The 72,089-nt window shown below is 38.3% G+C and overlaps 1 pseudogene; it reads left to right on the top strand.

Moving 5' to 3' along the window:
- The first annotated feature begins 36,267 nt into the window (after positions 1-36,267).
- Positions 36,268-60,307, top strand: LOC122229227 (annotated as a pseudogene).
- Positions 60,308-72,089: the final 11,782 nt, after the last annotated feature.

Raw genomic sequence — 72,089 nt, 5'->3', positions numbered from 1 at the left:
TTTGAGAAAGAGAGAGAGTGGGGGAGGGACAGAGAGAGAAGGAGACAAAGGATCCGACGTTGGCTCTGTGCTGACAGCCGACAGCCCGATGTGGGGCTCGAACTCACGAACTGTGAGATCGTGACCTGAGACGAAATTGGACACTTAACCGACTGAGCCACCCATGTGCCCCCAATGAGCTTGTTTTAAAGAATTATCTCATTTTAACAAATGGAGGGAAATTGAGCTATTAGGCAAAAAGTTAAGAAATCTACATAATATCTTATCTGACTTACAAATGCATTCCATAATATTTTGTTACTTCTTCACAGAAGTTATAACTTCTCCAACATGTTTAGCTGATGCTAATATCAAAACTTTTATAATGATTAGCTAGAGAAGGTGACTCAGAAACCTATGAAACAATGAATGATGAAAAGAGCACCAGAAGCTAAAGTTGCTAGGAATAATCCATCAAAACTAGTAATCTTATAAACATCTATCATTTCCATCCAATGACTCAAAATTTACTTCTCAACAAAAGTCGATTAAATTTTTATTGAAAAAAAATATTGGTTAATATTTTGTTTACCATGACAGACTAAAGCATGAATCATTTGTAAAGCACAGGGTTTCTATTTTAAATCACATATATCTCATAAAAATCATTTTATTCCTTCTCCTTTGCATGGAAAAGAGATGAGGAGTAAAACTGCAGGTCAATAAATTGAGACAAAGCTCTTGCCTCCTTTGACCATTTAAAAAATTGCATTTAGAGAAAACAAAATACATGTATAATTGACCATGAAATTTTGTTGGTGTTATAAAATGTTGACATTTAGTTATTATACATCATTCAACAGCAATATGGAAAACTGATTCAAGAGAAGTTGAAGAAAATTATCCCTGAGAAGAAAAGCATTCTGAAGGGGAAACAGATAACCCCTCCCAGCAGACCACAGACAGGAATAATGGTTCAAGTGCAGAAAGCCTGTGGTTTGAGCAGTAGGAACAGAAAACAAGTAAACAAGATTGCTAATAACGTGTGTGTTACTTACCATCTGGGGAGAAGCCAGAGAAGAGGGATTTTGAAAAAGCAACTTTTCAGATGATTAAGACTGTGGAGAGATAAACTAGTACAAGTTTCTATGTCAGGCGATTGTAAACCATTTTGTAATCCTATTTGCCTACAACTGTCTATGCATTTCCTGGGTGTTTGCATAGATTGCTTTTTATAGTGACTCTGTGCAGAGATGGACCACAGATGGCTCAGCTTTAAAATAGCTATAATTAATATTTGTAGTTAATATCTCAAAATAAATACTTTAATCGTTTCATGTTAATATATTCACATATGGGCATTAATCCTAGTCAGTGAAAATATATAATATGAAACTTGCTGAAGTAGTTAGTACAGAGAGTTTAATAATGCTAAATGACCAGAGAATTATTGGTTTAATGACAATCACATTATCAAGATGCCCATTTTTTTATTTTGATTCAATAAATACCTTAAAATTTCAAAGATAATCACTTTAATTTTTATATTAACAATGAAGAGATTGTAAAAAAAGAAAGTGGTAATTGTAATACAGAACTTGTAAAAAAAGATAACTGGAAGATATGAATTTACATATAATTCATATTTCAATTTTGGCTTATAAATTTTAAGAGAAGGTTTATTCATGAATATATAGAAAAATAACAAAACATATAAAATAAAATACTGACATTATGCAAAAATTCACCTAAATGTTATGATATTAATAATATAGTTGAAATTGAATACTAGGAAATGAGAGATTCATTCCATGAACTACAGACATCATATTTTTAATTAACTGGAACAATCAATAAATTAAAACAGAGTATTTTTAAATAATATATTTTCAATCAGCATAATTACTGCTTGTTTTATTTATATACAGATACTATCTACATATGATTTATGCATGTATATTTTTGATGTATACATATTAGACAGATACAGTTTCTATATTAGCCTGCAATACTGTGTTAATTTTGTGTGTGTGTCTGTGTGCGGAGAGAGAGAGAATGGAGACGTTTCTTACTAGTAATGCTATACACTGTGCAAATAGCTGTAATTAGCATCCGAATTGGCAAAGTCAGGTTCAGATACCAAAGGAAGGCTTTCTCAAGATTATTAGATCGTACATGAATTGATACAATGTGAACTTATTTGAAAACACAATCATAGTACGGACTTACATTTATCCTTCACAACATCGAGAAGAGTAGAAATTATTTATTGTACACAGTGATGAGATGTGTTCTTACACACATATACTAAGAAGTTAAAGTGAAAAATACCACATGTACTCACAGAACATGGGACGTAATGATTCTCATGTGACAAAAATATATGACAGAATTGAAAGACAAGAAGGGAGGGAGAGAAGAAGGAAGGAAGGAAGGAAGGAAGGAAGGAAGGAAGGAAGGAAAAGAGGAAGGGAGGGATGAAGGAAGGAAGGAAAGAAGGAAGGAAAAGAGGGAGGGAGGGAAGAATGGGTGTTAGCACCACCCCCAGTAAATAGAGGGCAGCATTGTGTTTCCAAAAGCAAGAGAAAGCCATTACTTCCTGACCACCCTCCCAACCACCACCCCCTCCTACGCATAAGCAGTTAGGTTTCAGGCCATCCTAGAATGATGAGTAGGTGCATCTGGGGCAGAGGTAACTGAGATTAACTGAGGTGCCAGAAGGAGCAAGACTGGGAACACTGCAGGTGGGACAAGGATGGTGGAGCCGGGAGCTGTGCTCATGCAGCACGCCGCGATGGGGATCTCCGGGAGAAGAAGTTGGAGACTGTACCACTGTACCAGACTATTGTCTGGTGGACAATAGTCTCTGGAGGAAGATCTGGGCTCCTGAGACAGGGATGCAGGTCGATGGGCATCATTTCTGAGGGGTCAGGGCATGCTGCCCAGCAATGCAGAAGATACCACTCAGCGGCTGTGTCACGTGGCAAAAGAAAGGCCAGCAAAGGTGGCCATTACTGTGTCTGGGCTCATAAAGCCTTTCCTATCAGCGTGAGTTCCTGCATTGAGCATGATCCCAGGGTCATGAGATCGACCCTTGCCCTGCTGAGTGTGGATCCTGCTTAAGATTCTCTCTCTGTCTGCCTGTCTGTCTCTCTCTCTCTCTCTCCCCCACTCACTCTCTAAAAAAAAATTTTAATTATAGATCTCCTGGGTTTTAGCTCTCTGTTTTTTTTCATTACTGCCTCATTTGGTGGTAAATAGATACTTCTAAGTGTGCTGTGTTAATTCCTCTGTGGATTTTGTAAACTATATTTTTGAGTTATTTACTTAATGGCTGTTTTACAGATTATAATAAACACATTCGATTTTTATGTTTCAAAAAAATAAAATAAATTTAACTTCAAAATAAATTAAAAAAAAAAACTTTTAAACAATGTAAACAAAATAAAATAATTCACCCCAAGATAAACTAGGGCCAAATTATATTTTAGGGTGTTTATATGTTAAAGGGTTATAGATATAAACTTGTTGACTATTCAAGTTATTTGTGTGCAATTTGGCTCAAAAAAGGTTTAACTTTTGTTAAAGATCTGAGGGTAAAAACTAACTCAGAGACTTGGAACATTGGAGAAACACGACTAAGAATGAATGTCACATTCACGCTCTGTGGCCAGATGACCAGGTATTTATTCTACAGACACACATTGAGTGGAAGGAGAATGTTAAGGGCACCTGGTATTGCTATCATCTGATGTTAAATCCCCTCTTCAGCATCCCAACACTCCTGCTGATATGGGAATTATTACATCCCAAGGTCCTGCTCTCCAGAGGCAATCCAAAACAGCTTTCGACACCTTGGTAGAAAAATCTTCTCTACATTAACCTCATATAACTCTCCTAAAAATTTACTCTCTTTTTTATTCAAGTCTGAAACTGCAAGACGACAAGGAACAAACCCAATGCCTCTCGCACAGGAAAGGTCTTGATTTATGTAAGAGGAGCCTTCAAATTCCCCTGTAGTCTTTGCTTGTATGGATTCTGTCTCAATTCCTTTGAGGAGGCTTTTTTTTTTTCTTTTTTTTTCTTTTTTTGTAGCTGTTTGCTTTCCTCTTGCTACATTTGTTTTGTTTCTTTTTTCTTTTTTTTCTTTTTTTAAATATAATTTATTGTCGAATGGGCTATAACATATAGTGTGTAGTGTGCTTTTGGTTTTTGGGTGAGGAGGCTTCTTCTGTCATGCTTTTAATTGCCTTTACAGTTCTGGTCTTCTTGGCCTTGAATATCTTCCAATTTGTCAATATTTCTCTAAAAGTCTGATGCTCCGGGCTAAACAAAATGTCTCAGCTGAGTCGCAACCAAGTGAGCGGAAAACAGTTCAGCACTTCCTTCATTCTGTACATTGATCAACAAAACCAAGATCAAATTAACTTTTCATGGAGGTGTGGATCACTGTGACTCATACAATGACAGGATTCTCAGGTACAGGTCAATTGCTCTCCAGGGCAGCTTTTAAAAAAGAAAAAAAAAAAGATATTACGTAATCTCCCTTAGTCTTCTGCTTCAATTAAACAGATGGTTACCATGCCATGTGGATAGGACTGAATTTTCCAGACCTAATCTGCACATCTCTGAAGTATTCCTTCACCTATTCTCACTCATGAAGTCTCCTTCTCTGAGTGCAAAAAGGAAAAGTGCAAGTCTAAGTCCCACCAAATGTGCCATACAAGCACCTGTCCCAGAGAAGGTAATTGGCACAGAGGTACACAGCCTCTGCCCGTCCTTTGTTGTCTCTTATGAGGTCTGCAGAGCAGGATCAGGAGCTTCAAAGGTGACCAATCCCAAACATGGAAGTCTTTTTCTATAAGCTGACTAAACCTCAATTTTATGAGCCAGATATTCATGGAAAATTATGTTTGTTTTGCTATTCTGGCACCATTCTCCCAACTCACTTAAAACCCAGAAAATAAAAAGATTTTTTCACCAACGAAACTAAAAAAAAGAGTGGCACTGATTAGAACTTTAAAAACTATGATTTTGCTGAAGGAACTATCTTTTGTTTCAAGTGAATTTCCCTATCTTCGTAAGGACATGACAGGCAATTTCAAAAATAAAACCCCATATCGTTATCTTCTTGCTAATTATTTGTGTGTGTTTATGTAGGTAAAAATAAAAGTATCATTAAGAATAAGATTGACATTTGATGCTGTTTTACATTCAAATCAAAGTCCCCATGGTAATGGTACCTAGGGGGTGTCTGATCTTTTGTCTGCCATATTAAGATCATGATCCCCAAATCATGAAATCAGGCTAATATGTAGTCATTTCCCTGTGAACGTTGCGTAATGAATGGATTCATCGCTTGACTAAAGTTTAGGATACAAATTCCTCTTGTGTGCAGAATTTTCTCAATATGTGTTCGAGAGTTCGAAGGAGAAATCCTTTCTGACTCAATCCTACTGATTTGCAAATACCGGTCTCTTAATAGTTATTAAATGCATAAGTGTACTGACCAGTGTTTTTCTGCAATGACACTCTTGGTTATGTGACAAGTTAAGTACTGTCTCCCAGGGATGGTTGGGGAGAGTTCCAGATTCTGGAGCAGCAGGTAGATCAAGACCAGATTCTTTTTCACGACCCCGTAATGTAACACTTGACACAATCTTTAGATTTTTCTTAATACATAAACGCATGCCAGTAACTGTTAATCCAGGATTCCTTTGCATGAACCAAAAGCATTTTAACTGGGAATGCACTTCAAAGGTCATCTTATCTAATTCCCTCTATTTAGATAGGAGACTAAATCCCAGAGAGGTTGATCAGGAGGGCATAGAACCCAAAATTGTACATCCGGGCCTCCTGAGTCCTGCTCACTGTCACTACATCACTCTACCACCTGCTGTAAGGTATAAAAGGATGAATTAATTGAGTTCATATAGCATTTTGAAAACTAATTGAAAAGGCTAAAGAACATTTTCTAAACATTGAGATGTTTTTCCGGTCTGTCTTGCTCCTACCTGCCCTATCCATCATAAAACATTCTCTGCTATCCTCCTTTACCTAAATGGCTCCTACATGGCTTTCAGAGCTCAGCTCAAAGGTCATTTCCTCAAGAAAGCCTCCTGTCACCACCCCCCCCCCCGTATTAAATTGGACTTTCCTGTTACACAGTTTCCTCATCCCCTGTCCTTTATATTCACAACACGTGCCTCACTTATCACTTCATGTTCTGTGGGTGTGTGATTAGCACCCGCTTCTTCTATTGGACTCAAAATTCGATTAGATCAGGGCTGGAATCTCTGATTCTGCCCACCATGTACACCAGCTCTTAGGCCAGCATTCCAGCATCCAACAAATGTTGCTCAGAATACATACTGCTGGATGTATGAATCAACCTCTAGAGGCAACTTGTGTAGCTTGGGACTAAATCACAGAGTTGAGAAGAACACTAGAGACAGAGGTTATTTCTGATCCAGATTTAGAAAATCTTTGAAGAGTTTCATATGAACTTCAAGAAAAACTAAAGCTAAAAAATGTCCTTCGTAATTAAAAATCAAAGTTGTTTCCACAGAATGACCCCCGGGTTGGCTTCCTGCTTCTTTGACCTGTTCTGTGTTTGCCACAACGGTCATGTCACCTCTGGTGTTCAAAAGGCCTGGAGATCATGGGGAGGACTCAGAAAAACCTCAAAATGCATCTAAAAAAAGAAAAAAGCAAACCAAAGGTCGCGAGAGTACATTGCTTCCTCATTCATGCTTTACACGTTCCCCTTCTTCCTGCTGCCAACCAGTGAAAAAAAATTGTGCGAGCTCACGGGTTTCTCAAACACACTTCTGACGGGGAGCACATCGGATGACTTTTTTTCTTTTTTCCTTATCGGATTAGTTAGAAAATAACGAAACGTCGTATGAGTTTGTTCTGATTTGTCTGAACTCAGCAGTGACTTCGTCTCCTTTTTCTCACTTCCTTTTCCTCCTTTGAGCCCTGCTTCTGTTTTGTTCCACACCTTCATAGGCCCGTGTTCTCCTTCCCAACCTCTCTCCTTGCCTCTCTCTGGGGTGTCTCTATGAAAACTTCCGTAATGCCTTTCTTTTCTCATATCTTCCATGAGCATTCAGAAATATTTATTGAGGACCTACCATTTTATGTCCAGTATTGTCTATATTGATAACATTCCAAAGCTTATTTGCTTGTCTTCCACAATTTATATCTTTTATTATTTCATGTGGTATTTTCAAGGGCTCTTTAAACATTTTTTCATTCAATATAGCCATTTTTTTTATAATTTATAGAACAAAACTCCAGTATTTTAGTTGCATTCATAAAAAGTACCAGAGGGTTGGTAATACTCTAGATACCTCAAGCCTGCTTAAAATGATTTTTCATACTATTTTGTAAAACCTCCTTGCTGTACACAAATGTCCAAATAGTAGCATTTAGGTCATCTTTCCACTTGTCCTTCTTTTTTTTTTTTAATTTTTTTTAATGCTTATTTATTTAAAAAAAATTTTTTTAACGTTTATTTATTTTTGAGACAGAGAGAGACAGAGCATGAACAGGGGAGGGTCAGAGAGAGAGGGAGACACAGAATCGGAAGCAGGCTCCAGGCTCTGAGCTGTCAGCACAGAGCCTGACGCGGGGCTTGAACTCACGGACCGTGAGATCGTGACCTGAGCTGAAGTTGGATGCTCAACCGACTGAGCCACCCAGGCACCCCGAATGTTTATTTATTTTTGAAAGAGAGAGTGAGACAGAGCGTGAGTGGGGGAAGGCCAAAGAGAGGGAGACGCAGAATCAGAAGCAGGCTCCAGGCTCTGAGTCATCAGCACAGAGCCCCACGCGGGGCTCGAACCACGAACCATGAGAACATGACCTGAGTTGAAGTCGGATGCCCAACCAACTGAGCCATCCAGGTGCCCCTCCTCTTGTCCTTCTATTGCATATTTACTCTCATTAATGTAACATCATGTAATACATTACATGTAATATCCTTCTTTTATCCCTATTTCCTGGTATCTTAGTCAGCTTGGGCTGCTAGAACAAAATACCACAAAGCAGGTGGTATATAAACAACACAAATTTATTTCTCACAGTTCTAGAGGCTAGGATGTCCCAAATCAAGATGCTGGCATGTCGGAGGTCTGCTGAGAGCCTGCTTCCTGGCTCATATGTAGCCCTCTTCCCACCATGTCCTCTCACAGCAGAAAGGGAAAGGATCTCTGCAGTGTCTTTCATAAGGGCACCAACCTCATTCATGAAAAGTCTACCCTCATGACCTAATTATATCCCAAAGATCCCACCTCCTAATACTATCATCTCAAGGGATAGGATTTCAACATAGGAATTTTGGAGAGACATGAACATTCAACCCATAGCACCTGGTCAAAGTTATCTGTCAAAGGAAATGCCAACCTTGCTGTGTGACCAAGCAAAAACTCTAGAAGTCAGGTGTCTGGATATAGAATTTACTAAAATATCTCTAATAATTCACCACTTCACTTTTTTGCTTCATGATTTATACTTTGTTCCTCAAATTAAACAGAAAAGCTTTCAGACCCTTGAATACCTTTTTAATTACCACCGTGGTAGTCCGGGGTCTGAAATTTTCCCTTTACCCACCTCAATTTTTAATTCCATTTTTTCCCCTTTCAGCATTTATACCTATGATTCTCTTTTTTTATTTAAATGAAAACTTAAAAAATAAAAAATTAAACCATTATATATTGCACTCTGTTCATCTCATTTTTGCACTAATTCCAAATGTGCTCATTTCTCTTTTACAAAATCCAAATACTTACTGTATTTTCCTTTTCTAATATTTAAAAATGTTATTTTACTCTTCCTTTTTTGGTGCTTCCTTCCTGTTAGTACCTTATCATATAAAGGTAAAAAATGTTATTATTAGCACCATCCACATCATAAGACGCATGCTTATCCCAAACTAATCCCAGACTTTCCAATATTTATTTCCTGTGCATCCCAACCTATAAGGGAGCTAAATTATGAGGTCACCTGTGGTTGACAGGCAAAATGAACAAGAAGGTAAGTCTACGAAATTGTTCTTAAACTTCCAAAACTAGAATTCATCAGTGATGTCTACAACTTTCACATAAACTACGCCCAACTCAAAGGAGCCCACTAAAATATTATAGGCTAAGAACAAAGGCCGTGGGATCAGAGATATGGATTTGACTGTTGAGGTATATAATTCTTAATTACATAAAAACCTAAAATTTATGATAACAAGGAAAGCTCTCACCTGATGTCTTTCATGCAGACTTTTCCTACTTCTTTTTTAAAGGTAGATGGTTTTAAATCACCATTTACACAGTGTCTTCCCTTTATCACATTTATTCCCACCAGACTGAGTTGGAATACCTACTTTAAGGACAGGATACCTGTTTTCCTAAGGGAGTTATAATCTCTAAGAAATGAGCATATGGATGAAAGAGTTTATTTAAAAATCATTTCATCAAAACCATAAAATAAGGAGGAATAAATCTAACCAAAGAGGTGAAAAATCTATACACTGAAAACTATAGAAATCTTATGAAAGAAACTGAAGCAGACACAAAAAAATGGAAAAAGATTCCATGCTTCTGGATAGGAAGAAGAAGTATTGTTAAAATGTCAATGCTACCCAAAGCAATCTACATATTCAATGCAATCCCTATCAAAATAACACCAGCATTCTTCACAGAGCTAGAACAAATAATCCTAAAATTTGTGTGGAACCAGAAAAGACCCAAAATAACCAAAGCAATCTTGAAAAAAAAAAAAACCAAAGCAGGAGGCATCACAATCCCAGACTTCAAAGCTGTAACCATCAAGACAGTATGGTACTGGCACAAGAACAGACACTCAGATCAATGGAACAGAATAGAGAACCCAGAAATGGACCCACAAACATATGGCCAACTAATCTTCAACAAAGCAGGAAAGAATGTCGAATGGAATAAAGACAGTCTCTTCAGCAAGTGGTGCTGGGAAAACTGGACAGTGACAAGCAGAAGAATGAACCTGGACCACTTTCTTACACCATACACAAAAATAAACTCAAAATGGATGAAAGACCTCAATGTAAGACAGGCAGCGATCAAAATTCTTGAGGAAAAAGCAGGCAAAAAACTCTTTGATCTTGCCTGCAGCAATTTCTTACTCAACATGTCTCTGGAGGCAAGGGAAACAAAAGCAAAAATGAACTCCTGGGATCTCATCAAAATAAAAAGCTTCTGCACAGCAAAGGAAACAATCAGCAAATCTAAAAGGCAACTGACAGAATGGGAGAAGATATTTGCAAATGACGTATCAGATAAAGGGTTAGTATCCAAAACCTATAAAAAACTTATCAAACTCAACACCCAAAAAAACAAATAATCCAGTGAAGAAATGGGCAAAAGACATGAATAAAAAGACACTTCTCCAAGGAAGACATCCAGATGGCCAAATGACACATGAAAAAATGCTCACCATCACTCACCATCAGGGAAATACAAATCAAAACCACAATGAGATACCCCCTGACATCTGTCAGAATGCCTGAAATTAACAACCGGGCAACAACGGATGTTGATGAGGATGCAGAAAGAGGATCTCTTTTGCATTGTTGGTGGGAATGCAAGCTGGTGCAGCACTCTGGAAAACAGTATGGAGGTTCCTCCAAAAACTAAAAATAGAACTACCCTATGACCCAGCAATTGCACTACTTGGCATTTATCCACGGGATACAGGTGTGTTGTTTCGAAGGGACACATGCACCCCCATGTTTATAGCAGCACTATCAACAATAGCCAAAGTATGGAAAGCGCCCTAATGTCCATCGATGGATGAATGGATAAAGAAGATGTGGTATATATATACAATGGAGTATTACTCGCAATCAAAAAGGATGAAATCTTGCCATTTGCAACTACGTGGATGGAACTGGAGGGTATTATGCTAAGTGAAATTAGTCAGTCAGAGAAAGATAAAAATCATATGACTTCACTCACATGGGGACTTTGAGAGACAAAACAGATGAACGTAAGGGAAGGGAAAGAAAAATAATATAAAAACAGGGAGGGGAACAAAACAGAAGAGACTCATAAATATGGAGAACAAACTGAGGGTTTTACGGAAGGGTTTGTGGGGGGGGTGGGCTAAATGGGTAAGGGGCACTAAGGAATCTACTCCTGAAATCATTGTTGCACTAGATGCTAATTTGGATGTAAATTTAAAAAAGTAAAAAATAAAACAAGTTAAAAAAAATCATTTCATCAAATGTTTTGCAGAAGTCTAAAAAATTGAAGATTTTTTTAAAAAATATTTGCCCCGAGGCTGTTTAAGTGTAAGGATAAGGCCATGGGGCATGACAGCTCCAGAGTTTTCCCAGACAAAGCAAAGCTTGTGAGCTGATGTGTACCTTCTGTGCCGAATTCTGTCCACCCTTACTACTTCTCATGTCAAATGGTGAGTCAGGGTATCGTATTAAGAGGAAGATGGTTCTTCCCATAGACTCTTAACTACAGAGAACAAACTGAGGGTTAATGGAGGACAGGTGCAGGGGGAGATGGGCTAAATGGGTTATGGGTATTAAGGAGGGCACTTGTGATGGGCACTGGTTGTTATATGTAAGTGAAAAATCACTAAATCCTATTCCTGAAACTAATATCACACTGTATGTTAATGAAATGGAATTCAAATAAAAACTTGACTCGTGGCTTGGTCAGTTAAGTGTCTGACTCTTGATTTCAGCTCAGGTCATGATCTCACTGTTCATGGGATTGAGACCCGTGTGGGACTCTATGCTGGCAGAAGGGGAGCCTGCTTGGCATTCTCTCTCTCCCTCTCTCTGCCCCTCTCCCACTTGCTCTCTCTCTCTTTCCCTCTCAAAATAAATAAATATTTAAAAATTGAAAGGAAAATATAAAGAGGAAGATAAAAATGGAAAACTTGAAACCTTACTATAAATTAGATGCGTATAACATTAAACATTGAAGAAAACCTCATTTACTGAGTTGAACTTGAATTAGCACTTTGCTTGACCCACATGGAATTTGTCACCAACAACATTTAAATCTAGAGGCAAATAGCCTATGTTGTCTCCAGTTTTCAGTTATATCAGGATTTCAAAAAGGTCACACATTCCACGCGGAAGAATTTTAATCATCTCAATAGTGATATTATCTTACATAATACTTGGAGGTGAAAATGCCAAAACAGTGATTGCTGTTATTATTGTTTTCTATTCCTTTCTCTTAACTCTATTCCTTTCTTGAAAAGTAAGAGATCACTTTTTTGTTGTACAGATATATCAGTTAGTGTTCAATCAAGAAACAGAACTGATAGGAGACATACATTAAGGGATTTATTGCAGAGAATTAGCTCACTTGATTTTGGTAGGTGGCTAGGCTGGTCCAAATGCATAGGTCAGACTATCTGGAAGGGCAGGCTAGGACTTCTGGCCGTAAGTTAAAATGGCAGTCATAAGTAGGATTTCTTCTGAAAAAGAACTGAGAATTTCTTCTTCTGAACTGAGATTGGGAAATCTCATTTCTACTCTTAACGAACATTCAATTGATTGAATCAGGATCACCCAAATTATCTAAGATATTCTCCTTTACTTAACTGCTAATTGATTATATATATGCTAATCCTAGCTACAAAATACCTTCACAGGAACACCTAGATTAGTATTTTAATGAGTAACTGGGTATATATCCTTCCCACGATGACCCATAAAACTGATCATCATAATAGGTTAGCCATTACCAATTGTCATAAGCATAAAGCATAAAAAAGCAAACACAAACACAAAACAAGTGATAAAAAATAAACAAATAAACATTTACTGTGGTTAACAAGTCTGTAAGTAGCCTGGGTGACTCTGCTGACCTTGGCCAGGCTCACTTGATATTGGCTGGCTTTGCCCAGGCATCATTAGGCAATAGGCAAGTTGGTTAGAGGGTTAGAACATGCTGATCTGGGTTAACCTTGGGGAGAATGACTCAGTTCTTCTCCACGTAGTTTCTCATCCTTTAGTAGACTACCCACAGGCTTATTCTCATGGTGGCGGCAAGATCCAAAGAGACAGCAAGAAGGTACACAGCGTCTTGAGTCCTAGATTCGGAGAAGACATGTGTCTCTTCTGTCACATTCCACTGGCCAAAGCAAATCACAAGGAGAGCCAAAACTCAAGATATGAGGAAATAGATGGTATCTCCCAGTGGGAGTAATTATAAAATTATCTTTTAAAGGGCACACATTATAAACAACGTTTTTAAAATGGGATCACTTTTGCAATAAATTTACCACATCTAGCCACTAAAAATGAATAAACTAAAAACATCTAAAGATTTCTGAACCATTTGATATGCTGTTCTTATTTTTTAAATTAATATGGGGTGCCTGGGTATGTCTCAGCCAATTGACCATCTGACTCTTGATTTTGGCTCAGTTTGTGATCTCACAATTGTGGGATCAAGCCCACATTGGACTCATCACTGAATGTGGATCCTGCTTGGGATCCTGTCTCCCTTCCTCTCTCTCCGCCCCTTCCCCACCCACATGTGCACTCTCTCACTCATTCTCTCTCTTTCTCAAAGTAAATAAATTTTAAAAAATTAATACCCTTTTTATGTATAGATGGCAAGAACTTCTAATTTTATGCTAATGAAAACACTGATCTAAATCATCACCTGGATTTCATATTAATTTAAAGTACAGTAATGTCCAAGGTCAATTATTTTATCTAGCATATATCAGAAGGCAAGATAAAAAGCCAAGAAGGCAGATGATAAAAGCGATTTGTAGTTCAAGTTTTGCATAATGGGTGGTTCAAGTAGAAAAGGGAGTTAAGAATTGAATACATACAAAAAGTTGTTGAAATTGTTAGATATAAAGAAAACCTGACAAACATTAATAAAATGCAAGAGTCCAGAAAACTAGAGATAGAAGTATAGTTGAAATGTGTGTGTGCTGGCAGGCCCTGTCTTAACATTTGTGAGGTAAGAGTACAAGTGAAGATGCACATACCATATGCCTAAATATATAAAAATTATGAATAGAGCCACCTGGGTGGCTCAGTTGTTTAAGTGTCTGCATCTTGATTTTGGCTCAAGTCATGATCCCAGGGTCATGGCATCAGCCCTCAGGTCAGGCTCCGCACTGAGTGTGGAGCCTGCTTGGCATTCTCGCTGTCTCCCTCTGCCCCTTCCCTGCCCATGCCCTTTCTCTCTCTCTCTTTCTTAGAAGAAGAAGAAGAAGAAGAAGAAGAAGAAGAAGAGAAAAGAAAAGAAAAGAAAAGAAAAGAAAAGAAAAGGAAAGAAAAGAAAAGAAAAGAAAAGAAAAGAAAAGAAAAGAAAAGCAAAGCAAGGCAAGAACATTTTACTCCCAAAAGTGGTAAAAGTGTGCAGCCTACAGACATCCCACCCTGTTCATCTTCAGCTGTCAGCACGGAGCCTCCTTGGGATCCTCTCTCTATGCCCCTCCCTTGCTCATGCTCTCTCTCTCTCTCTCTTAAAAATAAAATAAGTAAAAACTTAAAAAAATTATAAGTAGAATTATAAACAGAGCTACAGAAGTGTTAAATAAAATATATCTACTCCCCATCTCCTGACTAAGCGACATTCACCATGACAAGGAAGGACCACCGTCCCACAGCAAATGGGCAACACAGAAAAAGCCAGATCAGTCCCCAGCCTGCCACCTTCCCTCCTTGCCCATATTTATCTCATACCAAGAGGGTATGTGTGGCCTGCATGCACGTGATTGTGGAATCTCACATGTCGAAGTTCCATTCATTTTCCTACAAACTGCTGCCTCTTGGTCAAACCTTGGACCTATAACGAGCAGTATCCTGAGCCACCCTCAAGAGGAATGACATAGCGAAGGGGCCTGTTTAGGTGTTTAAGGCAGGCTCAGGGGCACTTGAGCAGGGAACTCCAGCATCATATGACTCAGCACACAGTCTGGGAAGGAAGAGCAGGGGGTCCACGTGGGCACTGACGCTTCTCTGCGTTGAACTCCTAACCCCATCAGGAAGGTGCGTACAGAGGAGAAATAAAACCGGGTACAATAATGGGGACCATCTTGACTGAGGCTAAAGAGTAACAATATAATAATAAGGATTTGAAGAATAGAGGTCTGTGGGGTTTAAAGTTTAATCTCTGGGGTGGTTAAAGAGGCTTAAGAAATATAAGTTAAAAGCACTGGGTTGCTTAAGTGAAAAGAAGATAAAGTTAAGATGAGGCAGGTCAGGACACTGTGTAAGGCTAGCCTCCAGATGAATCAGATTTTGGATACTGAAGTGCCCCGGATGAGAGCCAGAGATAATATGGAGGAGAGCTTGACAAGTCAGGTGCCAAAGACTTCAATGAATTAAAAAAAAAAAATGAAGTTCAATAAAGGAGGGAATGAGCAGGAAGGAGGGGCATAAAAACCTAACCTAATGGAAGACTTTGGTGCAAGAACAATGGGGGTGAAGTTGGATGTGAAATTGCTTGGAAGACACTGTGAAGAACAACAACAACAAAAAGAACAGTGAAACCGCCTGCTAGTCCTATAAAGAGCAGATGTGAACACAAGCATCCATGACCTAAAGGCTGGAGGAAGATCCAAGTTTCGATTAGGGAGGAAGGCAGAGAAAGCAGAGGATGAGGCAGTAGGAGGGAGTAACTTCCTAAAGCTCTGAGATAGCGGACCCATGATCATTACTTACTATTCATCTCAGGGACAAGTGCAGTGACCAGCCCACGGTACGTGCTCAGTAAAAAGTGGCTGAATTTCTGGATTACACTTGCCGAAAGGAAAGACTTTCTAACAGTGCTTCTTTCCAATAATTGCCTCAAATGTGGAGAACCGTGTGGCACATTGGGAAAGGAATAATACAAAGCAGTAGACGGCCTTTCAGTTCTGTTCCAAAATTGTGCCGCTACCATGATCAGATGAACTGCATTTCGATGTCCGGGTATTTATGACACAAATGTGAATTGTGCATGAAATATACATGCCCATGTACACTTTGCACAGGTACTTTTAAGATATTCTTGTTGCACTGTAAAGTTGAAAAATCCAACTGTCTTTAGGCTATAAAATGTCACAGAGCTCCACTAGGATTTTAACGTCTGGAGAGAAAAATCAAAGAAATGTGACCACCTCCTAATTAATGCAATTGCTAAAAATATCATTAATTAGGAACAATTTTCACATCCACAGAGCAGTCATAACAGTGGTTTTGAAACTACAGTTGCAACCCATTAGTTAGTTACGACTACAATGCCTTTAATGAAATAAAAAGTAAAGCATCTCATGTTGTACATACCTATTGTTTGATTAAACTCCTGCCTTGGTTGCATATAACATATGAATCATAGAGATTTTTTTTTTTAGTATTTTCTCATTTGCTGTGTATGTGTTTATTGTGTTGAGTGCCAACTGTGCTAACAATTCAGAGAAGAACCATCTTAAAAGACATGGGAAGTTTCTTTACAAAGTTCATAGTCTAATAAAAAGGCAAATAATTATGGAAGCAATGAAGCAGTAAAGTAGGTAAGTATAAGTTGCCAAGGGAGTTCATAAGTAATTAAAAGGGTAAGGGAAAAATTTAGAGGAGGTATTGGTTAAGCTGATACCTAGAAAGTGAGTAATACTGAGCCCAGAAAAGAGCTGGTCTAGTATATTCTATGCGGAAATATACTACATAGAAAAAGGCAAGCGAGAAAATATCATGTTAAGAAACGGAAAGAATTCAACCAGTTAGAGTCTAAAATGTAATGATCAGAGGTGAGACAAGAAGGGTGGGCTGGGGCCAGGTTTGCCTGGTTTTATACACAGCAATTTGGACCTTCAATAGGACACTGGAAGCCATGAAGGATTATAAATTGGTTGGTGGCATAATCATATTTTTATCTTAGCAGGGTAAGGAATGGAAAATAAGAAGAGTAAGCCAGGAGGGTAGTTGAAAAGCCAGATGGCAAGTGAGACGTGAGGATGGTCTGGTCCAGGCCGGCAAGCCTGAAAATGAGAAAAGCATCATTTAATTGGAGAGTGTCACTGGTGCACGTGATCCTCGCCCCTTGGAGTTGGAAACATTGGAGCAGAAGCCCCATTGTGGCAAATGAATCTGTTCAACACAATTATTCGTTGACTTGGGGCACCTGGGTGGCTCAGTCGGTTGAGCGTCTGACTTCGGCTCAGGTCACGATCTCACTGCTCATGGGTTTGAGCCCCGCGTCGGGCTCTGCTGACAGCTCAGAGCCTGGATCCTGCTTCGGATTCTGTGTCTCCCTCTCTCCCTGCCCCTCCCCTGCTCACACTCTGTCTTGCTCTGTCTCAAAAATAAATAAACATTAAAAAAACAATAATATTAAAATAAATAAATAAACATTGCAATTAGTGACTTATAAGTCAATGAGCAGTTGACCTATAAGTTGACTTCAAAGGTTTGAAAAACATATGAGTGTTTATGGCCATGAGGCAGCTTGAATAAAAGGCCCAGACCCCAGCAGAAAGGTCTGTAACAAAGATGTGGGTATATGCAAGTCTTCAATGGACAAATGGGTAACGACACATTCAGGATTTGAATTACCATGAAGAAAGAGAATTGACCAGTGGTCTTTGACTCTACCAGATCTCATGCAAACTTTTTACTTTTTTTATCTTTAATTTTTTAAATGTTTATTTACTTTGAGAGAGAGAGAGAGAGAGAGAGCATGTGCATGTGGGAGAGGGAGAGAATGCAAAGCAGAGGAGGGGCAGAGAGAGAGAGGGAGAGGGAGAATCCCTCTGTACACTGTCAGCATGGAGCCCAACATGGGGCTCGAACCCATGAACAGTGTGACCATAATGAGCCGAAATCAAGAGTCAAACACTTAACCAACTGAGCTACCCAGTCGTCCCCCCCATGCAAACTTTTTAAACTAATATTTTCTTGTGCCCACCCCCCATTCACAAATAAAACACAAGGATAGGAAAAACTACCCATTCACATTATTTGAAAAAATAAAATACCATAGTTATATTCTAAAGGAGAAATAAAAGAAAAATGCTCTCTAATGTAAGGAAAGAATAATGAAGTGTTTATAGGTTTACCCTCTATGTGGGATAAAATGAACACAGCAACTGCAAATGCAGGTAATAAGCTGGGGTCTATAAGTGATTAAAATTCCCCAAGTGAGGTTGCCACTGGGGACGTGGTATTCCAGAATAGTGAGGAACTTTTGGGGAAAGTCCTGCATTTTGCACTACACTCTTCCTCAGTCTGCACAGGAGTTTCAATCCCAGAAAGTTCAGGGCATATGAAACCATCCGAATGCAGCAAAAAGTACTTGGTTTATATTTAACACAGATTTTTTCTTTCTTTTTTATTTAAATTCCAATGAGTTAACATACAGTATGATATTAGTTTCATGTGTACAATTTAGTGATTCATCACTTACATACACACCCAGTGCTCATCACAACAAGTGCCCTCCTTAATACCCATCACCTATTTAACTCATTCCCACCCCTCCCCACCTTCCTCCCCCCCCCCCCCCGCCCACCTCCCCTCCAGTAAACCATCAGTTTGTTCTTTATGGTTGAGAGTCCGTTTCTTGGTTGGCCTCTGATTTCCCACCCTAAATTTGTTTGTTTTATTACTTAAATTCCACATAGGAGTAAGATCAGAGGGTATTTGTCTTTCTCTGACTGACTTACTCTGCTCAGCATAATATTCTCTAGCTCCATCCATGTTGTTGCAAATGACAAGATTTCATTCTTTTTCATGGCTGAGTAATATTCCATTCTAGAGAGACATAGATATAGATGATACAGATTAGATAGATATAGATAGAGAGATATACCCTCTCTTCTTTATCCATTCATCAGTTAACACAGATTTAGATTCAAGGACAACATATTTATAATTGGGTTTTGGGGTTTCCTCCTCCAACACATATTTACATGTATATCATGCAGAACTTGGAAAGTTATGTGGAACTCAGGAAAGTTCTTCACTCCTCAGGTTTTTAAAGATATCTAGTTTCCCTTACCCACCACTCTTAATTAAGCTAGTAACCCAATACCTTGAACACTGTAACTAAGAATGCAGAATCTCCAGAATGTTCCATAGGGAGATAACCCATCACTGATTTAGGAATAAAAATAAATAGAAAAAGAGAGATTTCTAGGGAAACTTGAAACAAATTTTTAGAGAGATAGGAGGACAAGAATCCCTAAATTCAGTAAACCATCTCATCTCTTATCTTATTTGACCTTTAAGGAGTATTTGAAACTCAATTTGACAGCCTCTGGACATGGAGAATTCTTGAGAACTGCATGAGAGGAGCGTCTATGGGTGTACAGGACTGATTCCTGAGTGTTGAAGAAAGATGACGTACACAGAAAAGATCTGCCAGGTCCAGAAATGTATTTATTAATTCAAATTTTATATTTATATAAAACATTTTATATTTTATATTAAATTTGTATTTATTAATTCAAATTTTATATATTAATTCAAATTACATTTACATTTATATTTTTATATAATTCAAATTTATAAATTCAAATTTTATATTTATATATATAAATTTTATATATTACTCATTTTGTTTCATTCCTTCGATGAAAAAGGCTTCAACACCTATAAATGCTTAAATGAAGGAAGGTGTCCCTGAGCAGGTGAAGGGTAATTTTTTTTTTTTTTTTTTTACCTCAAATGTGGCAAATGATGGATGAAGGAATCCAGAGCCCAGGGGAAGGGATTCACTTTGCGCAGCCCGAGGGGACGGCTGGATTACATACAGCTGCAAGTCAGGTCCCAAGTTTGGTGCCAGGAGGCTGAGAGGTTCTCTTCCAATGACTGGTACTTTCTCAGTGAAGTGAGGGAGGCTGGAATCCAAGAGAACAAGACAGGAAGTGGCAGGATCTTACATGTGAGAAGGGGGAATGCTTGACGTGGCTGCTGTGGATAATGGGAAAAGAGGCACAGGGAAACGCATTTTGGAAATGGGGGGAAGCCATCTAAAACGATATTTCGTATTTCTTACACTATTTTTCTGCATGTTTAGTGCTGAAGAAAGTGTCTTGAAAACAGATGGTTCCAGTGAAGTAACATAAAAGGATGTTCCTTGACAACTCTGAGGAAAAGAGTATTTAATTCCCCAGGAATGCAGTGAATGACAGAGGAGAATGTAGGATACAATAGAGTGCCATTTCCTCTGTGGAAAACTTACAAACTGACCCCATACTTTCAAAGTACGAAGTATGAGGTCAGAATCTGCTTTAAACCTACACACAGTATATTCAGTCAGGTAATATTTCACTTACAGAAGCTTTGGGTTTTGTATCTATTTATGTCTATCACTGCAAGATGCTTTGAATGCTCACAAAGGGGGAAAGCAAATATTTACTCAAAACCACTTTTAAAAATGTCAAGTTTTAGGGGTGCCTGGGTGACTCAGTCACTTAAGCATCCAACTTCAATTCAGGTCACGATCTTGTGATTCCTGAGTTTCAGCCCCGTGTAGAGCTCTGTGTTGACAGCTCAGTCTGGAGCCTGCTTCAGATTCTGTGTCTCCCTCTCTGCCTTCCCCACTCCCATTCTATCTCTCTTTCTCAAAAATAAACATTTAAAATTTTTTACAAAAATAAAGATGTCAAGTTTTAGACAAATCTGACAACTTCTGCACAAAAATTCACCAACGGACTGCATGATGTTTGCTGGCTTTCCAATATGAATACAATTTAACACCATTCACCTTCCTCCTAAGTAAACATTCCCACTGGAAAAGCATCAGAAACACAGAGAGTCTACCTCTCTGCTCCGATGCGTAAATGGGGGAAGGAATCAGATGAGGAAAGGAATTACACCTCAGTGACCCAGAAGGACTATTACTTCAAGACCTCTGAAATAACTCAATAAGTTATGGCCTCTTATTGGAAAGCTAAGCAGCTGAATTTTAAGCCTTCACTCTCTCCTTGATGGAACTGAGGAAGCTGGCACTGTGGCGAATTGGATTCAACAAATTTTTTAGACACCTGCTTGGTGCTGGAGAACACCGAGATCCCAAGCCACAAGGCAGCTCACCAGTTGGCTCTGCAGAAAGACCTGTTTGGATGTAGCTGGGACACCAAACGGGGATCGTAGCCTCACGGTAACAGGCATCAACTCCTGAGTCATAGCTAAGATTCATCTCTGTTCTCACGACTCACTGTGTACTGTTGCAGAAGTTGCTCGTCTAGACTTCAGTCCTCTTTTCTGTGCACATGGGAAACTACGCAGGGCATGTGCCTGTCATAAGTGACCCAAGAAACAAATAGAAGAGAGAGGCTCTTGTTAAGTCACTGGAAGGTGAATACGGACTGAGAGAAATGGTCAAGTATAGAGGGAAAACCGCTTGCATTGCCGAACTCCAAAATTCAAAGTCATCGTCAAACCAAAAACTTCCAGAAAAATCTGTTTATAACTCATTTAAGTTGTTGTCGGCATTGAAAAGTTTTCCTTGACAAAGGTCATCCTCTACAGAGAGGCTTTACATTTTGGGAGCCATGTATATTAGATTTTGCTATCAGAAATCCCCCCACCTCCAGACATCTAAATTACATCAGCTATAATCTGATTACCCTGAATTCACTTCGACAGCAACAAAACTCATGTTCCATCTTTGGGGCTTATATCACTACCATGACAAATACCATTGAACATAATAATAAAGTTCCTGCGGATTTAGCAACCCTCTTACAACAGATTTTTCTGGCAGGGAGGGAAGGTGGTTAATGACCCAGCATGAAACTAGGTCAGTCTAAATACACCCATAAAATACACTGACCATGTCAGCAAACTTTTCAGATGAACTGGCCCAGATTAGAAAAACCAACATGCAGAGGAAAGTTTAGTTTCATGAAACCTCTTCCTAAACAACCCTGAGTGTATAATGAGTAAGTCTTGAACGGCATCTAATTTTATTGCTATTTATGTAAAACCTAAGCCGGGTATAACAAATTCTCTCAAAGTCAGGAAAAATCGGGAACCACCAGTACCAACACGTCTTTGATGGAATTTAAAGGTTTAGATCACTATGAAAAGCAGGAAGCCTCAGAATATAAAACTCACTTCAATCTCAACTTGCCCCCATTCGTGCCTTCTCATCTAACATTTGCATGTGGCCATCGCCAGAATGAGAGAACGAAGTAGTGTCTTTGCAACTATTAAGAGCAACCAAAACCTTCATTGCTTACATATGTGGAAGCAGAAAATGTACTTGTAATAAATTTAGCGGATTGCAGAAGGACGTGTACTGTAAGATCTCAATTTTAAAAAGAAAAATGTACGTGTAGAATGTGTCCACCCATGTGGCCCAGAATCTAAAATATCTTTACGTATAGCATCCACAGACGGATAAAATTTGGAATTGAGGGAGATCTTTTTTTTCACTTTATACAATTTAAACATACATAGTTTTACAAGGAATATACATCGCTTTTAGAATAGTAGAAAATTCATTGAAAGAAGTAATAATGTGAAAGTCAAGACGGTGGCTGTTCCTGGGGAGGATGCTTGAGAAAGGTCACAAGGAGAGCAGGTGTGGATGATGCTAATATTCTAATTTTCGATCTGAGTAATGCTTACCTCACTCTTCCTTTCATAATACACCTTTCATTTTCACACTTTTCTTTTGTACCATTTAGGGGTATATTTACTTTCACAATAAAACCGCTTCAAAAAGGAGTCCTCAAAACCAATGACCAACATGACCATGTAAGTTATAATTTCTGTTCTGCCCCTGCCCCCTAATAATTATTAATAACTCTGACTTTCATGCTCAAAATTATCCCACCTTAGGCAATACATTACATTGTCCTCCACAAATAACCTGCTACAATGTGGTATTTTTAAAATGAAAGAAAACTTTGGAAGTAAACTTGGGTCCAGTGGTTCCCCAAATGCCACCCAGTGGTGGTCATTAAGTGTGTGGTAAAGTTTTTCGTTGTCCCAATGCCTAGGAGAGCTTCCGGTATTTAGCAGACTATAGCCCATGGTGCTGATCTCTCTACGATGTGTGTGATAGAACTTCACAATGAATCTCACTTTTGTGTTAAAGACAAAAAAAAACTGAGATCCTAAATGCTAAGTGAACAGTCTAAGAGCCTGCTCTTAGTAAACAGCTGAGCCCATGACTAAAACCTAGGGCTCTTGCCTCACTTACCAGCTTCTTATGTACCCAACAACAAAAAAAATCTGCTTCTGACTTTCCTTCCTTCCATCCTTCCTTTTACTTTTCGTTCTTTTCCTTCTTTCTCACTTGACTTTCTATTTTCTTTACCTGTAAAACTTGGCAATGCCATTCAACTTCTACTTTTAAATAGTGGAAACTCCAGTGTGATATCAGAAACTAGGGAATAGTTTATTAGCCAACTGCATTCAGTGATCTGGAGGATAAGTCACTCTGAAATACAGATTAAAGACATAAAATCTCACCTGTTCTACTCTTACCCTTTCCCCCTTCAAGTTTTCCTCCCCTACCACCCTGCCAAGTCCGGTTGCTTATTGCCCAGAAAGCATGATACAACATCTGTAGTGGCTTCTATGGAGATTTATTTATCCAGATTTTCATTAAAATAGCAACTGAACGGACTCAATAAAATGTTGCTTATCCTAATAAAGCTCTTTAGAGCTTTGCAAATTTGCATTTAATACTCTTTAGTGTCATTGTGACATTAATAATCGGTGCCTAGAGAGCAATAAAAAACTTTACACTTTCTATTTAATGGAGGTAGCTTCATAACCCTCTGTTTTCATGCAACTCAGCTCTTAATGTATCTTAAATGGAATCACTGACTTAGGTTGAATTAATTTGAGACGTCTTAAAATCTGCTGGCCTTCCCTGTTTACCCCATCATGAAAACTAATGCAGGTATGTTGGTCCAGGCCTATAGCACAAGTCTTCAGCATTTCCTTAAGAATAAATGACCTCTTGGGGCGCCTGGGTGACTCAGTCGGTTAGGCGTCCGACTTCAGCTCAGGTCATGATCTCACGGTTCGTGAATTCAAGCCCCGTGTCGGGCTCTGTGCTGACAGCTCAGAGCCCAGAGCCTGCTTTGGATTCTGTGTCTCCCTCTCTCTCTGCCCCTCTCCTTCTCATGCTCTGTCTCTGTCTGTCTCAAAAATAAATAAAAACATTAAAAAAAAAAAGAATAAATGACCTCTGGGGCACCTGGGTGGCTCAGTTGTTTAAGCATCTACTTTGGCCCAGGTGATGGTCTCATGGTTTGTAGGTTCAAGCCCCAGGTAAGAGCCAGAAGCCTCCTTCAGATTCTCAGTCTCCCTCTCTCTCTCTTCCCCCCCCCCCCCCTTGTGCTCTCTCTCTCTCTCTCAAAAGTAAATAAACATTTTTTTAAAAAAAAGAGTAAATGACTTCTGGTTTGCTCAAAGTGTTTTCACTGCTAGCGGGACTGAAAAGGAAAGAGAAGAGAGAGAAGTATGTGCATAAAGGCAATAAGTCAGCACAAGGCAGACAGCACGAGCCACCCGTGGGCAGATCCTGCAGCTGAGACTTAGGGTCCACAGGAAATCCAGATGCACTGATGAAGAGCCATTGCCTATAAATCATGTGTCTGGATGGGTTCTTGAAAGAACCCCATCAAGATACATCGCAAAGGCTTTCTGGTCCCCTTCCTCTCTCTCCTTCTTTATTTTCTCTCTTATTCTCTCATTCTCTCTGTCTCTGTCTGTCTGTCTCTTTCTTCTACTTAAACAGGAGCAAGTGGAAAGGAAAGAGAAATTAGAAGTTGTTTCGAAGCCCATTTCAAATAACACTAAAGACAACGGTACTGAACACCTTGTACAGTCAGCCAGAATGTTTGAGAATATGCTACTAAAGAGATGACCAGGAGTTGGGATCCAGGGAGCTTACATGTGATGGTTTTTGTGGCTTCCGCTGTTGTTAGCTTGCTTGCTTGTTTATTTTTTTAAACTCAAGGAATGGCCGAAAATCAAATTCACAAGCAACCTGTGGTGTCAAAAGACAAATTGTCAAAAGACAATTTGATGGGAAAGCCTTTTTTTTTCTGTCCAGTTGAAGATCCATCTAGAATGAAACCAATGGGGGAACAGAGGAAGCCTGTGAGGTGCAAAAGGGGGCTGGGCACCCACATTTTCCAAGAACGTGTCTGCTGTGTTACAACTGTAGTTCTTTTGAACTCTGTCTAGGCTACGTTTTAGTTTTTAGAGTCTTAGATTTGCTCTGAGCTAAAGCCAATTACAATAACTTTTAATACCTAGTGAAAATAGACACAAGGCTATAGGGTACCATGCCACCACATTAGGCAAAAGAATTTTGTCATGACAATAGACCCAGAATCATCTATTTTTTTTTGAAAAAGACAAATTAAAGGAAACTGAAATAAAGAAGATGAATCAATCTATCAAAATCAGAATGACAGTAAAACAGTAATAAAGGCTGCAGGGCAAAAATTCCAGAAGAAAGGAGAAGGAGATGGGCAGTGGAGTTAGACACTGAAAAAAAAAATCTCTCTGATAAAAAAGAAAGAAAATATTAATATTAAGCAAAAATGTAAGGGAATACTGCACATAAGAACTGAGTACAAAAGAGCTTAAAATTCTGACAGATGTAAGGTGATATCTCACTGCGGTTTTGATCTGCATTTTCCTGATGATCAGTGATGTTGAGGTTCTTTTCATCTGTCTGTTAGCCATCTGTATACCATTGGGAAAATGTTTAGTCAGGTCCTTTGCCCAGCTTTAAATCAGATTGTTTGGTGTTGATTCATATAAATTCTTTAAAATTTTTTAATGTTTTTATTTATTTTTGAGACAGAGAGAGAAAGAGCATGAGCAGGGGAAGGGCAGAGAGAGAGGGAGACACAGAATCCAAAGCAGGCTCCAGGCTCTGAGCTGTCAGCACAGAGCCCAACGCGGGGCCAAACTCACGGACTGTGAGATCAAGACCTGAGCCGAAGTCAGACGCCCAACCGACTGAGGCACCCAGGTGCCCCTGATTCATATAAATTCTTTATATATTTTTGATATTAATCCCCTATCAGCTTTATAATTTCAAATATCTTCTCCCATTCAATAGATTGTCTTTTTGTTTTGTTGATGGCTTCTTACACTGTACTGAAGCTTTTTTCTTTTTATGTGGTTCCAATAGTTTATTTTTGCTTTTGCTTCACTTGCCTTGCAAGAAAAATGCTGCTGTGGCTAACGTCAAGGAAATTACTGCCTTATGTTGTCTTCTAGGAGCTTTATGGTTTCAGGTCTCACATTTAGGTTGTTAATACATTTTGAGTTGATTTTTGTGTATAGTGTAAGGAAGTTTGTGTATAATGTAAGGAAGTTTCATCATTTTGCAGGAAGCTGTCTAGTTTTCCCAGCACCACTATTGAAGAGACTATCTTTTCTCCATTGTATAGTCTTTTCCTCTTTTGTCATAGATTAATTGACCGTATGATTGTGGGTTTATTTCTGGAGTCTCTATTCAGTTCCATCGATCTATGTGCCTATTTTTCTGCCAGTAGCATACTGTTTTGATTATTACAGCTTTGTAATATATCTTGAAATCTAAAATTGTGTTCCCTCCAACTTTGCTTTTCTTTCTCAAGATTGCTTTGGCTATTCAGGGTCTTTTGTGGTTCCATACAAATTGTAGTATTATTTGTTCTAGTTCTGTGAAAACTGCTGTTGGTGTTTTGATGAGGATTGCGCTGAATCTGTAGATCGCTTTGGGTAGTATGGACATTTTGACAATACTGATTTTTCCAATCCATGAGCCTAGAATATCTTCCCATGTTTTGTGTTGTCTTCAATTTCTTTCATCATTGTTTTATAGTTTTCAGAGTACAGTTCTTTCCCCTCCTTAGTTAAGTTTATTCCCAAGTATTTTATTCTTTTTGGTACAATTGTAAATGAAATTGTTGTCTTAATTGCTCTTTCTGCTACTTTGTCATTAGTGAATAGAAATCAATTTCAGAGTAATAATTTCATATCCTACAACTTGATTGAATTCATTTATTACTTCTAATAGTTTTTGGAAAAGTCTTTAAGTTTTTCTATACATAGTATCATATCACCTGCAAATAGTGACTGTTTAACTTCTTTTTTTCCAATATGGGTGCCTTTTATTCTTCTTTTTTGCCTAAATGACTAAATTTTTTAAAAAAGAAAGAATAACAAGTGTTGGTGAGGATGTGGAGAGAAAGAAATCCTTGTTCATTGTTGGTGGGAATGTAAATTGGTACAGCCATTGTGGAAAGCAGTATGGAGGTTTCTCAAAAACATTAAAAACAGAAATGCCACATGATCCAATAATTCCATTACTGAGTACTTTCCCAAAGAAAACAGAATCACTAATTCAAAAAGATATGTGCACCCCTGTGTTTATTGCAGCATTGTTTACAATAGCCAAGATATGGAACCAAGCCCGTGTCCACCAACAGATGAATGGAAAAAATGTGGGGTGATATGGGTGTGTGTGTGTGTGTGTGTGTGTGCGTGTGTGTGTGTGTGTGTGTGTGAAACATATAAAATGGAATATTACACAGCCATCAAAAAATGAGTCCTCACCATTTGTGACAACATGGATGAACTTAGAGGATATTATGCTAAGTGAAACAAGTCAGACAGAGAAAGACAAATACCATATGATTTCACTGATATGTGGACTCTAAAAAAAAAAGAACAAATGAATAAACAAACAAGTAACAAGCAAAATCAGGTCTATGAAAACAGAACAAACTGATGGTTGCCCGAGGGAAGGGAGGTGGGGGTGATGGAAAAACATGGACGAAGGGGAGTGAGAAGTACAACCCTCCAGTTATGGAATGAATAAGTCATGAGAATAAAAGATACATCACAGAAAAAGCAATCAATGATATTGTAAAGCATTTTTTGGTGACAAAGGTAGCTACACTTGTGGTGAGCATGGAAAATGTATAGAGTTGTTGAGTCAATATGGTATATGCCTGAAATAATGTAACACTGCATGTGAACGATACTTAAAATTTTTAAAAAGAGCTTAGAATTCCATGTTTCCACTCAGAAAAAAAAAAGATCTTTGACATAAGGAAGGTAGGGTCATTGACCCTACATATAAGTGGGGTGGAAGGGAAGCAATGATTGAGGCAAAAAGCAGAAGCCAGTTTGACAACGGAAGTACAAGAAATGTGGAATTTAAAAAAGAAATTTGAAAATGGAGGCATTGGTTTGTCTTCAAAAAAAGGTAGATACGAACAAAATTGCACAATGGCAGAGGAGACTTGAACTTTATGACCATTTAAAAATATAGAATCACTAAACTAATCACTTCTATGTCAAAATATGCAAGCTGAATTACAAATAGCCTTAACCAACTCATGGAATTTTATACGTGTAGGATAAGTAGAATACCCTCCAACTCATTCTCTAGAGCTGTTGTAAACTTGATATCTAACCTAGACAGGTGCAGTAGAAGAAAAGGAATCAGAGAGCAACCTCATGTGGATTAGACAGAGGTAAAGAGGTTTTATATACCAGTAAGAAAAAATGGAGGATAATTCAGTAATGTTTCTGGCTCTTTATATAAATGAAGATAAAATTAAATACTTTAATACCACATGTAGAAACACAGGCTCTGAGTGACTTTTAGAATATTTTCTTTGGAGATTTACAAACGCTGATTTTTTTTTCACCTAATAAACTTTCCTTGTATATCATTTTCTTACATTTTTAAAAATCAAGAAAGGACAGAGAAAATTATAATTTAAAGTAGGAACCATAAGTCTGTGGGATAATGATCTATTTTTATTTAAATTAATTAATTTTTTTAGAGTACATAATTTAATTCAAGTTAGTTAACATACAATGTAGTATTGTTTCAGGAGTAGAACCCAGTATTCATCATTTATATACACCCAATGCTCATCCCAACAAGTGCCTTTATTAATGTCCATCAACTCATTTAGCTCATCCTCCCATCTATCTCCCCTCCAGCAACCCTCAGTTTGTTCTCTGTATTTAAGAGTCTTTTATGTTTTGCTTCCTTCTCTGTTTTTATCTTATTTTTCTCTCCCTTTCCCTATGTTCATCTGTTTCTTGAATTCTATATATAAGTGAAGTCATATGGTATTTTTTTTTCTCTGCCTGACTTATTTCCCTTAGCATAATACAATCTAGTTCCATCCATGTTGTTGCAAATGGCAAGATTTCATTCTTTTTGATCACTGAGCAATATTCCATTGTGTGTATGTAGGGGGACCTGGTTGGCCCAGTAGGTTGAGTGTCTGACTTCAGCTCAGGTCATGATCTCACAGTTTGTAAGTTCGAGCCCCACGTCAGGCTCTGTGCTGATAGCCTGGAGCTCGCTTTTTCTGTGCCTCCCTCTCTCTGCCCCTTTCCTGTTCATACTCTGTCCCTGTCTTTATCTCTGTCTCTCTCTTTCTCTCAAAAATAAATAATAAACTTAAAAAAATATTCCATTGTGTGTGTATATACATTCATACATACACACACCACACATTGCATCTTCTTTATCCATTCATCAGTTGATGGACATGTGGGCTCTTTCCATAATTTGGCTACTGTTGATAGCTCCACTATAAGCATTGGGGGGCATGTAACCCTTTGAGTCAGCATTTTTGTATCTTTTGGATAAATTTATGGATTGGAAGAACAAATATTGTTAGAATGTCTATACTACCCAAAACAATCTACACATTCAATGCAATCCCCATCAAAACCCCAACAGCATTTTTCACAGTGCTAGAACAAATAATTCTAAAATTTGTATGGAACCAGAAAAGACCCCAAATAGCCAAAGCAATCTTGAAAAAGAAAACCAAAGCTGGAGGCATCATGATTCCGGATTTCAAACTCTATACAGAGCTGTAATTATCAAGAGAGTATTGTATTGGCACAAAAACAGACATATAGATCAATAGAACAGAAGAGAGAACCCAGAAATAGACCCACAAATGCATGGCCAACTAATCTTCTACAAAGCAGGAAAGAGTATCCAATGGAAGAATGACCATCTCTTCAGCAAATGGTGGTGGGAAAACTGGAGAGCGACATGCAGAAGAATGAACCTGGACCACTTTCTTACACTATACACAAAAAGAAATTCACATGGATGAAAGGCTTAACTGTGAGACAGGAAGCCATCAAAATCCTAGAGGAGAAAACAGGCAAAAACCTCTTTGACCTCAACTGCAGCAACTTGTTACTAGACATGTCTCTGGAGGCAAGGGAAACAAAAGCAAAAATGAACTATTGGGACGTCAGCAAGATAAAAAGCTTCTGCACAGCAAAGGAGACAATCAACAAACTAAAAGGCAATTGACAGAATGGAAGAAGATATTTGCAAATAGCATATCGGATAAAGGGTTAGTATCCAAATCTACAAAGAACTTATCAAACTCAACATCGCCACAAGAAAGAAGAAAGAAAGAAAGAAAGAAAGAAAGAAAGAAAGAAAGAAAGAAAGAACCCAGTAAATAAATGGGGAAAAGACATGAACACTTTTCCAAAGATATCCAAATGGCTAACAGACACATGAAAAGATTCTCACCCAACATCACTCATCATCAGGGAAATGCAAATCAAAACTACAATGAGATACCACCTCACACCTGTCAGAATGGCTAAAATGAATGACTTGGGAGACAACAGATGTTGGCAAGGTTGCAGAGAAAAGGAACACTTTTGCACTGTGAGTGGGAATGCAAATTGGTGCAGCCACTCTGGAAAACAGTATGGGGGTTTCTCAAAAGAATTAAAAATAGAACTATCCTATGACCAAGGAATGATTTATTTTATTTTTGAAGTGACTCTAAGAAAATCTGCAGTATCTAATGCACCAATATACCAGTTGCTGAACCTTTTTTTGCCCTCTTATCATTTATTTAAAGAAGTAATCAGTTTTAGGATGAATTTATTTTAAAGAAATGCTTTAAAGTCAGGTTTATAATTGCCTACTAATTAAAGAATAATCTTTACTTCTTGTGAAGTTGAAAGCAGTAAACATTCATTGAGATGAACATCATCACCTAGGGTTCTTAATTCATTTTCACACCAGATACTAGGAATATGCATCAAAGCAGGGGGAAAAAAATATTTTCCAGCAAAGCCATCTCAACTCAAATAAATGTTTTGCTGCAGAGCAAGGCAACTGCAGTTCCCTAATTAGCTACAAAATGAAGATTAAAGTCAGAAAAAAGAAGAGGAAGATACTAGAAGAGGGAGGAGGAGGAAGAGGAGGAAGGCCATGGCAGAAGTTTGGTTTTTCATATCTGCTTCTGCACTAGCTCTGTTGTTGTGAAACGGCAGAACTTATTTCTATATGTATTTTATTAAAATGGGAATAATACCAACCTACCTTACAAAACATGGGAAGAGTATGATAATAGCATATTTGAATACAGTATGAGAGTGATGGGCAGAGAAGCAACAGAAATCGTGGACATAAAAGAAATCAGAACATTTCAAACAATACAGAGACTTTCTTATTTCACTCATGCAGGATGCATCTATAATTTCTTCTCAGCTCTTTCAGGGATAATCCAGACATATGACTTCTAGAGATAAGGTAAATATTGATACGTAAAACAAGTTAAATTGTTATCATTGTCTTTGGTAGATTATACGTTTATGTCAAATTCATTCACAGCTGTATAGGAAATATTCCTTGATGTTTAAAATTTAAAGAAAAGAAAATCTAGGGAGAAAACGTGTAAATAGTGTGTCAGTATAGAACACCATTTTTGTTAATAGTTCCTTATACTTTTTTACTCTGGAATTTCTCATTTGCTTAATTCTGTCCTTATAGATGGAATTGTTACTACTCCCTTGCCACCAGGAAATCTAAGAGTCATCATTTTCATGTTACTTTCTAAGTTAATTAAGCCCTTTTTACAGACTTGAAAATTGCATCCTGGTTACTCAATATTTTCTAGGTGACTAAAAAGTTGCTTTGCCAAAAAGTCCACAAAGTATCTATAAAATAATTTACATGGCCAACTTAATGACAAACTTCTAAAATTACTTTTGTGACTGATAATGGCTTGTATTATATTTCCATTTGGCTTCTTTCTCCTTCCATGCTAACCTCAAACTTCTTTAAGACTGGGAACTGTTTAGTCATTTTAATGCACGTTCTAAATTCTAATAGGAATCTAGACACACAGATGTGATCAAACAATGTTTATTCTATTACTGAACCAAGTAAAAAGCAAATAAAGGGCAACAGCTATGCTCTCTGATAATTTTCATTTTCCACATAATTCAGCAATATTGTAACTGCAATACAAATATAGTAATAAATATTGCTTGAATGAATAATTAAATGCCATCTGATGACATCAAGTAAATGAATGAACATGCAAGCAGGTAAGAACTGTGCAAACCAACGCAATAGTAAATAAAACCCTCTCTAGGAGAAGGCAGCCAAGGCTTCCAATCTCCTCCACTTGGATCTTTACCTCCTTCTCATGTCCCTTCTGATCTTTAGAATAAGCATTAAGATCTTTGGGTTTATTTCCAAATCTTGAATCTGTTCTCTTGAACTCAGTATTTTTAGTTAATATCCCTTTCAGCTCAATCAACTCCTGACTACTTAAGAAGGACAGCATGTAATAGTTTGGTTATCTTGCAACTCACCTCTCAGCAATGATTCTCTAAGTCAGACTATCCCAGTAAGACTATTACAACCAAGATTGTGAGTGACTCTTAAATTAATTTTCCTGCCATAGATTTGATTATCTTTGTCTCTGAGTGCCAAGGGAACTTCCAAGTTCAGTAAATTCTAATCCTCACATGTTGATCTCATCCATACAACTCAATTTCTGCTTGTTTTCTGCTTAGAATTCTAGGGTTGTCCCTGTGTGGTTGGCTCTCTGCTAAGATTAGCATTTTTCCCTGGACTGTAGCCTGCTTGGCTGGGTCAGGAATGACTCTTTCAGTCACTTCCCCACGGGAGATGAAACATGACCTTTCCTGTGTGTAACCACCAGCACTCCTCCCATAGTGGACACACTGAGGACATTGAATTGAAGCAATGAATTCCACATCCCTTTTCTAGAACTGCCAAATGTTGTGATCCATCCATGCAACTGACTTTCTGCATGTAAAAATGTCTGCAGGAATCAATGTTTAATCACTAAACATTAGACAATGTGCTACCCTGTGAAAGGCTCACTCCAGAATTAGATTTTTGCAGGCCCAACAATTTCCTTCCCCAGCAGCCCTGATGGTCAAGGTCACAACCTTTACTGTAGCCAGACCCATCTTGCCTCTGACAATCTGAAATTTGACCTTTCATATCATTGTTGTCTAAATTAAAGTTTAATGAAAAATTCTGAATGGAGGACAAATAGAATTCTGATTTGAATGAGATTATTTGTCCTTGGACTCTCAATCCATCCTCATATTTTGGCCTTCAGTTTAGCTGTCCTGCTTCTCTTTGTACTTACTACTGAACTGATGAGTTCACAGATTCAGAAAACCAAAATAAAGAAAAAAGTTCTCCAGAAAATATCCAAAGACTTAACATTGTTTTCCCTCCAACTTCCTTTAAAAAAAAAAAAGTTCCCAAAAGTACATGCAATCAGATTCTTTGGTTCAACATTTAAATAAATTAAACCCTTTGACTTCCTGAAGTCTGCTCCAACATTTTATTAAAACAACAGGTAAGCAAAAGATTTTGCCAATGTTAGTGAAAGATTTCCTGCCGAATCCAAAAAGAGCTATACTCTGCAGCATTGTAGTGAGTGTGGAGATCACTGAAACTTCAGGTATTTGCAGCATTCTCCTTTCAAGTCTGTAGGTAGAAATCAGCTCTGGGACCAGTTGTATGAGTTCAACACCCTAGGGTAGTGATACCTTTTCCAGTGGACTTTATTTCCCCAACAAACTCAGAGAAAGAAGGCAAGAATGACAGACTACAGGGGTTTTTTTTCTTTTAAAGATTTTACTTTTAAGTAATCTCTACACCAAACATGGGACTCAAAATGACAACCCCAAGATTAAGAGTTGTACCCTCTACCAGGGCACCTGGGTGGCTCAGTCGGTTAAGCATCCAGCTTTGGCTCAGGTCATGATCACATGGTTTGTGGGTTTGAGTCCCACATCAGGCTCTGTGCTGACAGCTTGGAGCCTGGAGCCTGCTTCAGATTCTATGTCTCTCTTTCTGCCTCTCCCCCTGCTCACACCATCTTTCCCTCTTTCTCAAAGATAAATAAACATTAAAAAAAAGTTTTTTAAGAAAATTTCTCATAAACCTCTTTGATTTTCTAGTTTGTCTATCGGAATAGAATATTAATTTGTGTAATTGAATATGACATTGTTAATTTTGGTAAAACTCCTTCCTTGGTGGAATTGTTTCCAAATCCAAATGGTCAATACTAAATAATTCTATGGCACTCAAAGAACCAATTTGTTTACAAAACTTGCAACTAAGTTTGGCAGGCCCATTTCAAGGCACCATTAGCCATGGTCAATGTGTTAAGCAAGCCAAACATCGTGCTCGCCAAAATTATAGCAGCTTGTCCTTGACCACAATTTCCACAAAGGATTACTCCTGGCTTTTCTTTTAGCATCGTTGACCATGGATTTTCCCTGTCCTACCCAGTCAGGAAACGAGCCACTGAAGAGCACCTGGGCCAAGGACATACAAGGTAATAGTTGGATCAAAGGTGGGCCCTCCCCCAAAAGATATGTCCTAACTACTAGAATCTGTGAATGTGACCTTACTTGGAAAAAGGGTATTTAAATTAAGGATCCTAAGAAGACTTCATCCAGGATTTTCTGGGTGGGCTGTAAATCCTATGACAAGGGTCTTTATAAGAGACAAAACAGAAGAAGACACAGACACAGAGGAGAAGTCGACGTGAAGACAGAGACAAAGACTGGAGTTATGTAGCTATAAGCCAAGAAAGCCTGGAGCCATCAGAAGCTGGAAGAAGCAAGGAAATATTCCCCTCTAGCCTTTGGAGAGACTGTAGCTCTGATTTCCAAAACTGTGAGAGAAAAAAAATTGCTGTTTTAAGTCACCAATTCTGTAATAATTTGTTACAAGAACCTTAGGACACTAACAAATACATACAGATCTTCCTTAATTTACAATGGGGCAATGGCCTGATAAACCCATTAAAAGTTAAAAATATCATTCAATTGAAAATGCATGAAATACAACTAACCTACCAAATATCATACCTTAGCCTAGCCTACCTTAAACGTGCTCAGAACACTTACATGAACCTACAGCTGGGCAAAATCATCTAACACAAGGCCTATTTTATAATAAAATGTTGAATATCTCACGCAATGTATTGAATGCTGCACTGAAAGTGACAGACAGAATGGTCGTATGGGTACAGAATGGTTTTCAGTGTATCCACTGTTCACCCTTGCAGTGGTGTGCCTGACTGGGAGCTGTGGCCACCACCATTGCCCAGCATCACAGAGGAAGATTGTACAGCCTATTGCTAGCCCAGGAATAGATCACAATTAAAAATTCACAGTGCAAGTTCTCCTGAATGGGTATAGTTTTCAAATCACTGTAAGTCAAACCATTGTAAATCAGGGACTGGCTATAATTGAAATGGCTGAAACGGTAGCCCTAGATAAACACTTAGCCCAACAGGGACACTGGTGCTTAGATTATTCCAACAGGTTTTTCTCTGAACATTTGGAAACAAAACAGAAAAGAATCAAAGTGTTCATAAATGAAGGAATACAAAGAGCGCAACGTAGTGTCAGCTTACTAGTAGATACTGTGTATGTTTTCATGTCCATGAACTTGAGCTACTCCTGTGCAGTTTTGTGTATGAGAATGGAGTAGTGTTTGTGATTTGTATCTACATCATCATATGGTTGTATATTTATTTATAAAGCCATTACTTTCAAGCCAAAAGAAGAAGAAGAAGAAGAAGAGGAAGAAGAAGAAGAAGAAGAAGAAGAAGAAGAAGAAGAAGAAGAAGAAGAAAGAAGAAGAAGAAATACAAAGAGAAGAAAAGACAGAGAGAGAAGGAGAGTCATATTTATGGAAAAACATAAAAAGAAGGTTGGCATGGCGTGAAAACAAATGAGCCCAGCCAGGGACCCTTACTTCTCACCAGTACCATGAGGGACACTTTATTTTGCAATTCTCATTTCTAAATGTAACCTCCCATGGCCAAACTAACATTTGATCTTTATAACCAAACAATTCTTATTAACACCATCATTCTAAAAAAGCAATATGGGGTTTTGCTGAGGTCAAAGTTTATGAGTGGTGCTAAATAAACTTTAACAGATCCAATCATAATCAGCCCTGCTTTGTTCTCTAGAGCAGGACTATCATGTCACAGACTAGCATTTGCCAGGTTCAAGAACAAATGCAAAGCTGCTCTTTGGAGAAACCCTTAAGTGTTTCCTATGAATACATGTGTGCAAAGGTGGGATTAGCTCTCATCCTAGTGAGAACACAGGTGAGTTATCTCAGCTCCACAAAAGCCCATTAACAGAACCTCCTGCAGGTTAAAGGGTTCAAAGAGTATCTACTAATCAAAAAGGATCCCTCGAAGAACCCAAAACTAAATTTTATCAGCTTTGCCCATGAAATTATATTTTAGGAGATAATTACTATTCATCCAATCACTTTGGTTTTTCAAGGTCAATTTTAATTCCAATTTAATGACCAGCAGACTGCACTCATTAACAAAACATCATTGTACTGGATGACATTTTATGTTATGCTTGTTTTCAGAAGAAAGGTAAGAAAATGGAAAAGAAAAAGCCATATGAAGAATTCTTTAAGATAAGTTAAATTTGTTCAATATCATGTCCCCCATAAAGTCTTAGGTAATTAATATCTTACAGAGTTTAGTAGCAAAATAAATTGTTCCTTTCTTGAAGAATGGTCATGTTTTCTTTTAATTATGAAATCATGTTTTTGTCTGGTTTGCTCATCTTATCTTGGTCATCAAGAAGGCTTGATCTCGATATAATGCTTAATTATACTCCCTATTTTGGTAAACTTCATGAGCACAATGTGTACTAGATAGAAACATAGACTTTAGAATCTTCCATAGCTATGTTTAAATGCTGAGTCTTATATTTGACAGCTGTGTATCCTTGAGCATCTCATACTGAGCCTCAGTTTTCCCATCTGTGAAGTGGAGATAAAAACAGTACTTACTTCATAGGGTTCTTGTGAAGATTTAATGAGATAATACACAGAAAATACTTAAAAATGTGTCCATAGCATGTTTTTGTCTCTATTTTTTCCTTTAATTCATTTATTCCAGACAACTTTGTAAACAGGTAAATATGAATATAAATGCTAAATATGGGAAGAGAATACCCAATTTAAAAAGGACCTGAATGGTTTAGAGGAATAGGTTAATAAATGTAACTATAGAGGGGCACCTGGGTAGCTCAGTCAGTCAAGCATCTGACTTTGGCTCAGGTCATGATCTCGCAGTTTGTGACTTCAAGCCCCACATCGGGCTCTCTGCTGACAGCTTTGAGTCGGGATGGAGCCTGCTTCAGATTCTGTGTCTCCCTCTCTCTCTACCCCTCACCCACTCACACTCTGTCTCTCTCTCTTTCTCAAAAATAAACGTTAAAAATTAAAAAATAAAAATAAATAAATGTAACTATAGAGTTAAAGTGTCTATGCACTGAATCTCTGAGCTTCCTTTAAATTCTTCCTTTATTCTCCCTTTAAAATACATCTATTAATGGTTAGGTAAGTTAGAACAAAAGCAGACAAAATGTGGCATTTGGGACACCATAAAGTGCTGCCTGGTCAAAAAGGTGAGAACTTTGGCCATTTCCCTTTATTGATAGAAGTGGGAATTAATCTTGCTGGTTGGTCACAGGGTGCTACTTTCACTGTGCCCTGAAGTACTGATTCATTTCCTTCTCCTCCAGCATAAATTTCATTCTTAGAAAAAATAATAGCATGGTTATTCCAAATACAGGAAGCACTGATTCAAAAGATAAAGCAAAATTAGAGTGGTCTAGAGATGAGTTGCTACAGAAGTGGTCATGCGTCAAGCCTTAGCAAATCTAAATGATGATGCATTTTGACTCAAAGATGAGCAGACGTCCAGCACGTATGAATATTTGTAAGTAACTGAAGAAAAATCCTAGTGGAAAAAAGAAAATCAAGAGGCAATCAATAAAAATTGTTATGTTGTGAAAACGGTCTTCTATTGTAAAATGCAAACCTACACCAAATTGTGTTGAAACTAAGAAAAAGTTTGGGACATTGTAAAGCATGATTTTTAGCTCTGTTGTTAATTTCTCTAATTCAACATATGGTCGAGACCCAAAGACCAGGCACTGGCACTGTTATATCAACACTTCTTCTAAGAAGTCTTCCAGTTCAAGAAAAAATACAGTTGAAGATTTTAGAAATGCATCATGTCAAAGTCTTTAAATGCAGAGGCTATAGGCATATGCAAATCTCTGCATACCAAGCAATTATTTCAGTATTAGCTATGTTGTCAATCAACTATACCTGTCAAGCACTCTGCTCCGTTGTCCTATTAAAATTTTTACTTGGGCTTTGCAGCATGGATTGATGCAGAGAGGTTATTAATAGTACTTATAAGTTTACCAAAAAAAAAGTTATTTTAACCCACAAAATTATGCCTGTATCCCTAAGTCTCTTAAGAAAGAGCCACAGATTCTGAGTTCTATCTTCATTTAATTCTGGAAGGAAAGATTTTCAGCCATGTCTGGTGTCTAAGAGATTAAAGTAAAATGGCATAGATTCTATACAGTTGCGTTGGTTGCTGCCTTTTTCCATCTTTTAGTCACCTTAACTGAGGTCACAAAGATAAAGAATCTTGCTGGAGGGGTTGTGGGAGGGGGGATGGGCTAAATGGGGAAGGGACATTAAGGAACCTACTCCTGAAATCAGTTTCCCTAGATGCTAACTAATTTGGATGTAAATTTTTAAAAATAAAAAAATTAAATTAAAGAACCAAAAGCTTTTGTTCTCCTTGATGCTACTGCACACCCCCAGCTAGTGCTTTCTCTGGGTGGAACTAAGGCGCAGGCACTTAAAAACCAAAAAAAAAGAATCTTGCCTTGATTTTCTTACTTTTGATTTGAAGCAAAAATCAGGAATTCAACTGAAAACATTCAATTATTAATGCACTGTGTATTTATTAAATATCTTAGATGTATTAAGTCCTTATGAATTGTATCTCCTAAACAGTGCCTCCTCCATCAACCCCCACGTGGGTGGGAATTGGTGTAGTAGAACAACAAATTGGGGTGACAAGAGTTTTACTGGTTTTTGTAGCCATCAAGAGTTTCTCTAATCGTAGAAAACATCCTTGAATGCAGGAGGCTGAAAAATGCCCCCCAAGGTATGTTAATCCCCAGAATCCCCGATTCTGTCACCTTACATGGCCAAAAGGACTTTGCAGATGTGGCTCAGTCGGATCTTGAGATCAGAGATTGTCTTGGGTTATCTAGATGGGCCAGATATAATCACGAGACGCCATATAATAGGAAGAAAGTAGATGTAGATTCAAAACACCTAATGTGATGACAGAAGTAGAGAGAAATTGGAAGATGTTAAACGTCTGACTTTGAAGAAGGAGCGTAAGGCCACAAGCCAAGGAATGCAGGTGGCCTGTAAACTAGAAAAGGAAGGGAAACGAATTCCCACCCCCCCCACCCCCCCAGAGCTTCCGGAAGGAATGCCGCTTTGACAAATACTTGATTTCAGCCCAGTAAGATCCATTTTAAATGGAATCATAAGAGAATATTTTGTGTTGTTTTATCCACTAATTTTATGGTAATTGGTCACAGCAGACATAGGAATTTAATGTACTGAGTTATTTCCTGTTTACCATGTTTTTACTTGTATTTATGTATGTGGTTCCTGCAGGTGTAGCAAAGGTGATACACAAATAGAAGCCAATCCTAACAGCCCCTTTGGAGTATGATCTGCTCTTTATCTGTTCTTCCCAACCCAAGTATCAAAATCTTGGTTAGCCATCTCTTTCTGGCCCAGCTCTGTAGTTGGCTTATAGTAGTTGGTTCTGTAGTATCTTCAAGTACCTGAAAAATTATTTTATAGAGACTTTATGAAGCGATTAGTTGAGAATTATTGAAACCGTGATATAGAAATGTGTATTAAATAAGTGAGTTATTAAAATAAAATTATAGGTAAGTTGACTATATTTTATTCTACAATTTCTATGCCTTTCTCACTAGGAAATTTGTGAAATCGTTAGTCAAATAATATAAGGGAAGTGTGTAGGTGCTCCCTGAGTGAATCGGCTTCATTTTTGTCACTTGATTCAGTATTAGCCCCAGTCATCTTGAATTTTCAGTTTTCTTGTACTAGAATGGAATGTCAATCCAGGGATGATCCTGTCTGGGTTTTGTTCAAGATTCAGAATCTTAAAACTAGGATTTCTTTTACTAGCAGCTAAGTTTCTTCTGATTTTCTATCAACTACTATTTCATCCAACAAGTATTTGCTGAGTGCCTCTGAGTGCCATCTTTTGTGCAGGGTACAAAAATGACAAAAATTCCTGTTTTATGGAGTTTACATCTAGTGGGTTTGGGAAAATATGTAAAGAAATAAATGTTCCTTCAATGTCAGACTAGTAAATATACCTACTGGAATCACCTCCAAACATCAGAGAATGGCTTCTTCTCTTTCACTGATGAAGAGAGAAGGAATATGGGTGGTGCAAGGGGAGAGAAGTGAGATCAAAACAGGCCTTAGACAAGTGATATTTAGCGGGCTACTGATAGGGAACACACACACACACACACACACACACACACACACACTCCATGTGAGGTACTTTTTCACAAAGTTTTCACCTACTACTACAAATTTTCATGATGATTTTTTTTTGGTGCCCAGATAAGCATTGCCCCTGGTCCAGAGTTCTGGTTTTGCTCTTGGGCAATACCGTGCCTATATAGGCACTGTTCCCTTTGTCTTCACCATGGATGAGGAAAATGAACCAGTAAGGGCAGTCATGGCTTAGACCTTGGGCACTACAACCTGCAGCTTCTTGGATGAGAAACCAACTTACTGCCATAATATGGGAAGCCTTAGCTCTAGATAGGAAACAGTCAGGTGCAACGGCAAGAAGATAACCTGGGCTCCCCAAATACCTTCAGAGAAGACATTCCACCTCTGGGTTTCTCTTTCAATCTATATTTATTCAGAAATTTTAATTAGATGATCTTTAAACTCCCTTAGCTCCAACATTCTATGATTCTACTGAAAGTAGATATTAAGAACACAGAAAACAAACGTGGTTACCAGAGGGGAGGTGGGGGAGGGGATGAGTAAAATAGGTGAAGGGGATTAAGAGCATACTTATCATGACGAGCACTGAGTGGTGTGTAGAATGTTGAATCACTATATTGGACACCTGAAACGAATATAACACTGTGTGCTAATTGCACTGGAATTAAAGAAAAAAGACATTAGATATTAAGATATGTAAGTTCAGAATCTTTAACCCTATCCCGATGTGTAACATATGTGATACTGTGTGAATTGTTGCACCAATTCAGGCTCTTACTTCTTATGCACGTGAGCATAAAAACTTTCGAAAACTATCGTTCTCAAGTATTGTTAGCATAAACACACAGACATGACCAACTGTATTTACACTCTGAAATCATATGTCTGTGTACACTCCACATGGCTCAACATCTTAAGAAATAGGATTTTTATGTCACATTTGTGAAAGAACCATATAAGAATTTCTTCATTTGACATAGTATGATATTTATATATTTTTGCTTTATAAGTTATAAAGGATTCTTTTTATTTTTGTAGAATAAACCCTCAAATAACTAAAAATCCTCAATGAACCATATCATTTCACTCCATTTATGAGATTTCTCTTTCACACACACACACACACACACACACACACATGCATACACACACGAATATACCTGTCAAAAACTAATTAAAAACTAAGCAAACCACTTCCAGAAAATTCCAGAATCCAACTCACATTTAGCTTTAACTCATTATCCCCATAAAATTAGCAGTGCTTAAACCCATGAAGTCCATAGAAGATCCTCAACCATAAAATTTTAAAAAATCAAATATACAGTTTATGTATTATACCTACTAGTTTAGGAAAATAAACTGAAATTCTTTATAGTTTTTTCAGATGAAGTCAAAACCCCAATAGAGGGTTTTATGACTCATATTTAATCAGAAAACTCAAGTAACATAACGTCTAAATTTCTAATACTCTGACATGAAACTTGAAATATACAAATTCATTTAAATTTGTATATGAATATTACAGTACCTGTAACTTAAGATAAAAGTCACGTATTTATTCAGAAGCACAAAACTTTTGGCAAACAGAGGCTACTACTATAAAAACGATTCTAGTCAAATCACCCATTGATATTTTATTAAACCAAGAGCCCTCTTCTACATAATTGAGACCAAGTTACATTTTTTTAAAGTTCATGATTTTGAATAACTTTTAAAGGGCCCCGGTGAAACACCACAGAATACTCTATGAGTTATTCAGCATTTGGACATGATCATGAATATATTTACTATCACATTTTCATGATCTCTTAAATAATATTTTCAAAACATCTTGAGAGGTCTCAAAGGAGCCATTTGAGCAAAAGGCATATTCCAAACTACAGTTCTGCAGATGTGTATATGGTTACTCTGAGATGAAGTGACCCTCAGCCATTAAAAAGAGAGATTTATCCAAGCAATGCCCAGTCGTAGGGTGGCACATTATTTTCAATCAGCAATTTTTCTTGAAACACTGTCACTGGACAGGCCATGAAGCACAGCCCTTTGATAGATTCTGTCATGAAGATAGAGAACAGTTATTCCTCCAGGCAGAACATGCCAAAGAAGAATTTTGTCTAACTGTAGCAAACCCAGGGTGGGAGGAAGTATTTTTGCAATGGCTCAATGTTAGTGCAAACAAGAAAGATATATTTGTTTCAAAAAAATAAATGAGTATGAATTTATATTCTACTATATATAATGAAGTTAAAATGCACACATTTCCAGCATGAAACTATTTACATAAAATAAATAAAATATTTCTATGTCCAAATTTTTTCTTGTGGTTGATTTCAAGTTTCATAGCTTTGTGATCTGAAAATATCTAAGATGTGATCTCAGCCTTTTTGTAACTGTTGAGGGCTGATTTGTGACCCAGTGTGTGATCTATTCTGGAGAATGTTCCATGTGCTGAATATGTATCCCGATGCTTTAGGATGCAATGTTCTGAACATATAGGTCAAGGCCATCAGGTCCAGTGTGTCATTCAAAGCCATTGTTTTCTTGTTGATTTTCTGTTTAAATGATCTGTCCGCTGTTGTAAGTGGGGTATCAATGTCTCCTACTATTATGGTATTATTATTGGTAAGTTTCTTTATGTTTGTTATTAACTGATTTATATGTTTGGGTGCTTCCAAGTTGGGTGAATAGCCAAAGTAATATTGAAAAAGAAAACCAAACCTGGAGGCATCATAATACCAGACTTCAAGCTGTATTATAAAGCTATAATCATCAAGACAGCATGGTACTGGCAAAAAAACAGACACATAGACCAATGGAGCAGAAGAGAGAACCCAGAAATGGACCCACAAAGGTATGGCCAACTAATCTTCAAAGCAAGAAAGAGTATTCAATGGAAAAAAAGATAGTCTCTTCAGCAAATGGTGTTGGGAAAACTGGACAGCAACATGTAGAAGAATGAAACTGGACCACTTTCTTAGACCACACACAAAAATAAACTCAAAATGGATGAAAGACCTAAATGTAAGACAGGAAGCCATCCAAATCTTCGAGGAGAAAGCAGGCAAAAACTTCTTTGACCTAGGCCACAGCAACTTCTTACTCAACACATCTCTGATGGCAAAGGAAACAAAAGCAAAAATGAACTATTGGGACCTCATCAAGATAAAAAGTTTCTGCACAGCAAAGGAGACAATCAACAAAACTAAAAGGCAATTGACAGAATGGGAGAAGATATTTGCAAATGACATATCAGGTAAAAGGTTAGTATCCAAAATCTATAAAGAACTTACCAAATGCAACACCCCCCAAAAGCAAATAATCCAGTGAATAAATGGGCAAAAGACCTAAACAGACACTTTTCCAAAGAACACATCCAGATGGTTACAGACACATGAGAAGATGCTGAACATCACTCATCATCAGGGAAACACAAATCAAACCCACAATGAGATATCACTTCACACTCGTTAGAATGGCCAAAATTAACAACTCACAAACAACAGATGTTGGTGAGGATGCAGAGAATGGGGAACACTTTCGCACTGCTGGTGGGAGTCCAGCCACCCTGGAAAATAGTATGGATTAAAAACTAAAAATAGACCTACCCTACAACCCAGCAATTGCACTGCTAGGTTTTATCCAAGGGAAACACTGTTTCAAAGGGGCACATGCACCCCAATGTGTATAGCAACACTATCAACAATAGCCAGATGATGGAAAGAATCCAGATGTCCATTGAATGATGAATGGATAAAGAAAATGTGGTGTATATATACACTGCAATGTTACTCAGCAGACGAAAAGACAAATCTCGCCATTTGCAACAATGCGGATAGAACTAGAGTGGATTATGCTAAGCAAAATGAGTCAGGCAGAGAAAGATATCATCTGATTTCACTCATATGTGGAATGTAAGAATCAAAACAGATGAACATAGGGGAAGGGAAGGAAAAATAAGATACAAATGGAGATGGGGGGCAAACCATAAAAGACCCTGAAATACAGAAAAACTGAGAGTTGCTAGAGAGGAGGTGGTTGGGGGGGATGGACTAAATGCATGATGGTCATTAAAGAGAACACTTGTTGGGATGAGCACTGGGTGTTGTATATATGTAAGTGACGAGTCACTGGGTTCTACTCCTGAAATCAATACTACACTGTATGTTAACTATTTATGTTAACTTGAATTTAAATAAATTTTTTTAAAAAAAGAATATTTCTATGTACAAGAAAAACTTAAACATCTTCTATCAAGCACACAATCATATGCCTTTTATCACTGGAGAAAGCAAAGAAAATACCATTTGTTTGTCAAAAAAAGTTGCTACAGGTTATCTATTAGTCAAGTTTTACATTTTCAAAAATGTGAATCAGTCTTATTTTTAAACACGATAAATTTAGGACGTTCAGATCTGTGCATTCAGGTTGTTTAAGGAACACGACCTCACCAGAAAGAATGACCAAAGCATTTTGATAGCAGAGGCTTGTCTCACCTTTAAACAGCATCACACTTACACCTCCTAGATCACTTCTGGGCCCAGAAGGTAAGTGTCACGACCGACGCGACAAACACCGAGGTCAGGGTCCTGAGGGTAGGAGAATGCAAGAAAAAAGAGAGAAGAGAAAGTTTGGGAACAGGAGGGTCCCCTGGGCTGATGGCCCAAGTGACGGCTTTATTGTTGCTGTACACAATCTTTTATATCCAGACTCTTATGGGTCAGGGCATTCTAAGAATAAACAGGTTTCACATAATCGCTGCCCACCAAAACATTTAGTTCTGTGTTTCTTGTGCATTTTCTAGACAGGTCACAAGACCTTGTTGATAAGATTGCTAGCAAAACACAATTCCCATGTTTGTTTCTATCTGACTCGGGGTAGAAAAAGGGAGGTAGCATTACTGCCAACACCTGCAGACCACAGGCTTCAGGAATTAACTTTCCCGGCCTTGACAAGGCTTTCGTATGCCCTTGAAAGTGGGGGAATGGGAAGGGGAACCACCGGGTTGGCTTGAGTCAACAGGGAACATTGCTCGACCCGGTCTCAGCCTGGCACCGGGGCCCGGCCCCCCACAGGTAAATATGCACTAATACATCCTGATTGTTTGGTGGTGTTTCTATGGAAAATTTTCCTTTTTTTAAGATTTATTTTTGTTTTCATTGAGTTTTTTATGTAATCCCAGGACAGTTAACCTACTACGTCATATTTGTTTCAGGCGTACCATGTAGTGATTCAACAATTCTATACATCATTACTCAGTGTTCATGATGGTAAGTGTACTCTTAATCCCCTGCACCTCCCCCCACCTCCCCTCTCATATGCTCTATTTTAAATGAGCACCTTGAGTATAAACTGAATGAGTATATGAGTTTAATGAGTATAAACTGAAGTCATACAAAGAATGTTTTCCAGCCACGATGGTACAAAACTACAGATCAACAATAAAACAAAGCTGGAAAATCTGCATGTAAACATTAAATATTTAGTATGTAAATATAAAACAACACAATTTCATCTCAGGAAAATTTTCCAGTAGATTTTAAAAACATCCTTAGACAGCAAAACATTTAGAAACTTACATCCCTCCCTTCAGTCTCACCCACCGTTGCATATTTCTATCATAAAATCAGCTGTTACTTTTAACAGATATCGCTAAGATATAAGTTACAATGGCATAAAGCATGAAAAAGCAGATATAAGAGTCTGCTGACCGAGGTCAATGCAAAAGTCGATATGACTCCATATGGATAGATGATGCTACAACAGACTATATACTGAGGAGGCTGCTACCTGACAAAACATCTCAATAGTTTCCAGCAGTGTGTATAGCAGCAACAACCCTTATTTTCAAGTTTCTAGAAGCTTCTTTTTGCTGTAAAAGGTGAATTTGTATCATTACATTTTGTAGTTGAAAAAGACAATGTTTGGGTCAGAAGCCACTTCTGTGTCTTGGGTGGAAATTGGATGTTGTTTGGGGGGGGGGGGGGTAGGCTTCCCTTTAACTAGCAGGAGGAGCCACCTGGCTAAGCACGATGAGTCAGCTGGCTGTAACAAACCTAGCCATTTTTCATGGAGACGTCTTGAACCCATGCCAGGTAAAAGCGTCATCAACCCTAGAGATTGCTACTTCAGGCTCCAGAAAACTCGTGTGGGCTGCATGGATAACAATTGCAGGAATCATTGCTACAAATCAGTAGTTCAGGGACAGAATAAAGGAAGTGATATTGTTTGGGCACAGGAAGATTTCATTTATTTATTTGAGTCTGCGGATTGGAGCTTGGACTCCAAGGAAGTGACAAAATGGTTGAAAGTGACTCCTTAGAAAGGTAGGCATGGCAACAGCCTGGTAGAGGGTAGAGGAAGAGGAAGGGTAAGGGGGAGCCAGAAGAAATAGGGAACCCATGAAGGAGAATGCCTGCACTCAAAGGAGCGACAACAACGGTGGGAGGGGTTTTTATTTTTCTTTCCTTACTTATATTTTTAATATGTGGCATTGTGATTCCATTCTGCTCTTTCAGATTTCTTTTTTAATGCTACATGGCAGTTTAAGCTTCCCTGGCCTTTTGCTTTGGAGAATGGTGTGTGTGTGTTTGTGTGTGTGTGTGTGTGAGTATGTTACCAGAGAGGGTGGAGGGTGTGACCTTGCATGTAACAAACACTATGCAGAGGATCATTGCCCAGAGAGAAGATTACAAGAGGGCAAAAACTGGTCACCAGAGTGCTCAGAACAGGAATTTCAAGCAAAAGACGACAAGCAGTCATTTAAGATGGATTTGTGGGACATTTAAGGATCCCTAGGCTATTGAAACTGACAAAGGATCTTCCCATGAAAGGCAGGGATTTACTACCATCAAAATGGGAAGATGACCCAAACTGTGTTATGTGTTAGCGGCATTGAAAAGGGAAAGGTGATCCGTGAAGACATGAGAATTTGGGGGCATTCAGGTTTCATCATAGAACGATGTTAAGATTCAACAAGAAAAGTGAGACTCAAGCAGCCATTTGACTCCAACGCTCTCCCACCACTTGCCAGCATTTCCCAGAAACAGAAGTATCCCTGTCCCCTGTTCTTCACTTAATATATCAGTTCATCTCATTTGCTGAGCAACATGCTAATCTGAAATACCATTTGGGTTAGAAAGATTATGGACGAAGAAAAATTTTTATAGCAAATTATAAATTCAAAGCTTTTGATATATACTTGTTTTTTGTTTCTTTTTTTTTTTAACACTTATTTATTTTTGAGACAGAGAGAGACAGAGCATGAACGGGGAGGGTCAGAGAGAGACGGAGACACAGAATCTGAAACAGGCTCCAGGCTCTGAGCTGTCAGCACAGAGCCCAACGCGGGGCTCAAACTCACGAACTGTGAGTTCAGAACCTGAGCCAAAGTCGGATGCTTAACCGACTGAGCCACCCAGGCACCCCATGATATGTACTTGTTTTTGAATTTCCATCTACTATGTTGTGCTTCCCCCCTCCCTTTTCTCTTCTGTGAGACAGTATCAGAGTCAACAAATTACTTGATTTGGACTCCCATGGAAAGTGCCTGGAAATTCAGAAAACATCCTCAGCCAGTGAGAAGACATTTCCTTTGTCTGATACAGAACTCCCAATAATTCTATGCCGTTTATGTTTTCTATTGCTTCCGATTTCTTTTTTTGTTTAAATTCCATGTTTTACTACATGATCCTGCCTAGCAGTTTTGGCTACAGGTTCCAAAGCCCTTTTTCTTGACATTTACAGTGGTTTCTGGTTCCCTGTAACTGGTAAGGAAGGCGTGGGAATAATAGAAACCTGGGAACAAGTCGTTGATACCAAATCATGTTCTTATACATCCATGCAACACTAAAGAGATATGTTTCCAGGAAAACCAGTTGCTACTTATATTCACTTTAGTGTTACATTCACTGAGAGAGGAACTTATATGTAATGAATTAGAAAACCACAAAGCACAATGCTTTTGTTTTGTGTTATTTTAGTTTAGAAAAGTCGTCCTTTATATTTTTCTCTTCCAAATTTCTATTCAAATTCTAGTTACAAAATTTCTCCTTTAGTTAGTCATTGTTTAGATTTTAATAAAATGTTTAAAAATTTGTAATATCACTTGCTAATTAAGAGGACAATCATCACTATATATATATATATATATATATATATATATATATATATACACACACACACACACACACACCTATATGCATATAAATATATATACCATGTAATAGTGCACTTTAATCTGATTTCATTAAATATCTTGAAATGTATAGGGCTTAATAGCTGACCAAGGTAAAATTTGAAAATCTCTTCCATATCACTGTTTAATTCTTCCATCTCTGCTTCATGTAGTAAGGAAATAACACCCTTAGTCACACGACAAGGAAATACAAGCATAAATCCATTTTAAATATCTATATTTTTAATAATTTGGAATCGACTTTGGTTTCCTTTTGCTTCAAAATGTTTCTGTTTTAATTATTTTATGACCAGGATAGGAAAGATGCAATTTTACATCAATAGACTCCCTACATTATTTGTCTAAAATTGATTTAGAAATTCAAAGCAAAAATAAAAAACACTATAAGTGTTAGCACATGTGGATGACAGAAAGTTGGAATTTGTACCAGATGTGCTTTGCTGTTTCTCTGTGAGTCTTTCCCCTCCCCACATCTTCCTGGGCAGAGCTGCAGTATAGAGCAAATAACAACCTCGATTCTTTTCTTGGCCATGCCCTGAAGGAGGTTACCTCACCCTCAGCCCCATCAAATTAATCTTGGTAACTCCGTTGTGGTGGAAAATAATTTATCTAAAAATTGACACGTGATTTCTATTTTCTACAAAAAGAAGTCATTTGTGGGAGCCTTTTGATTAAAACAAATATTTTTCTAAATGTTTATTTATATTGAGAGAGAGTGAAAGCGAGTGGGGAAGGGCAGAGGGAGAAGGAGAGAGACGATCTCAAACAGGCTCCACACTGTCGGCACAGAGCCCAACATGAGGCTTGATCTCACCAACTATGAAATCATGACCTGAGCAGAAATCAAGAGTTGGACATTCAATCAACTGAGCCACCCAGGCACCCCTAAAACAAATATTTTTTATAAGAATACTTTTCTTGCCTCTGTATAAGGAAGGTACTGAGATGCAGTAAAGGCTGGAGCTGTGGCAGCTAAATTATAGCCATGAGGGAATGAACTTGATGCTAAAGCCAAAGTTCTGAGGACAGCTGAGCCTTCAGTAATATTGCTAAGCAGATGACCTCACCAGCCCTGCGAGTGTTCTCTCCCAGACTTCATATTCTGTAAGACAGTAAGTTCCAGTAAAACCTTCTAAGACTTTTTTCTGTTATTTGAAATGATAACATCTTTATGGAAACTTATATACATCTACATGCACAGATACACACATAAATATAAATAAATGGGAAGGTATACAACATTTATATATATAAAATATACATAAACACATATTGTATGTATTTTTCATGATTTCAAGGAAACAATATCTAGTTATATATTGTATCGTTCCACTTCAACCTGTGTTTGGAACGATTTATCAATTTTTGAAGAAAAGGCATTAAACTCAAATGAACAGATAAATTTGCTTTCTAACTTAAAGTTTACAGAAAGACATGCTTGTCGGCAAAATCTCTCTTAGAGAAGTAGAATATGCTGCAAACTGTATTGAACTTCAAGTAATACAGCTTAGAATAAAAGTTTGACTACACTGAAGCACAGACTATTCAACTCCTCTATAATCTGTAACGCTCTTTTGTTTCTGTTATTGTAGCATGGCGGAGGGGGGTGGTGTGTGTTTGTTTAGTAGAACGTGTTTCAAAATTGTCTTCATCTTCCTGGACTGTGCTCACTGCAGTTCCATCATGGCTACTGAAAACCAGGTGTCAAGGGCAGGGTTAAAAAAAAGATCTCATTCAAATTTTCTCTAAAGATATACCGTCAACGATTAACTTAAAATTACATTTACTAGACGCAATTACATGTTTGAATGTTTTCATAGCTTAGCATCATCTTTTTTTTTTTTTCCTAGCACCACCTTTTTAATTTTTTGTCTTGGCAAAAATTACAGAAGATAGAATATAAGGTGATTGCAGACTGAAATGAAAACTTCAAAGGGGTTATTGCTCTTTTCTCATCACATCACAATCACGTGATTCGTGGAGAAAAACTACTGGCAATCAAGAGCAAGTTCAGGACAATCTAAGAGAAAAAAAAAAAGTTGGTCTAACTCTGCAAATGGAGATTTTCAGAATTCCCGAAGAGAACTCAGGTGTAACATCCTCACAAATGCAGTTCCAAAAGCCATCACACCCTCAGATGTGGCCTGACCCAAATGAACACTCTTTGGTCAGTTCATTGATTCATTGACCACCGCACTACCGTACTTGCTTTCGATGAAGAGAGCTTTGCCATTCCCTCACAGGCTAAATCTAAGTTTCCTCCAAGAACCTGAGAAAAATAATATGTAACAAATATGCCAAACTGTTTCAATTTTGTAGATTAATAAATAAATCCTAGGGCGTCCTGGGTGGTTCGGTCAGTTAAGCATCTGACTTTGGCTCAGGTCATGATCTCATGATACATGAGTTCCAGCCCCTCGTCGGGCTCTGGGCTGACAACTTGGAGCCTGCTTCCGATTGTGTCTCCCTCTCTCCCTGCCATTCTCTCTCTCTCTCTCTCTCTCTCTGTCTCTCTCTCTCTCTCTCTCTCAAAAATAAATAAACATTAATTTTAAAAAATAAAATAAAATAAAATAAAATAAAATAAAATAAAATAATAAAATAAAATAAAATAAACCTTATGAGTCTCCTAATTCCCCAAAGAACCAAATGTTTTCGTTTCCCAAGGTGAACTTTATAAGATCTGTCTCACCGGCTACTGAAGCTCCCAAATCTCAACTTTCACATCATGTTCAGAGGTCAATGATAGTTGGCCAGCAAGAACCCAGAGTTTAAAAAACAGACATACAAAGCAAACTCCTATGATTATCTGACTACATGTGACATACTTACTTCGATTAATACCACCACTGCATGTCCATGGGTCTATCATACTTGCAGTGTTTGACTTCCTGTATCATTTATTCATTCACTCACTCATTAAATCAACATCATTTATTGACCTTTGCATGGGCCAGAAGCCAGGAAAGTATAGTATCAAGAAAGATATGATCTCTGTCCTCAAAGTTTAGAGTCCAGAGAGTGACAAGAACTCATATTCATGTAATTTATTATTGATCTGTAAGATGCACTGGTCTAAGTTCTTCACACATATCTTTGGCTTTATCTTTCAATCAACCCCTGTATTGCTATTATTATTATCATTTACGTTTTTATTTAAATTCCAGTTAGTTCACATACAGTGTAATGTTAGTTTCCGGTGTGCAATTCACTGATCTGGCACTTCCATACACAACCTGGTGCTCATCACAGCAAGCACACTCCTTAATCCACATCACCTATTTAACGCATCCCCCAACCTACCTCCCCTCTAGGAACCATCAGTTTGTTCTCTAGAGTTCAGAGTCTCTTTCATGGTTCGTCTCTCTCTTTTTCTTATTTTCCTTATGTTCATCTGTTTTATTTCTTAAAGTTCACATACGAGTGAAATCATGTGATACTTGTCTTTCTTTGACTAACTTATTTCACTTGGCATAATACTCTCTAGTTCCATCCATGTCACTACAAATGGCAAAATTTCATTATTTTGGTGGCTGAGTAATATTCTATTGTATACATACACCACATCATCTTTTTTCCATTCATCAGTCAATGGACACTTGGGCTGTTCCATAATTTGGTTATTGTAGATAATGCTGCATAAACATTGAGGTGACTGTATCCCTTCAAATCAGTTTTTTTGTATTCTTTGGTTAAAAACCTAGCAGTGCAGTTGCTGAATTATAGGGCAGTTCTGTTTGTAACTTTTTGAGGAACCTCCATACTGTTTTCCAGAGTGGCTGCACTAGTTTGCATTCCCACCAACAGTGCAAGAGGGTTTTCCTTTCTCTACATCCTCGCCAACATCCTGCATTGTTAATTTTAGCCATTTGGACAGGTGTGAGGGTGATATCTCATGCTGTTATTATTATTAAACATATGCTATAAATGAAAAAAATGACCTTTATAGACCTTAGATAACTCAGACATATTTGCCAGGCCAACAAATTTTGCTTTTAGGCGAAAAAAAAAATAGCTCTGATTATATATCCATTCAACAAATATTAATCGAGCCAACTATGAAGCAATCATTACAATGGGAGCTTGGAAAAGAGTAGAGGAAAAGACAAGATCCTTGTCTATAGAGAGCCAATCTTTTCATAGGAAAGACAGACCGTTAAACAAGTATACCAGTAAATCACTTAACTCAAAGTGGAGATAACTTCTAGAAAATACGTAAGTAATGTGAGTGCATTGAGAGGGAAGAGAATGGTTGTCAGGAAAGTACTCTCTGAGTAAATGACATAGGACCAGAGACATGGATGATTTGAAAAAACAATCATGCAAAGATCTGAGAGAAGTATCCGGAAGTTCAGAAGATGAAAGAGCAAATGAGAGGGCCCTGAGATGAGACCAAGCTTCTCGTATGTAAGGATCATCAAGGACAGGGATTGGCAAACTGTTCTGTGGGCCAAATCTGGCCCATTGCCTGCATTTTGTACAGCTCATGCCTTAAGAATGGATTTTTATTTTAATGGAGTGCCTGGGTGGCTCAGCCATTTAAGCGTCCAATTCTTGACCTCAGCTCAGGTTGTGATCTCATGATTTGTGAGATCAAGCCCTGCATCAGGCTGTGCGCTGACAGCATGAAGCCTGCTTGGCATTCTCTCTCTCCCTTTCTCTGCCCCTCCCCAGCTGGCGCTCTCTCTCTCTGTCAAAAAATAAATTAAAAAACTTTAGAAAAATAATGGATTTTACATTTTAAATGGTTGAAGAAAATGCAAATACATATATCTTGTGATATGTAAAAATTATGTAAGATTCCATTTCAATACCTAAATACAAACTTTTATTGGAACACTACCACATTCATTTGTTCCCATATTGCCTATAGCTCTTCATGGGCTATAATGGCAGAATGGAGAAGTTGTGGCAAAGACCATATGGCTTTAAAAGCCTAATATATTTATTATCTGTTTCTTGCAGAACAAAATTCTGATGAAGAGAACTAATGTGAATGAAGGCAATTGCATAATGAGGAAAGAAAGGCATAGGAAATGTATGAAGGGGGTAGACATAAGGTAGCTCATGTGGGGTCTTGCAGACCACAACAAAGGGCTTTCGATTTGACTGTGAAAGAAGAGATTTTGGAAGGTTTTGAATAGGATATTTGACTTAAATTTTAAAAGTATGCCCTTATATGTTTTCTTAGGGGTTGGAGCACTGGGGAAAGAGTCAGAATGAAAGCAGAGAAAGGCATCTGTGGTATTGCACCATTTAGGGGAGATGTGATGGAATCTTAAACTGGGAGCAGTAGCGGAGCAGTTGGAGAGAAGCGTCCATTTATAGTAAACAGGATTTTCGATGGACCAGAAGTCAAATGTCAGGAACAGAGAGAAAGCAGGGAGGGCTCTGAAGTTTCTAGCCTTATCAGTGGGACAACCTTTGGAGATTTTTACCAAGTCTGTTTTAAACATAATAAACCTGGCATAGCTGTTAAACTCCCAACAGTTCATGCCAATTAGTCTAAAGAACCTAAGAGTCTGAAATTCAGCAATGAGATCAGAATTGCAAAGGTACAGTTTTATATCACTCTGTTGATAGGATTAAAGCCATGGGGCTGGATGGGATCATTTGGCAATGTGTTATGTAGGGAGAGTAGAGAAGACAGCAGGGAACTGAGCCCAAAAGCTGCTCCCTTTTTCAGAGTTCCAAAGGTCAGGAACATAACATAGCTAAGTGACTAGTGAGATAGAAAGAAAACCATGAAAGTATTTCTTGGAGGAGGAAGTGTAAAATACTTTTTAGAAAATAAGGAATATAGTAGTTCTTAAACTTTAAAACATTATCTTTTTAAAAACTAAATAAAATAAAACATCATTTTCTTATTACTTATTATTTTTTCTTCATGGTGCCCTGGTTTTCTTCTTCCTAACAAAGAAGATCCTAAAACATTTTTTTTAATTATTATATTTTAGTAAACACAAAACTATCAGCAAAGCCAGAAAATTATCATTCCGTGAGTTCAGAAGATTCAGAAATTTTCCATTTAACTTCTTTTACAATGACAAGAAGAAAGAAGAAAGAAAGAAAGAAAGAAAGAAAGAAAGAAAGAAAGAAAAGAAAGAGAAAAGAAAAGAAAAGGAAGAGGGAGGAAGGAAAGAAGGAAGGAAGGAAGGAAGGAAGGAAGGAAGGAAGGAAGAAGGAAGGAAGCTTAAGTTCCATCCAATAACAAAATCTCCTCTTGATTAAATGACATTGTTTAAATGTCTGCCATCTACAGCCTCTAGTAGTGAATAACCAAGTGTATGTCACTGTTGCTCCTATGGGGTCCCAGTAAGTGTTCTGCTCTTGGGTAAGGAACTAAAAGACAGTAAGATAAATGATCCATGCTCTTATGTAATATGAAGAAGAATTTAGCAACTCTGTATTTTGTAGCTAAGCAAAAGAATAATAATAATAATGTTTTTTTCATTGCAATTTTGTTTGATTTTTATAGACAAAAACACGTTGATTTGTGGGGCTTTGTCCCTTTTAGTTCTAAAAGTTTATTCAATTTTCAAGATCATTTAAATTACTAATCAACTTTTGACTGGCTTGCCGTGTTAATCAGCATTTTAACCACAGTAGTCTCTATCATTTATCAATATTTAAAGGGCAAAAGATAGCTAGCTTTCATGGTTGCTTTGCTATAGCCAGGAGAATGAACTATGCAATATTTAATGATTCAATGTACTAAAAATAATGCCTGAAAGAAACTCCTCTCTCAGTGTATTTCGCTCAATGCCAACCAATCATTTGATTATACCTGATAAACATTAGATTAGTTAAAAATAAACTGTCGGGGCGCCAGCTGGCTCAGTCACTAAGCATACCACTCTTGATGTTAGGGTCGTGAGTTCGAACTGACTGAAAAATTAGGTTCAGTGTAGTGATTACTTTAAAAAATTACAAAAATAGACAAAAATCTTCTGCCAAATAACCATTGTGCAAGCAATTTGCCAGGAAAAAAAATCAAAGGTATACGGTTATTAACTAAAATAGAAAAATGTTTGTTAGGTCAAGATAAATTTCCTTTATTGTTTCTGCCCATCACAGAAAAGGAATTGTATTTGTTAGAAATTTCTGCTCTCTTCAGAACTACATTTATTATTATCTACAAACCTCTGTGATCACCAAAGTTGTTAAGCAGAGTAGAACTCAGCATTCAAAATTGATTAAATGACTTCTAAGAGGCAGACTCTGTACTAGATGTTGAATAATTAGAGACAAAGGCTCAGTTCCTGCCCTGAAAGAATTTACATTCCAGTGGGGAAAACACTCAAGCCTAAGCCAGCTTCCCAAAGAAAATAGGATTGAGTTTCCCTAGTCCAGTGTTAGATACGCTCATGTTAGTGGTTTAAGTAAACAGAAATAACCATTCTTCATCAAGACTCTATTGAAATGCCAGGTACACAGACACCTTGCCAAGTGCCTTTTACACATTTTAGCAGTAATCCTCAAACCAGTTTTTGGTTTATGCACGTGAGGTCCTAGAGAAATAAAATATTCGTTATGTCACCCAGGGTTACAGATGTAGAATCACAGGTCAGGATTCAACATCCTATCATATCACCCCACCTCCCCATCCATGTCTGCCTGACATAAAACCTGCCCTCTTTCTCCTAAAAAGCACAGTGTCCACCTTCCCCCAATGCTGATTCAATTTACTTCAACCAGCAAAGCAATGGAAAAACATCTACCATAGTTTACACATTTGTCCAATTATCTTCCTAAGTGTTTAAATATCTCTCTTGAGGGTAGCTGCTAATCTTTTGTTAATGGACAACTCCAGCTATCTTCTGATTATCATGTACATTCACACACCCCATGTCAGTGAAATTTATCAAATGAGGAGGATTAATTTCAAAATCAGGGTGTATTATAACTAGTCCTTAGAGTAAAATGTCTCCCTCTGATTTTAATTCTCTATAATTCTATCATGATATCACTTTCCCTGATGAGTTGAGTATCTTCATCTTTAAGCCAATTTGTGAACTTACGTCATTCACAAACAGGCCTAAATCTTGGGTTGATCTGGGGCGATTGCGTGGCCCTCCAGCAGATTACCTCGGACCCCAAGCTTGCAGGGTGTTGAGAGCATAGGGCATTGCAACTTCTGTCTCCTCCCTGAACATCACCAAAATTCAATGCTGAAATTTCTGTCTTTAATGATACTCTATGGAGCCTCTGAAAGATGTGACCATAGATCTTCCCAGTTCACACTGATGATCTTGACTAGGCCCTACACTTAGTCAGTTACCCAGGCCCCTAAATATACTTCTACATGCAAGGCAAATTGTAGATGCTCAAATGTTTGATAACCTATTTTACTGAGATTTAAAAAAGAGATGCCATGCTATTTGTCTTTGCATTCATAAAGTGTAATACAAAGTGTGACACACGGTAGATATTCAATAACTGTTTAGTTGGTGGCAATTGATAAAATATCTCAATTTGCATTACCTAATTATAGTTGCTTTCAGAGAAAGATCCAGAGAGAAGAATAAGCCTTCTGGAATTCTAATAGGTTGCCAACACCCGCTCTCACATAGAAATTCGCAGATTTGAAACATAATTCTTTAGGCTAGGGTTATCAAGAATAATAAAAAGTGATAAGAATAACTTGTTATGTGCTAGGTATCTGACAAGTCATGTGATCTTCATAATAGTATAAGAGGTAATATGATTCCAGCTATAGAGAAGAAATGGGGCACAGAGCAATTATGTAAACTTGTTCAGGGCGAACAGTAATGAAATGTAGAATCAGAATTTGAATTCAACAGCCTGGATTCAAAGTCCAAAGGAAGTTTAGTGTGGAAATTTAAAATAACTTTCCCAAACATAAAGGGGTCACAAATAGAAAGCATCTCCCTCCATTTCTCTAGGAGTTTTTGGACAAACCAGAACTGGAGTTTGAATGTTATTATACAGTTGCAGAAGTAGTTAAACCTTCACTAATAAACTGCTGATACTATAGTTAAATAACATCGGGCGTTTTAAAAGATTAACGTGATTTTTCAGAAACATAAACCTTCTATTGTAATTTGACGTGTTGTGAAATTTAGGTATTAGATGTATAAAATATATCAAAATGAAGAAGCCAAAATACAGCTTTGAAGTCCCAACGCCGAATGATCCATAGCCTCTTATAAACTACAAAAGAAATACCAACAGCTGAATTCATTCACAAAATACACAGCATGGTCTTTTTATTGTAGACACCTTCACAAGCAATTCAGCCCAATGAGGGAAGGGCCATCAATCAATCAACCAGACAGTTAATCAAAACACACCTCGAAAGCTCTATCAAGTCAGGGTTCTGAAAAGACATTAATTTTGATTATTTGAAAACTAAAAATGCCTGATTTAAGAGTTGAATTTCTTTCAAATAGAAGATGGAGCTATCTCTTTTTTTTCCCCCTATGAAATAGATGGTTCTACATTATTCAAAATGGGTCAGCCAATCAATCAAATTTCTGAAAGGCAATTCATTCTAAATGTTCACAAATAACCAAGTTTAAAAGAGAGATGGTGCAAATAACAGTGTTTGTTTTGTTCTCTTTAAAAATGCTGCAGAAATGTGTCACATATAGAAAAATGAGACCTTTAAATGAGTCTAAATCACTAAAACCGATTATACATCAAGGAAGAAATAAGATGAGGTAAAACTGTACCAGCCAACTTGACTTCTCCTCTTGTCATTTACCATAAATTCAGACAGCAAAATTTGTGCTTCTATCTGAAGTCTCAAACTTTTGTGTCTCTCTCCTAAAGCAATCTCTAAAGCTTAACTACAAGTTAAATAGCTGGGAAGGAAAAAAAAAAAATCTTCAGTTTCATCACTTCTTACAAGCTAACATCATATTATAAAACTTTTTGGATAACAAACTTTTTGTTTGAAAGTCATTAAGACCACAGACATTTATAAATATCCATTTCAGTAAGTTCTAAACTCTGTCCCACCTCACCTCTGATAGGGACAATATACATTCCTAAAATCAACTGAAGGCATGTCCCCAAACGAGGGGATACTTAGAAATTAGAAGTAAATAGCATATAAAATTTTAAAAGATAATTAATGTGGAAAATGAATATATTCATCACTAAGCAATTTCATTCTTCTTTTTTTAAAAAATGTCTGAATAAATTAATTTTTGTAGCTTAACTATATTAACCTGTGAGAGGTTTCGATTTGATTCTCAAAATAATCTTACAAAACTAGCCTCAAGAATTAACAAAAGAGCTCGTTTCCCTGACATCTCAGAGGCGGTAGGCTGCTTTAGGACAAAGCTGAACATCTCTTTCCCAGCTACTGGCTGCCAGAAACTCATTGAAGGAGACAAACTTCGTGTCTTTTATGAGAAGCACACGGCCACAGAAGTTGCTGCTGAGGGTCCAGGTGAAGAATGGAAGGGTTACATGGTCCAAATCCGTGGTGGCAATGACAAACAAGGCTTCCTCATGAAGCAAAATGTCTTGACCCGTGGCTATGTCCAACTGCTGCTGAGTAGGGAGCATTCCTGCCACAGACCAAGAAGACTGGAGAAAGAAAGTGCAAATTTGTTCAGGGTTGCGTTGTGGATACCAGTCTGTGTTCTCAGCTTGGTCACTGTAGAGAAAATTGGGGGCGCGGGGAGAAGGATATTCCTGGACTCACTGATAATAGTGTGCCTCATTGCCTGGGCCCCAAAAGAACCAAAAGAATCGCAAACTACACGGATGGAACTAGAAGGTCTCATGCTAAGCAAAATTAGTCGGTCAGAGAAAGACAAATATCATATGACTTCACTCACATGAGGACTTTAAGATACAAAACAGAGGAACATAAGGAAAGGGAAGCAAAAATAATATAAAAACAAGGAGGGGGACAAAACATAAGAGACTCTTAAATATGGAGAACAAACAGAGGGTTACTGGAGGGTTTGTGGGAGGGGGGATGGGCTAAATGGGTAAGGGGCACTAAGGAATCTACTCCTGAAATCACTGTTGCAATATATGCTAACTAACTTGGATGTAAATTCAAAAAATAAATTAAATAGAATTTTTAAAAAAAGAATCGAAAACTTTTTGATTTCTCTAAAGAAGATTATGTCCACCAGCATGTTGTTACAAAGCCCTTAAACAAAGAAGTTAAGAAACCTAGAAACAAAGCACCCAAGATTCAGCATCTTGTTACTGCATGTATCTTCCAGCAAAAACTCCAGCGTGATTCTCTGAAGAAACAGCATATAAGAAAAATAAGGAAGAGGCTGCAGAATATGCTAAACTTTTGGCCAAGAGAATGTAGGAGACCAAAGAAAAATGCCAGGAACAGGTTGCCAATAAACGGAGGCTGTCCTCTCTCAGAGCTTCTACCTCTAAGCCTGAGTCCTGTCAAAAATGAGATTTTCTAAGGGTTATAAAGAAATAAGTTCAGACATCCAAAAAAGAAAATGAACAGAAGGAGGAAGGGAGGGAGGGGAAAGAGAGGAAGGAGGGAAGGAAGGAAGGAAGGAAGGAAGGAAGGAAGGAAGGGAAGGAAGGGGCTGAAACTTTGGCTATACATGAATAAATCCTTAAACCCCACATTCTTCATGAGGAAGGTAAGAATAAAGTTGTATTTCTAAATCTATGTCTCTCATTAAAGCCCACTTTACCACCACTGCACTTCATGGGACTCCATTCACTGCACTTCACCAAGAAGGGATGTATTGTCCTTTCTTTGCATATTGTTTTATAAGAAACATCTCTGTCCTCCAAATGGAGGGCAGTGGACAATAAGCACTGACGTGACCCTTTGCCCCTAAAAACAACTGTATCTTCTTCAGCCTAAGGTGATATTTAGTGGGTTTCATGCTCATCCCGGTATTTGAGAGATGGCCCCAAAAATATCCATCTAGATTCCAGGGGTGCCCTTGAACACGACAATGTTCACATGACATCAATGGCTGCATTCTCCCACTGTTAAAAGGTCAGCCAAGAACAATGTGTCTGCTAGCAATGAGCAAATGCAGAGAACCTTGTCCTTTTTCTATTCACTTTGGTAGGCACTTTCCTGCACCCTTATTAATCCAGGTCACAGGACCAGATGGAAAAGTTGGAAGGCTCCTGCCTTCCCTTGGAAACTCCCAGACCATTGTCCCTCCACCAGTGTTCTCAAAATCTAGATTCCTTCAGGCCACCGACTTGTCTGTAGACCACATCTAAAAGGAGATACAACACCAGGAGTCCTTGTTAAGGGAACCATTCTCAAAAAGGCATACCCGGCAACAAAGAGGCACAGACAAAAGCTATACCAGAGTCTGCTTTGGTTTTTGCCCTAAAAACTCAACACACATATATCTTGACCAATTCACTCGTGGGACTGTTCCCATTGATTTTCATTTTTGTGAGCTGGCACATCTCTGTTTACTGGAACCCTGTCATGGTGAGATTCTGGCTTGTATATTCTAGTAGTCCTTGATGGCTGACTTCTTTATCTGGACATGTGGGAAAGTGGCCCAGCTCTTTCTCTACCCCAGCTTATGTACAGGCATTCCCTCTTGGGACTTCCTTGGCAACATGGCACCTGCCGGGAAGCTCTCCAACTTCTCTGGCTTCCCACTAAAGAGATGGGCTCCTATGAGCTAGTCAATCCTTTGGTTTTGGAAATCTTATTCATCTGATAGTCTCACTTTCAGGAATTCCTTTAAGGTTTGCGACCAACTCTTGCTCTCCTTTGCAGTAAAACACTGGTTCCTTAAAGTGGGCACTTAAGAAATGTTTGCTAAATATCGAATGAATGATTAGTATCTCATCTTTCACCAGTGAGTTTATTTTCAACCCAAGTTATAAGCACTTGACTATATTAGGAAGAGTCAAGGCCATAGTCTAATTTACGGGTATTTGGGGGATAATAAATGTACAAATTTTAAGAAGATAGTATTTTTTCTTGGCGTACCTGGGTGGCTCAGTCAGTTAAGCATCAGACTTCCGCTCAGGTCATGACCTTACGATTCATGGGTTCAAGCCCCGTGTCGGACTCTGTGCTGACAGCTCAGAGCCTGGAGCCTGCTTCTGATTCTGTGTCTCTCTCTTTCTCTGTCCTTCCCCTGCTCACACTGTCTCTTTCTGTCTCTCACAAAATGAATAATTGTTTTTAAAAAAAAAGAAAGTTGTATTTTTTTTCTAAACCAAGCCACCTGTGGAGCTAGGTACATATACTTGGAAGGTGAGGGGGTTTTTACCTGAATTTTCACCATTGGATTTTATTAGTGCATTAACGTTATGCATGGAATTATTTGCATTCTTCAAAGTTCTAGGAACCATGATTATCTGTAAAGAGAGTGGGAAATTGCCTAAATGTTCAGGTACAGCCTCTGATTCAGAGCTTGGAGGACGAGCATCTGGGGCTCGGGCTCTCCCGAAGGTTATCATTCTTACATTTTATCTTCTTTCCTGTTTCAGAGAATGACAAATGGGATGAAAGAAACAATATGATATGAATTCCAGCATGATAAACAAAATCACTGAGGACCAAGCCAGTTTCTCTGCTTGAAACCAAAGAGACTAAAACCCCCTTGTCAAGAGCCCTGAGCTCCTGGAAGAAGAAGTTGGGTTTCAGCCTTCGGGGTGGCATTCCCAAAGGGCTAGTTACAGGCACCTTAAAAGAAAGCCGGAGGGAAACAACCTTCCCCTGCCACATGCAATGCCTCAGAGAGAAGAGGAGCCTATAAGCAAGTAAGGCTGCTCTCAGCTACTCCCTATCAGCCTGCGACAGGCACCCCCTTCCCAGCCTCCCCCTCGAGATGCCATCATTCTGTGCCCTCACAGTGGCACCTGGAGGTGGCACACAGGGTTCCCTGGATCCCTCCCGGTCGGGAGTGAGCACCTCTCTCTGGCTTCTCACTCTGTCATTTATGAGCTGCCCGGCTTTGGACAAATGACTGGCCCTCTCTGTGCTTCGGTCTCCAAAAGTAAAGTGGGGTCAATAACAGCCGTGGCCTCGTAGATGACTGAACATGTGCAAAGCTTTTCAAACAGGACCATGGTAGGAAAGACTGCAATAGATACTGAGTATTCTGGTTTGGCGCCTTACACTTTTTAGAGTACCCGACACATACCAGCAATCTGATTATCGCAACCACGTTGTAACAAGCTAGTGAGGTGAGCACCCATGTCCCTAAGTTAAGAAACTGAGGCGCAGAGAATACAAGTGATGATGATTTACCAGAATTAGCACAGCCATCAAGTGGTGGAACCAGACTAAATGTCAAGTCTTCTCATATTTGGTCCAAGTTGTTTCTACAATACCATTCTGGTTGAGTTCATTAAAACATTCCGGAACTTACCCGGAAATCCCAGCCTGTGAGATTTCCCACAGTTTCACACTCCTGATGCAAGGGTGTGGGGGTTCTAGGAAGGGAAGAGGTATAGCTTCTCCAATACCTGGTTGTGGGTCATTTATACCATGATGCTGCTGATAATGATGACAAGTATTAGTAACTAATATTACCTACCACTTAAGGAAAGGCAATCATTTCCAAATTTGCATAAGCATAAGAAATAATAAATGGTTGCCCTTGCACAACACTAACTTTTGAGGTGATCTTTTGCACAGCGATAGATAATAGGAACAATGTCCTTTATCTTCAATGACCTTTCTAAGCTTATAGTATACTGGGAAGACATTGGATGTGTATTTAAAAATGAAAATGAGGGGTGTCTGGGTGGTTCAGTCAGTTGAGCATCAGACTTTTGGTTTCAGTTCAGGTCATGATCTCTCAGTTCATGTGTTCAAGCCCCACAATGAGCTCTGCACTGACATCACAGATGCTGTTTGGGATTCTCTCTCTCTCTCTCTCCCTCTCCCTCTCTCTAAATATAAATAAATAAACTAAAAAATATAAAAATAAATAAAAAAGGGGCACCTGAGTGGCTCAGTTGGTTAAGTGTGCGACTTTGGCTCAGGTCATGATCTCAGTTTGTGAGTTCGAGCCCCGCATCGGGCTCTGTGCTGACAGCTCAGAGCCTGGAGCCTGTTTCAGATTCTGTGTCTCCCTCGGTCTCTGCCCCTCCCCCACTCATGCTCTGTGTCTCTCTGTCAAATAAAATAAACATTAAAAAAACAACTAAATGATAGATAGATAAATGAAATAAATAAATAAATAAATAAATAAATAAATAAATAAAAATGAAAATGAGTGGGGCTGACCCCAGCCCAGGCTAACAGGAGGCAGGAAATGCAAACATGGGCACAGGGAAGCAGATGGAGCATGCGTAGGTGCCATTACCTTAGGGAAAGCGGAGGGCTGCTCCCGAGGATGAAAGGGCAATGGCCAAGTTCATCCAGACCTGAGAGACATGTGCTCTCTCGCAAGCGTGAAACTTCCCTTGAAGAGCTGCCTAAGAAAAAGTAGAATTCTATCACTTGCCACTCATTTAATTCATTAATATGGGAGGTGGAATAGTGATGGGGTTGAAAGCATGACCTCTAGAGTCAGAAGCCTGGGTTCTATGCTTGGCTTCGCCATTTACAAGCTCTGAAATCTTGGCCAAGTTACTTAGATTCTCTGTGCCTCTGACAAAATGGAGATATTAATAGCCCTTATCTCGTATGAATAATAAATAAGTTAAGCCATGCAGTTCACTTAGAAGAGTGCCTGCCACTTAGTAATGCTCAAGAAGTGTCGGCTATTAATATTAATGTAGATTTTCCAGCAGCCGTTCTGTTACTCTGCTTGCTTTACCCTTTAGCCATCGACTTAGCCTTATAGCATCAAGCCAACAGTCCCACGAGGACTTCGGACTTTGTTAAAGGCTGATAATCCTATAGTTACAACACTCAGCCTACTCATTAGTGCCACATGTTTATCGGGTCCTCATTATCACCCAGCCTGCTGCCTCCTTTATTCCTAGCTTCCAAACCTACTAGGGCAGATATGTACACGTAAACTTATATCCCACCCTCCATCCTTTCTTCCCAACTTCAAATCTCTGGTGACTCCATTCTATAAATTAACAAACATGTACCACACTTCCTTAAGCCAATACCCAATCTCGATACTTGCCCTGTTTAAAATGTCCTCTGGACTGCCACATGATATGAGCAGATCAACCTCTATCCTCCATTTTTCCTTTAACATTTCCTTACTTTCCTGAATGATAGCTTCACACACATTCCTCATCCTCAGTCTTCTCTGTCTGCTGTTTTCTTCAATCAGATTATGAAACTGCTCAAGTCTGTGCACACGGAAAACATTTCCTTATGTCTGTTACCCTCTCTAATAATATGGCACCATCATATTTCTCAAAAGTGTGGTCTAAACTCCCTGCCTTCACTTCTTCACCTACAAATACCGTTACAGCTGACTTATGGTTCAATAATATTTTGGATGCTTTCTTTCAAACAAAATTATAAGGTTCTTGGAGGGGCAATAGGTGTTTGTGGGGTGTGTGTGTGTGTGTGTGTGTGTGTGTGTGCTGTGTGTGTGTCTGTGTTTATATTCCTCATCCTCCCAGGTCTCTATAACGTTTGATGCTGGGCCTTCTGCTTTATTGTTGAGTCGCTCTTTGCATTCTGTGACACAGTACTTCTCTCTTTCTGCCTCTCTTACTCAGACTCCAAGTAAATAGATTGCCTTCAATTGGCTCCTTTTCTTGCTTACGTGATTTTTTCTTTTGCTGAGACTTCCATTATCATTTTAGGTCATCATTTGTAACTGCTTTGATTTACCTATAGCTTTTGCTGCCAATTGTTAAAAAAAAAAGTATTTAATTTGATTTTGAGAAGCATTTCCGTTTGTCACTCTCTTCGGCCTCCTCCTAATGAAGGATGACCTACATGTGGTAATGAACCGCCTTGTTCTTCTCGACTTGGTCTGGGTGTCCTGTGGGAGATGCGACCTAGAGGTGTTACAGCTCCCATCCCGAACCTCTCTTTTCCAGCTTTGTTGAAGTATAATCGACAAACGTAATTGTATATATTTAAAGTATATACTGTGATGACTTAACATATGTCTGCGTTGTAAAATATTTACAATAATCAAGTTAATTAACATATATAGCACTTCACATAGTGACCTTTGTGTGTGTGTATGGTGAGAGCTCTTAAGCTACACTTGGCAAATTTCAGAATTCTGTCAGCTAAAAACCGGAATCCTGGGGTGGGTTCGAGTCTTGTGTCAGGCTCTGTGCTGACAGCTCGGAGCCTGGAGCCTGCTTCAGATTCTGTGTCTTCCTCTCTCTCTACCCCTCCCTGCTCGCGCTCTCTCTCTCTCTTTCTCAAAATAAATAAGTGAACTTTTTTAAAAAATGCAGAATCCTTCCTCTAGCTTCTCGCCTTAGACCCCAAAAAATGTTTCTTACAGGTTTTTGATAACGTACCTGGAGAACTGGCATAGCAGCTGTGGCTGCTAAAATACTCTATGTCCTATGTTCTATGAAATCATGGTTACTGATTTTAATGCATGTGGATTTGTAAAAGACTGTGAGATTATGTAAAGTGTTGATTTTACCTTTTGGTAATCCGGTAGAAAAATGCATATATAAATGTATGTCTACCATGCATTGACTATAGGATTCTTACTGAAACACAAAATTTTATTGCAATCTTAATGAGAAGTTATTGAGTCCAATCTTACAAAAAGAGGAAGCATTTCCCAAAGTCCTACTTTTCTATCTGAGGCTTACCTCTCTTTCATATGACTCAGTGTCTTTTGCTTACTAGTAAACAGAGTGACTTTCTTTCTTTTTTTTTTTTTTTAGTCTATTTATTTATTTTGAGAGAGAGCGCTAGCAGGGGAGGGCAGAGAGAGGGGGGAGAGAGAGAGAAGCACAAGCAGGCTCTGAGCTGTGGGCACAGAGCCCGACATAGGGCTCAAACCCACAAACCATGAGATCATGACCTGAGCCAAAGTCAGACACTTAACAACTGAGCCACCTAGAGTGACGCCCCCCGAGTGAATATCTATCTTTAAAATAAACACTGTAAGGTTTCTCAAAGAAACCTCTAATTATATTTTGAAATAATATGCTTCCTATATGTAAAGATCGACACTGATGTTCTAGCAGGCAAAGGGAAACTACAGTCAGTACATGAAATTCTATTCTGTACACTCCCTTTTTTAAAAAAATTACCTTTTCTGAGTGTAGTTCAGATACTATAAACAGCACCTGTTCCTAAGTGGTACAGCTTGATGAATTTTGACAAATGTATACACCCCCGGAACCACCACATCAAGATACAGACCATTTCCATCCCACTCAAAAGTTCCCAGATGCCCCTGCCACATTTTAATTTAATCAACAAGATTGTCAAGACCAGAGCAAGGAAAGTGTGGGAGAAAACGTATTCATTGCAAAAGAAAGTCGAGTCAGCGTGCAATAGAAAATCAGATACAAACGTTTACTTGAGCTGCATGTTGTAGCCAAAGAAAATAATAGCGACTGAGAAAAAAGCTTCTGGGAGTAACCTAGCACTGGTGGGAAAGAGGAAAGTATGCCATTGCCTAACAACAGACAGCATAGCAGCGTCTTGTAAGAAACAACTATGTTTACCCCTCCCCCCTTGGCAAGTGGCATTAATCCCTGGAAACAGAGCAATAAATGATATCGTCAGTAGCAATTTTAATTGAAATGCAGGCATTTCACTTTTTCATAAATTGTTTTTTAGTAAAATACTAGGGCCTAGAGTTGGGAAATATGCAGCAGGGGTACAAAGGGACTGTCCAGTTGTGTGGTTAGTTATCAAGCTAACATGGGGATATGAATTCAGATAAGGAGAAAGTATCCTCTTCAGGTTGTTGTTGTTTTAATGTTTATTTTTGATGGAGACAGAGACAGACCGCAGTCAGGGGAGGAGCAGAGAGAGAGAGGGAGACACAGAATCCAAAGCAGGCTCCCGGCTCTGAGCTGTCAACACAGAGCCTGATGTGGGGCTCGAACCCACGAGCGGTGAGATCATGACCTGAGCCAAAGTCGGACGCTTAACCGACTGAGCCACCCAGGCGTCCTATGCTTTTTTTTTTTTTAAATAAAGCATTGCCTCGATTGGCTGTGTAACAGAGGTGGGTCCCACACTTAGTATGCAGGTAGCCAGGTAGATGGGCGGGATTCTCCCCCACCTCCATGGAGGTGGGCAGGCAGTGGGAATACCTGAAAGGAGATACTTTTCTCAGACACCACTTCTGCATGTGCCCACACTCCTACCCGCTTCCTGGGGGCAGACACAAAATGCTGCCCCATAAAACACGGAAGAGGTTCTTTTGACCTGCATGTGACTTGTGGCATTTTGGAGAGAAGTGAATGTAGCTCAGGGAGCATGGGAGCTGAAGCCTGTCAGTCAGTGGCAGATGTTTGGTTCTTTAAAACGGGGGGGGCGCCTGGGTGGCTCAGTCGGTTAAGCGTCCGACTTCAGCTCAGGTCACGATCTCGCGGTCCGTGAGTTCGAGCCGGGCTCTGGGCTGACCACTCAGAGCCTGGAGCCTGCTTCCGATTCTGTGTCTCCCTCTCTCTCTGACCCTCCCCCGTTCATGCTCTGTCTCTCTCTGTCTCAAAAATAAATAAAACGTTAAAAGAAAAAAAAAATTAAAAAAAAAAAAACAGGGGGGACACCTCTTGGTCAAATCCAGTTTTCTTGGCTGCCTGGGCACCTGCACCGTGAGCAGTAACCACAGCAGAGACAGACTGACACATGGCCATTGGGTCCAGAGTATCCTGAGTCAACTGCTTTTTATCTAAGAGTATCAGTCACTTTATGTTTCTCTATATCCTTGAAAATTATTCCAGCTTACTCTGAGAAATCCTGGTTAGCTGTTAGAAAGATACTATCTGATTAATGATACCATTGAGATATGGCTAATAGAATTTTCATTGAAAATAGCCACTGAAGCCAGGATGTTGAGAGAAGAATTAACACATGGGAAAAAAAAAAAAGGAACCGCTAGTTTAAAAAAGAAAAAAAAAAAAAAAGATCATCTTTGTCCAAATGGATTCAAAATGTCTCTTGCAATCCCTGCTGCAATTTCCCAGCAGGAAAGAAAAGATCAGACAACTTTTTCTTTGATTAGGCAGCTCAGTGTTTTCACGTGCAATAAATACAAAAAGGAAAAACAGTGGTATAGGTAACTTCTCTAGCGAAGGAATCTTTTCGAACAAAAAATGGTAAAATGAGCAGTAGCATTGACAATAATATTCCTTTCTTTTCCAAGTTAGGATATTCGCAAAAGGAAGAATGTTTTGTGTGTCCGATTCATGTTCTTAAAGTGGAGCCCTGCTTAGATGAGAAAATTAATCAGATGTGCACATGGTTCTCAGGCGTGTGGTCTGATTGCGTGAAAGGCTCTGAATAAATAAATCTGTGGCTCTACCTAGAACAGTAAATAAACTCTTGACATATTATATTATTAAAACTGCAGTATGGGTAATAGAAATTAATCCTTGAGATTAGAGACTGAAATTCATAATAAGATAATTTTCTCCAGTAGCAATGTTGTCATAATTACAATAGCAGTAATCATGTGTTGTTAACAAAAAACAAAAAAAAATTGTTCCCTAGTGGTGGACTCTACCTTGGGTTGGATGAAAATTTTATGTCGTTAAAAGGAAAACAATTCATTACTCAGATGAATAACGTCAGAATTCCAGTTGTAGACTGATATTTTCGATGATCCATTTGTCCAACAACTGGGAATTAGTAATATATGTTACACCCATTTTGAAACATTCATAAAATCATTAAAATTGTTGTTGCGATATACACAAGTGTTGGGTAGCCAACAATGCTTATTCCTTCTTCTTAAGTAAAAATAATCTACTAATCTCATGTTAACAATGACTTACTCTGGGAAATAAGGGATTTTTCTTTTCTTTTTGCCGTCTGTTCAAAGTCTACTAAAATAAACATGTATTATTAATATCAAAATTAAACCTATGCAATATAATGTAAACATTAAACACTTTGTGTTTTGTAAATGCAGGTCTATTCCGGTTGCTAATCCATTCATCACCTATTTTCTTTTAGAAATGGTCCCCAAATCTCTTAATCTGAAGACAGTAATTTATAGAAGACTGAACGTCCTGGTCGCTGCAGAAGGGGGGGCCTGACTCAGTAGCACCTGCTGCAGAAACCTGGTATGTCTCTCCTTAAAACATTGGGCAACTGCTGGGCTACATCTCCTCAGAGGGGGGTATGTGCATTTGTGCGGGGAGGGGAGAGTTTTAATTTTGCACAAAGAGGCAACACGCATTAGCAGGGGTCTTAACACATGAGTTTTCTACATGGAGTGGTATTTTTCTCTCCGAACAATTTAGATAACAATTTCTGTAATTCAGAAGTGATTTCTGGACTAGAATTCCTAATTCTGGGAGTGAGGAGGAGGGTTACAAATGAAGCAGGTGGCCATCTACAGTGGGCTTCAGGTTATTTGGACTCTGGATATGATGCGAGGTGTATATGACTGAGGGCATCAAATATGGTTTTGAGTGTCTTAGTCAACTTCATGATCAAGACGAACCTGTGTGCTTAACAGGCAGAACCGAACACTAAGAGACAGATGAGGGGAGCTCCGGAATGGGGCAAGCAAAGGATGGGAGACAATCAACAAAGATGTATCTAAAATGATACAACTGCACAAAGCCTCAAAAGTTTTAAACTTTGTGTTTACATGGAGATGATGCTACTTACAAGGAATAAATCTCTTTTTAAAGAATCTTGCCTGCAGTGTTCAAAAAAGTTTCTTCATTCTGACTCGCTTAAAATATAGAAAAATAATACATTCGTTTGACAGTGCATTTCGAAGCATTTGTATTTTCCAGATAATGACTGCAAATATTTAAAAAGAACATCACAAAACCCATTAAGATATAAAACATAGAGAAGTTTTACGAAGGAATAAAGTCACTATTTCCTTCTTCCTATAACTCTTTGGCTGGCTTTGAGAAGAACCAGCTTCAAAATTTATGTAAAAATGCAATTATGAAATATCTCCCCTAATTCTCCCATATAAAAATCAGAGGTATTTCCAATGTTTGGCCATTTGTCTAAACATATTTTCTGAGAGGAACAGTGCTTTTAAAAACCACATTTAACGAAATGTTCAGAACGCAAAGGAACTCTCAAACCTATGCCCAGGCACACCCATGGTTTTGATGCAAATTATGTTTATTATAAGAATTAAATGGGTGATGGGAATTAAGGAGGGCACTTTTTGGGATAAGCACTGAGTGTCATATGTAAGAGACGAATCACTGGGCTCTACTCTTGAAGCCAAGACTACACTGTATGTTAACTAAGTTGAATTTAAATTAAAAAAAAAAAGAATTCTTAAGTTCCCCCATAAGGGGGATATTTTACTCTTGCCCTTCTTATCTTTCTTGCTTATTTCCATACTTATCCCAAGAATCCTTTCTTAATGTTTTCAACCACATCTTGAATGAAATTCCGAGGAGGTCATGCATACCTGTATGCAACATACTTATTTCCAATTTGTTGACTTTTATCTGGTTTCTTTTGAGAACTTTCAGTTATTATACACAACACACAAAATGTTAGTGCCTAATGGTACACTGTTCTCTTTGCTTGTAAGACACCATTTTACAGTAAGTATAAGTAAAAATTGATTAGAAAGTGTTTTACTTACCTTCTGGAAGTTCGTTTCTGTCTTCAATGAATAACCTTCACGACTTGTAGACTACGACATTCTGGACTTCTACAATAATATTCAAAAGGCAAAATCGAGTTATATTTTTGACCGCATGAAACTCCTGCAGTTTTTTATTTCGATTGAGTTGTAAAGTGTATAAAAAACGAAAATGTTGCAATGAGGTTTAACAAGTAAATGGTAAGTTATGCACTCTCTCCTCTATTAGGCATATTTGCAATGCCGTGGAACATTTAGCACTTTCTCCTGGGTAGCACTCGACATTTTATATGCAGGTGAATCAATGGGTTTAGTGAACTTTTGCCTAACCTATGCCTTAATACACAAAACAAACAGTGAAAATTGTCCCGTTGCTTAACCAATCTGTATGCAGGAAAAAAGCCAGTTCACTACTTTATGTGGAACACCATTTCCAGCCTTGTCATTCAGGGTATTCCTACTCAAGAGTGAGCAAAGAAATGCTCATTTTGATTTCAAATTAAAATGTTTAATGCATTCAATTAATTCTTCACATGACAAGTGACTGTAAGATCCCAAGCAAACAAA

This window comes from Panthera leo, chromosome C2, assembly GCF_018350215.1.
Source record: "Panthera leo isolate Ple1 chromosome C2, P.leo_Ple1_pat1.1, whole genome shotgun sequence".
Taxonomy (NCBI): domain Eukaryota; kingdom Metazoa; phylum Chordata; class Mammalia; order Carnivora; family Felidae; genus Panthera; species Panthera leo.
This window is presented reverse-complemented; position numbering and strand designations above follow the sequence as displayed.